We start from the raw sequence: 70,212 nt of genomic DNA, 5'->3' as shown, positions 1-70,212 counted from the left end.
CATACCCTCTAGTAATTTTAAGAGGCCTTGGCAGAGATATCAGTGGAAAGTTCTGCCACAAGAAATGAAAAATTCTCCGACCTTGTGCCAAAAATTTGTAGATAAGGCAATTGTAGAAACTAGAACAAAATTTTCAAGTGCTTATATAATTCATTATATGGATGATATTTTGTTGGCTCATTCTAAAAAAGAAATAGTAGAAGAAATTTTTAAACATTTGCTTCAACAATTGACTAAATATGGCCTACAGATAGCACCTGATAAAGTACAACAAGATAGGCCTATAAATTACTTAGGAAAAGTAATATATGATGAAAATATAATGTCTCAAAAAATGCATATCAGATTGGATAAAATATAAACCTTAAATTATTTGCAGAAATTGTTAGGGAATATAAATTGGGTTAGACCTTACTTGAAAATTACCACAGGTAGTTTGCATGTTTTATATGAAGCTCTTAATGGAGACCCAAATCCTAAATCAAAAAGGAAATTAACTCCAGAAATGTTGCAGGCATTGGCCTTGGTAGAAGAGAGGTTGCAGGAAGCCAAGGTCAAGCAAATAAATTATGAGAAGCAATGGGATTTTTTGATACTCCCTACCACTTATACTCCTACGGGGTGTTTGTGGCAGGAAGGTGTGCTAGAATGGATACATTTACCCCATACACAAGTAAGGATGGTGGCTTCTTATGTTTTGTTGTGTAGTCAATTAATTATTAAGGCCAGAAATAGATCAAGAGAAATATTTGGAAGAGAAATGCACAATATCATAATTCCATATACTAAACAACAGTTTGAAACATTACTGCAGAATGATGACGATTGGGGTATTGCTTTATTAAATTATATTGGAGAAGTAAAATTCCATTTACCAAAGCATCCTTTAATAAAATTTGCCAGAGAAGTACAATTAATTTTTCCACAAACTGTGTCTGTAGAACCTTTAAGTGAGGCTGTTACTGTATTTACTGATGGGTCTTCTAATGGAAGGTCTGTGGTCTATACACCAGACCACCCACCCATAATTCATCAGTTCAGAGTTTTCTGCTCAGCAAGCAGAAATCTATGCTGTAATATTAGCTTTAACCCATTGGGAGCAAAAGATTAATTTATATACAGATTCAAAGTATGTGGTTTCAATATTTCCTGCTATACAAACAGCCCTATTGTCTGGACATTCAAAAATTATTACATTATTGGAACAATTACAAAAATCATTCAAGGGCAAAAGAATAAATTTTTATATTACATATTGCTGGACATTCTAATTTACCTGGGCCATTAGCACATGGAAACACTATGGCTGATTTGTTTACAAGAGAAATTTCAATAGTTATAGAGCAGGCACAAAGAAGCCATGCATTGCATCATCAAAATGCTTTAGCTCTAAAAAGAATGTTTCGTATTACTAGAAAACAGGCTAGACAAATTGTTAAAGACTGTGAACAATGTCCACTCACTCACAAGATACAGAAGATGGGAGTCAACCCAAGGGGTTTAAAGCCTCGAATGGTTTGGCAGATGGATGTAACTCATGTACCCGATTTTGGAAAATTGGCATATGTACATGTAACTGTGGACACTTATTCTCATGCTCTCTATGCCACAGCTAGGAATGGAGAAGCTGTTAAAGATGTCATACAGCATTTAATCACCCGCTTCTCCTATTTGGGAACTCCTAAGAAAATTAAAACTGATAATGCTCCAGCATATACATCAACTGCTTTCAGAAAATTTTGTGAGAATTGGGAAATAGAGCATGAGACAGGAATACCTTATAATCCTTGAGGGCAAGCAATTATAGAAAGAACTCATCAAACATTAAAAAAATCAATTGTTAAGGCAAAAGAAAAATCATTATTTTTCACCTCATCAAGTTTTACATGATGCTTTATTTGTATTAAATCATTTAAATACCAATGATCAAAATCTCACTCCCATGCAGAGACATTGGGAAGAAATGCCTTTGGCTAAACAGCCACAAGTACTTTGGAAGGACCTTCTTAGTGGGGTCTGGAGGGGGCCTGATGTCTTGATAACCTCGAGAAGAGGGTATGCATGTGTATTCCCACAGGATGCCCCATCACCTATCTGGATCCCAGATCGGCTCATTAAGCCCTTCCAGGCAAGAGAGACAGAAAAGGAGGAGAGATCAAAGGAGGATGAAGAAAATGATGCTGGCGTTTAAGCTGTTAAAACCTTCCCCAAAAGCCCTTTTAGCCTAAGAGAAAACAGTAGAAGAAACGCCAATAGATATAGTTCTTAAGAGAATTATCTCAGTCTCCCTAAGTACTGTTACTCTTCCTGTTGGCTTAATTCCAGGGTAACTGTTAGAGGGGGGTCGGCTGGAGTTAGGTGGAAGACAGATGCCTTGGACTGCCTCATAACCTTGAATTCCTTGAACCTCCAGAATTCCTCTCCTTGATGGCTCAGGACATAGACTAGGGCCATTCCATTTGATAACATAAGCTTTTCCAATACTTGAAGAACTAATTCTCTGTGAACTATGTCTTTTTCCTTGCTATTAATTAGGCCTCTTTCTGCCTAAACCTTTGCAAAAGTGTATACCACCCTATATACATTGGAGTCTGTAGAGATTGTTTCCTCCTGTTCCTTTATCAGTTTTAAGGCTGGGTTTGAAGGAAACCATTTATAATTATTTTTTTTGCAGGTCAGGGGATGGAACCCAGAGGCATTTGACCTCCAAGCTATACCCCCTGCCCTATTCTTTATTCTTTATTTTAAAACAGGGTCTAACTAAGTTTCAGAGGGCCTCACTAAGTAGCTGAGGGGGTCTGCAAACTCCAATCCTGGGTCTCAGCCTCCCTAATGCTGAGACTACAAGTGTGCGCCACCATACCTGGCTGGGAACATTTTATAATTCTGGGCAGACCGATTATTCGGCAATCTCCCTGTCCATTAAGCCATGAGAAGCAGGAACTGCAGATCAGAACTCCACACCCATTTCCTGTCATCATGGAGGGGGAGCATCCTTAAGGTAAAAAGTGAGAACAGAAAGGGGGGCTCTTATGCCGGGCGTGGTGGCGCACGCTTGTAATCCCCGCGCTTGAGAGACAGGAGGATCTCGCAGGTTCGAAGCCAGCCTCACTGGCTTAAGAGACCCTGTTTCCAAATAAAAATATAAAATAGGTCTGGGAGTGTAGCCCAGAGGTAGAAGGCTTTCCAGGAACCCCACAAAAAAAGAAAGAAAGGGGGCTCTTGCACTAACAGTTCCAGACAGTAATGCTCACCCAGGTTGCCAGAAGGAAGGTGGGGTTTCCACTGGTGCAGCTTAGGAATTGGCAGGTTCATATGATGGGGACTGAGCTTGTATTGATTGCTAATAAGGGTAGTATTCGTTGCTAATAAGAATAAGCTATATTTAAGCAAAATAAAATCCTTTTCTCTGTCTCTAGGCTGTTACTCCAAGAGCTCCAGCTAAGGCTGACATTATTCAGCTAAAAATTAGCTATTAGCCCAGGGCAGAAAGATAAGGTGCGGAACAGAACACTGAATGCTGAATGTATAGACACCTGCACTTAGGAGGAAATAATCATGCAGACTCTCACAAAAGTTTAGACCAAGTTAAAAGATGAAAAAGCAAGCTGCATTGGCCCAATATTAGTTACTAATAACACAAAAGAGTTAAAACCCTAAGACCTCTATACTTTAAAAAGCTGTTAAGTTTTTCTTTCCATTATCAGAAAGCAAGCATTCAACATAATGACTAACTTCTACAAGATAATCAGGCTTTAAACTTTAAGAGTAAAAATGAATGAAGAATAATGAGGAAGCCGGGCGTGGTGGCGCACGCTTGTAATCCCAGCATTCGGGAGGCTGAGACCTGGAGGATCGCGGTTTGCGGACAGCCTCAGCTACTTAGTGAGGCCCTCTGCAACTCAGTGAGACCCGGTTTCAAAATAAAGAATAAAAAATATGGCAGGGGGTGTAGCTCAGAGGTAGAATGCCCCTGGGTTCCATCCCCAGACCCACAAAAAAAAAAAAAAAAGAATAATGAGGGCTTCTACCATGCAGCCCCCTGAATCTGCTAACTAACCAATACATTTTGGTCAGTGATTCTGACCTGTCTGTCCTTGGCCGGCCAGGATCTGGTTTTGATGGGTATTAGCTAGCAGGATAGGAGGGACAAGATAAAAAATTCAATAAAGAGACCGCATTCTCTAGGACATCAGAGTCTCACCTTCGATCCATCCATCGCGTCTCTTTCTGACGTGGGATTTCATTGCTCTGACCCCCTATAATGATAAAACTGTGCTTAAATTTGCATCAGTGTTTTTCTCTAAACAAGCAACAAGAACCTACAACAACATCATCCCAACTCTAACAGATATAGGACCTCAACCAGGTGCCCTGCACTCATGCACGCCATAGGGGACCGACATGAACCCGTACAACATTAACCAGGGTAGAGGTGCAGGAAAGGAAAAAGTGGAAGAAAGAAAGGGTGTTCTCTCCTCATGTTACACACACACACACACACACACACACACACACACACACACACACCTTCCCAGATGTCCTGACCACCAAGGAGACACCTTGCCGCTGCCACCACCATGGTGTTTCTTACCTTGGTTCTGGTCACCAGGCCCTTGCTCGTGTTGCCAAGAGACTGTCCCCACCAGGTCTCCACCAGTGAAGGACCTGGACCTGCCAGGAAGCTCCCAGCATCCAGAGGTCACCGCAACAAGGCAGTAGGTCTCCCAGGCCCTGGCACTCGCCCAAATGGTGAGTATTCTGGACACATCTCAAACTTGTTAGAAAATAAAAAATCATAACATCAAAGTACCTTAGCAAGGCAATTTACTTCCACACACTGAGCAGGCCGGCTTCCTGGCTTTTATAAGGCTCCTGCCCCTCTTCCTGGTTTGGGGAGGGCTTGGTGCTTGGCTATTCCTTAGTACAGACAGGAACATAGTTTCAACTAAGAAACAACGTCTTAAGGTACACTTTGCACTGATTGGGTCACAGCTGGAACAAACAAAATTTAGAAGTACAGTTTAGGGTGTACTCTGCACTGACAGGCTTACTGCAAAATTTTAAGTTACACTCTAGGGACAAACTGTTACCTAAGTATATAACAGGCACACAGTAGTCCCGGGCTAGTTACAGATGGATGCTTAATGCTAAAATCATATGGAAGAAATAAATGTCTATGTAATTTACCACTTTGACAGAAAAGATGGTTTTTATTTCTTATACATCCCATCGCTACTCACTGAGGAAATGCAACTTAAAACCTAAGAAACCATCGGGCCTGATAACGCACTCTTATAATTCCAGCATTTGGGAGGCTGAGACCGGAGGATCATGGTTCACGGGCAGCCTCAGCTACTTAGTGAGGCCCTTTGCAACTCAGTGAGACCCTGTTTCAAAAATAAAAAGGACTAAAAAAAAAGAAAGGGCTGGGGATCTAGCTATGAGGTAGAATGCCCCTGGGCCCTGGGTTTCATCCCCAGCGCCAAAAAAAAAAAAAAACTAAAAAAAACTAAGTGCTCACTAATGTGGTTAAAATTAAGTTGACCGACAGTAGCATGTGTTGCCAAGGGTGTGTGAAACTTCTGGTCCACTGGTGACAGGAGTGTAAGTTACTGTTTGCAAGATCTACTAAAGCTAAAGACATACCTTCTCAATGACCTAGAAATTCCATTCCTAGGTTTATAGCCAAGAGAAATGAATGTACACACCCACAATAGACTTACACATGAACAGTCCCAGAGCTTTATTCATAATAGCAAAACCTGGAAGCTGGGCACGGTGGTACACGCCCATCATTCCAGTGCTTGGGAGGCTGAGACAGGAGGATCACAGGTTCACAGCCAGCCTCAGCAACTTTGTGAGGTGCTCCACAACTTAGTGAGATCCTGTTTCAAAACAAAAAAAATAAAATAAAATAGGGCTGGAGATGTAGTTTTGAGGTAGAATTCCCCAGAGTTCAATCCCCAGTACCACACACAAAAAAAATCTCAGAAAGAATTCAAATGTCCATAAACAGAATAATGTAATTTCTTAATTGTGGTATATTCCAACAATGGAATATTTTACAGCAATAAGTAGGAATACGGTACTGATGACGTAGCACAAATCTCACCAATTATTTAGGTTAAAAAAATAAGATGCAAAGGCAAAGAGTTCTGTTTCCATGAACAGGAAAAACTAGTCTCAGGTGATACAGGTTAGAATGGTAGAGACAGCTGGGAATGGGGCTCACCGATGGGGGCAAAGCCCAGTGGAAATTTCTGAGTTGATCAAATATTTTCTATTTTGAGGGGGCTAATGGTAGATATAGAGACACGATAAAACTCATCAAGTGTGCATTATGATCTATGAACTTCTCTGTAAGTCAGGACTCATTAAGAGAACTATAGCTGGGCGTGGTGACGCACGCTTGTAATCCCCGCTTGGGAGGTGGAGACAGGAGGATCGCGCAGGTTCCAAGCCAGCCTCGCTGGCTTAAGAGACCCTGTTTCCAAATAAAAGATATAAAATATGTCTGGGAGTGTAGCCCGGAGGCAGAAGGGCTTCCAGGAACCCCAGTACCACGAGAGAGAGGGGGGGGGAGAGCTATAAAACACAAAAGTCACAAAAGTACTCCGTGAAAGCAGGTGCAGGTGGCCACCCGAGCCAGCGCCATGGTTGCTGGAGAGCAGCCCCACAGGGTGGGAAGGCGCTCACACACACGGAGGGCGGCCAGCCTCTGCGGACTGCCGTGGTTTGGGGGTTTGGGTTTTTGTTTTGTTTTGTTTTGCGGGTCTGGGGATGGAACCCGGGGGCAGTCGACCTCCGAGCTACACCTCCTGCCCTATTTTTTATTCTCTTTAATTTGAAACAGGGTCTCACTGGGTTGCACAGGGCCTCACTAAGTTGCGGAGGACCTCACTAAGTAACTGAGGCTGTCCGTGAACCGCGATCCTCCAGTCTCAGCCCCCTGAATGCTGGGATTACAAGCGTGGCTGGGGTTTTGTTTTTTGTTTGGGTTTTTTTATTGTTGTGTTTTTGTTTTTGTTTTGGGGGTACTGGGGATGAAACCCAGGGACATTCTACCCCTGAGCTACACCCCCAGCCCCATTTTTTATTCTTTATTTTGAAACAAGGTCTCACTAAGTTGCAGGAGGCTTCACTAAGTAGCTGAGGCTGTCATCAAACTGTGATCCTCCTGTCTCAGCCTCCCAAATGCTGGGATTACAAGGGTGGGCCACCACGCCTGGCTGTTTATTTGTTTTTTGTATTAGGGATTGAACCCAGAGACATTTTATCTCCAAGCTACACCTTCAGCCCTTTTTTATTTTGAAACAGGGTCTCACTAAGTTGCTGAAGCTGGCCTCTAGCCTCAATCCTCCTGAGCCTCAGCCTCCCAAATACTAGGAGTGCAGGCCCTTACCACCACATCCAACAGCCGCGTTCTTTTGGAGCAAGAAGGATGTCTGTCTTACCTGGGGATGGTGGCTGAGCAACCTGGGAGCCCTGGCCTCTTCCTCAAGGCCAGCTTTGTGGAGCCAGGCAGGGTCCTTACTGTGCAGAGGCTGGGGAGAAGGGAGGAGGCATGGGGGTCAGTGCCGGCCAAGGGAGCACGCTCGCAGGCCCCAGGGCTGCCACCCTGACTGTGAGTGAGCCTTGTTCACACACACACACACACACACACACACACACACACACACACACACTTCAATTCTACCTTCTATACAAAACTCCAATATTCCAAAATTTCTGATTTCACAATCATCATGTCTTTTTTTTTTTTTTTTTTTTTTTTTTTGCAGGTCTGGGGATGGAACCCAGAGGCATTCGACCTCCAAGCTACACCCCCTGCCCTATTTTTTATTCTTTATTTTGAAACAGGGTCTCACTGAGTCGCAAAGGGCCTCACTAAGTAGCTGAGGCTGTCTGGCAACCTCGATCCTCCAGTCTCAGACTCCCGAATGCTGGGATTGCAATCGTGCACCACCATGTCCCTTCTACCATCGCGCAAGTCCTGAATTTACTGGAGCTCCTAGATTGGCTCTGCATTTGTTTTTTCCATCCCAAACTCCATGCTCAACCCAGGCCCAGTGTTTAATCATATCACTCCCCTCCTCTAAGCTCAGATTCAGTGGCTTTCCAATGGCTTTTAACATGGCACAAAATTTACCATGACGTTAGGGGCCCGCCCACCTCGACAATGAAACCTCCACAGTAACAAACGCTGTATTATTTCAGCCAGTCTATTTCCACCTGTGGAGGACTCAGTTCATTTAGGGCAACCTGATGAAAACGTGTCCCAAAAAACAACACATCTCGAGAATGATTCAGTACAGCAAGTCAAAGAAGGCCTATGCCTGTGTGTGTGAGCGCACACGCGCCAAGCAACAACACGACACTGCAGAAACCAAATGTAAGAATAATTTAAGATGCCTGTTCATCTCACAGAGCCCAACACTAGGTTGCAGGTGTCTTTAAGGAACAATGCTGCCAGGCGTGGTGGCGCGCGCTTGTAATCCCAGCATTCGGGAGGCTGAGACTGGAGGATCGCGGTTCGCGGACAGCCTCAGCTACTTAGTGAGGTCCTCCGCAACTCAGTGAGACCCGGTTTCAAAATAAAGAATACAAAATAGGGCAGGGGCTGTAGCTCAGAGGTCAAATGCCCCTGGGTTCCATCCCCAGACCCGCAAAAAAAAAAAAAAAAAAAAAAAAATGCTAATTCATTCTAGAAAGGCAAGGCAGAGCATGTATTCCTTTTGGAAACAAGCACCTCATTCACAAGACTGAATCCTGATCCTTTGAGTGTTCCTGTAAAGTTAATTTTTCCTCATTTCTTAATAAAGTGAGCTTTGATTCCATTAATTAAAAAGGCAGCCCATTTATGACCACTCAGTTTCAATTTCTCATGCTAACAAAACTTATCTCAACTTTTTCTGGAGTCCATATGTTCTTTTTCTTTTTTCTTTCTTTTATTTTTTCAAGTCTGGGATGGAACCCAGGGGCATTCTACCTCTGAGCTACACCCCCCGCCCTATTTTTTATTCTTTATTTTGAAACAGGGTCTCACTGAGTTGCAGAGGGCCTCACTAAGAAGCTGTGTCTGTCCATGAACCGCGATCCTCCTGTCTCAGCCTCCTGAATGCTGGGATTACACGCGTGCACCACCACGCCCAGCTCTGGAGTCCATGTGTTCTGAAGATTTGATTCACAAGTTTGGGATAATAACAGAAGCTGAATTGGGTGTGGCAATGCACGTTAATTCCAGTACTTAGAAGGCTGAGACAGGAGGATCATAGTGAGTTCAAAGCCAGCCTCAGTAACTTAGGGAGACATAAAATAAAAGGGGGGGAGTGAGTGTAACTCAGAAGAAGAATGCTCCTGGGTTTAATCCCCAATACCAAAAGAAAAAAAAAAATACTGGAACAAGTCACAAATCAATGCTGCCAAGGCTGAATTTAATTCTGCAATCTCGCCCCCTTCTCATCCTCTCAAGCACTGGTATCCCAGACATGTGCCACCACTCAATTTTTAAGTAAATTTAAAAAGTTACTCAAACCAATTTGACCCAAAGTGTCATATGCAGGTACAGTGAGAAAAAAGGCCTTGAGAGTCCAAGGGTATGTGACCATACAGCTTTCATTAGCTGGCCGACGGCAGCACCCTCAGTCCAGAAGTCTGACCATGGGTAGGGGTCTCACATGGGTAGAGAAAACCCACAAACAGGTGGCTCTGTTATGCCAAAGCCAGCAACAATATTACAGAAGCAAGAGCTTGGGTTAGCCTAATGTTTCAGACTAGTTACAAGACTGTGGGAGGAAGAGTACAACATGGCTGTCTAGTTACAGAGTAGGTTACTTTTGTTATTACAAGAGAATGGGTACGAACAATATGGCGGTCTAGTAACAGAAAGAGTAACTTATTACAAAACCTAACTTCCCAGCTGCAAAGATGGACAATATTAAATATTCTGTTAAATAAAAGGTAAATTGTTAATACACAGCCTGCATAAAAGACGGTGTGGGGGGGGGGGCGCCAAGGTCTTTTTTTCTGTACTAGGGATTTAACCCAGAAGCATTCTATCTCCACACTGAGCCCCGTTTTATTTTATTTTTTGAAGTAGGGTCTAAGTTACTGGCCTTGAACCTTGAATCCTCCTGTCTCACCCAAGCACAGGGGTAACAGGCGAGTGCCACTGCGCGGGTCGGCAGGGCCTCTGAGCGCACCTGTCCTACACATCGGGAATAGCTGGCTGGGGGCTGGTGTCCCCACATTCCTGAGCGCCGGGACCGCACTGTGCCTCGGGATTATTTGTTTATTTGTAGTACTGGGCATGGAACCCAGGGGCATTCTACCTCTGAGCAACACCCCCCGACCTATTTTTTATTCTTTGAGACAGGGTCTCACTGAGTTGCAAGGGGCTGAGGCTGAGGCTGTCTGGGAACCGCGATCCTCCTGTCTCAGCCTCCCGGCCTGGAGGGTCCTGGTCCTGGTCGCCATCCGCCCTCACCCCCACCCCGTCCTGGGCCAGACTCACCTGCTTGCGGAGAAGCCCCGCCCACTACCGCGAAGCCCCGCCTGCGCTTCCGCTTCCGGTCACGAGGCCACCGGGGGCGGAAGTGCCCGCGACTCTGACAACTTGGGACTCAGGCTCTTAAGACAGCCACGCAAAGACTGACCCCTTCTTCCCTCAGCCCTGAAGGACAAATGCTAATTTCCTGACCCCAAGGGGTAAAGTTAGATGCTAGCCTGGGGTCCCACACGGGCAGGGGGTCGTCCGAGGCGGGGCGATGGCCGCCATCTGGGCGTCGGGGGCGGGGCCGGGGCGGGGCTTTGCGGATGGGGGTCGCTGGCAAATTAGGAAGGCCCAATATTTAACTTTCCCTCTGGTCTCTCCCTTCCCACTCCCCCTTAGACTTTGCTCGAGACCCTTTATCCTGTGCCCTCCAAAAACATAACTATAACTAAATTTTTATTTTTAGCCTAATTTATATTAAAAGTAAGACTTGTTTCATTTCGTCTACAGTTTGTTTTTCCTCTCCTAAAAAGGATGTGCAACCTGGTGTGCTGGCGCACACCTAAGTTAATCCCAGTACTTGGGAGGCAGAGACAGGAGGATCCCAGTTTCGAGACCAGTGTCAACAATTTAGCAAGGCCCTCAGCAACTGAGTGAGACGTTGGGGTTTTTTGTTTTGTTTTGTTTTGTTTGCGGGTTTGGAGTGAAACCCAGAGGCATTCAACCCCCTGCCCTATATTTTATTCTTTATTTTGAAACGGTCTCACTAAGTTGCAGAGGACCTTACTAAGTAGCTGAGGACCTTACCAAGTAGCTGAGGCTGGCCGGGAACCGCGAGAACCGCGATCCTGCGTGGGCCACCACGCCCAGCTGAGACCTTGTTTCAAAATAAAAAGAGCTCGGGGTGTAGCTCAGAGGTAGAATGCTCCAAAGTTCAATCCCCATACCAAATTAAAAAAAAAAAAATTAAGAGGAAGTAACATTCATAATCTGTTGCGACAATGGAGCCTAGCCCAAAGAAAGGTTTGTGAAATATAGCGGACACTCCTGGTGCTCTGTGCAGATGCCTGACAGGGCTGAGGGTATGCACTGCACCCCTCCCTTCCAGATGTTGCCCCCTTTAGGATTCGGCAGAGGCTGGGCTCCCATTGAGACTGCCTCCCTGTTCAACTCTTCCTGTCCCCCTGTCCCGCTTCCTTAGTGCACTTCCTCTGAGAGCGTCCCCAGTGGTGGTGTGCATCGTGTCACTGCCCCCTGAAAACTGATATGCATCCCAACCCTCACATCTGCAAAAACCGCGCATTCCAACCACTAGCCCCCAAACCCCGTGCATCCCAACCCCTACCGCCCAAGAATTCATGTGATCTCAACTTCAACCCCCGAAAAATCATGTGACCCAACCTGACCCTCCATAAGCATAAGTCCCAACTCTCACCCCTTCAACGAGATATGTGCAGCCCAGTCCCTGTCACCACAAAATTTATGTACAATCCCAACTCCCATCCTCCCAGTAAATCATATCCCTCTGAACCTTCCATCTCCAAAAACCATGTGCATCTCAGCCCTCCCCCTTCCACAACAAATCACGTACAAATCCCAGGACTGGGGAGGCTGAGCCAAGAGGATCGCAGGTTCAAGGTCAACCTCAGCAACTTAGCAAGACTCTCAACAACCTAGCAAGACCCTGTTTAAGAAAACAAAAATAAGCCGGGCGTGGTGGCGCACGCTTGTAATCCCCGCGCTTGGGAGGCAGAGACAGGAGGATCGTGGTCCTCGGACAGCCTCAACTACTTAGTGAGACCCTTGACAACTCAGTGAAACCTGGTTTCAAGATAAAGAATTAAAAAATAGGGCTGGGCTGGGGGTGCAGCTCGGAGGTAGAATTCCCTGGGTTTCATCCCCAGCACCACAAAAAAAAAAAAAAAAAAAAAAAAATAGGACCGGATGTAGCTCAAGGTAGAATGCCCTCGAGTTTAATTACCAGTAACACACACACACACACACACACACACACACACACACACACAATGTGCATTCCACCTCTTTATCAGTCCAAAAAACCATGTGCCTCTCAGCCTCCATCCTTCCCACAATAAATCAAGCGTGCTCCAACTCCTGTCCATCCCCAGCAGTGCGTGGCATCCTAATCCTCTTCCTCTAATAGACTGTGTCCATCCCGCTCGCATGTCCGCTTGCAGACAACCTGAGCTCCGACAGCCCCATCATGAAGGACTCTCGTGTGTGCAGGCTGCCCTTTGGGGCATGAAGGCTGCCTGGGAGGAAGTACCTCTCCAGGGTCCTGAGGAAGGAGGTGGTGGCCCAGAGTTAGAGAGGGGGGATGCCAGGAAGGGAACAGTGTGCGCGAGAAGAGATGCTGGGAGAACAAGGATTTGGGGTTGGGCGTTGCTGGGAATGGAACCCGGAGGCATTCCACCTCCGACCTATACCCAGCCCTTCTTATTTTTTTTATTTTGTAATGGGGTCTCACTGTTGCTTGTGCTTCAGAGGCTGAGAGGAAGATCACAGGTGTGAGGCCAGCCCCAGCAGCTTACTGAGACCCTATTTCAAAATTTAAAAGAAAAAATTTTTAGCCGGGCGTGGTGGCGCACGCTTGTAATCCCAGCATTTGGGAGGCTGAGATCGGAGGATTGTGGTTCGCGGGCAGCCTCAGCTACTTAGTGAGGCCTCCGCAACTTAGTGAGACCCTGTTTCAAATAAAGAATAAAAATAGGGCAGGGGGTGTAGCTCAGAGGTCGAATGCCTCTGGGTTCCATCCCCAGACCCCGGAAAAAAAAAATTGGTAGCAGCAGGCATGGTGGGAGGATTGCAGGTTCTCAGCCAGCTTCTGCAACTTAGGCCCTCTGCAACTTAGTGAGACCGTTTCAAAGATAAAAAAGAAGCCGGGCGTGGTGGCACACGCTTGTAATCCCAGCATTCGGGAGGCTGACACAGGAGGATCGAGGTCCGCGGACGCCTCAACTACTTAGTGAGGCCCTTTACAACTCAGTGAGACCCTGTTTCAAAATAAAGAATAAAAAATAGGGCTGGAGATGTAGTTCAGAGGTAGAATGCCCCTGGATTTCATCTCTAGTACTGCAAAAAAAAAAAAAAAAGAAAGGAAGAAAGAAAAAGAAAAAAAGAAGAAACTAGGGCTGGAGGTGTAGCTTGGAGGTAGAATCCCCCTGGGTTCCATCCCTGGTACCATAAAAAGAAAAGAAAAGAAACAAACAAAAAACAGAACCTTGAATCCGATGGTGAAACAGGGGCAGAAGTTCACTTTTCCAGCAGCCGTCTCCGCTGTCACTTGACCTGAGACGCAGACATCAGTTCTCATGCGAGTTCCTGAGCTAGGGAAGGTGTTTGGCTTGACACAGGAAGGGGCGCCACGGCGGCTGTTGTCACCTGCAGCCAGGATGCGAGGGCGGATACTTCTTCCAGGTACATGGCCGTGTCAGTGGCTACTTTCGTTGCGGTGGTTTGGTTTTGTCATTGCTGCTGTTGTTGCTGTGGCACTGCGGGTTAAATCCGGGCGCATTCTAACTCTGAGCTAGACCCCAGCCCTTTTTTATTTTTATTTTGAAACAGGGTCTCACTGAGTTTCTGAGGCTCTTGCTAGGTTGCTGAGGCTGTCCTTGAGACTGCGATCCTCCTATGTCAGCCTCCCAAGTACCAGATTAGAGGCGCACGAAGTGAAGGTTCTCTAACCTATCCCCGTCGGGGCTTCTCGGTTCACCAGTTCCCTGGCTTCTCCTCCTCTTTCCTCTCTGCTCTGAATACTCTCTCCTTTTCTCCTTTGCTTGGTTTCCTTCCCCTCCACATATTCCAACCACACTGTCAACTCTCTGTAACAGTCTCCCTCCAGCCCTAGCCAACGGGGATTGTCATCTTCCTCTTCACCCAGTTTGGTTTTTAGCTGATGTCCTCCCCACCTTGAAAACCACCTGTGAGCTAGCATGCCCTGAATCTTTTCCTGTCCTATCTTCTTCTTCTTTTCTCCTCCTCCTCCTTTTTTTTCCTGTGCCAAAATAGGAACACTAATAGTGACCAGTTTTTTCCTATTAGACGTGCTAGAGCCCCTTGGGCCTGTGTGAGACTCTGTTTTGTACACTCATGTTGCTGCGTTGTATTGCACACCACAGTGAGGTTCGAAGTGTGATGACCATGCAGGCGCACGGCACCTGGCGCGCCTCCCTCCACACGCACCGCGCTCCCCCACCTCCCTGCGTGTTGGTGAGACAGTAGTGATGTCTTCAGTGCACTTGGCAGTGTCTGCCCGGAGCCCTTCCTCAAGCCTCTTTTTATCCTTTCCCCTCCTCTCCCACAATCCCCTTCCACTATTCTACAGATCTTTTCTCTTCTCGTTTACCTGCCTTCAATAACCAGGACCACAAAAAAATGTGTTTTCAACCTGTGATGGGTTTATCAAGATGTAACCCCATTCTAAACTGAAGAGCATTCTTTTGTGTGTGTGTGTGAGTGTGTAGGTTTGGGGATGGAACCCCAGAGGCATTTGGCCTCCGAGCTACACCTCCTGCCCTATATTTTATTCTTTATTTTGAAATTGGGTCTCACTGAGTTGCAGAGGGCCTCACTAAGTAGCTGAGGCTGTCCGCGAACCGCGATCCTCTGGTCTCAGCCTCCCAAATGCAGAGATTACAAGTGTGTGCTACCACGCCTGCCCGCCTAAGAGCATTCATATTAACTCATTCAATCCTCACGATAACACCCATGAGGTAGGGACTATTGTCCCCACCATACATAGGCGAAAACTGGGACACCAAGAAATTGTGTTATTTATCCAATTTCCTGCAGCAGGTAAATGGCAGAGACAGGATTCAAATCCGGGCCACTTGGGCCCAGAGCTTTGTCAGGATGGTTCTCCCACAGTATTCTGCCTCAGTCCTCCGTTTCTCTGCTTTCCCTCCCTGTAGGAAACTTGTGATCCCACGTCAAATCTTACCATCCAGCCAGCTCTGGAGCAAATAACAATACTGACAGCCACAATGTCAGTCAAAGCCTGCTCTTACTAAGCACCGACTATAGCAGACAGCAGACTGAAACGGCTTTCCATTCGTTTTTACAGAGTATCTCACATTACAGATGGGAAGCGACGTCACCAAGAGGTTGTGTGAACTGCCCGAAGTGCCACAGCACTGGACAGGACAGTCGTGTGTGCATGAGTGAGCATCAAGAATTAAAATAGATGCCGGGCGTGGTGGCGCACACTTGTAATCCCAGCATTCCGGAAGCTGAGACAGGAGGATCATGGTTTGCAGACAGCAGGAGGATCATGGTTTGCAGACAGCCTCAGCTACTTAGTGAGGCCCTTTGCAACTCAGTGAGACCCTGTTTCAAAATAAAGAATAAAAAATTAGGGCTGGGGGTGTAGCTAGGAGGTAAAATGCCCCTGGGTTTCATTCCCAGTACTGAAAAAAAAAAGAATTAAAATAGAATTCCAGCTGGGCATGGTGGTACACACCTGTAATTCCAGTACTTTGGAGGCTAAAACAGGAAGATCCCACGTTAGGGACCAGAACTGAGAGGTTCTCAGCAACTTCAAGAAACTATCTCTTAAAATAAAAAGTAAAAACGGAGGGGGGGTGCAGTGCAGAGGTAGAATGCCCCTGTGTTCGATCCCTTCACTACAAAAAATAAAATGAAATCGAATTCTGGTCCAAACCGCAGTGGGGGCAGCCGGCATGGGTGTTTTGCTTTCTGCTGGACATAGCATTTCACAGTTAAGGCATCAGCACAACCAGGCACAGCAGGCAATACTGTGACCGTGCATCCTATGAGGAAACAGACAAGTTAATCAACCAGATCAGGTTTGCTCAACGAGAGCCCTGGCTGCTCAACCCCTGCTGACGTGCTTCCTCTTTTACAAGATGAATTAGCAACTGACTTCTGGTTGCTTAGGATTCTGGAGTTCTGCTCTGCTAATGACTCTTTAGAAATTCACCTTGAAGACACAGCTGGAACACGGTGGTGCATGCCTATAATCATAGCACTTGTGAGGCTAAGACAGAGTGATCACAGGTTTGAGGCCAGCCTCAGCAACTTAGCAAGACCCAATTTCAAAACAAAAAAATGAGAAGTCAGACGTGGTGGTACATGCTTGCAATCCCAGTACTTGGGAGGCTGAGATAGGAGGATTGCAGGTTCATGGTCAGTCTCAGCTACTTAGTGAGGTCCTCTGCAACTTAGTAGGGCCTGTCTCAAAATAAAGAATAAAAAATAGGGCTGGGGATATAGTTGGCGGTAGAATGCCCCTGGGTTCAATCTCCAATATGGAAAAAAAAAGAAAAAATTAAAAGGCCTGGGGTGTAGATGGGAAGAGGAGGTGGAGGTGGAGGCGGAGGCGGAAGAGGAGGAGGAGGACGAGGAGGATGAGGAGGAGGACGAGGAGGAGGACGAGGAGGAGGAGGAGGAGGAGGAACATCCGCTCGAGCTGGAACCAGAGCTGGGTATGATGGTGCATGCCTGTAATCCCAGTACTTGGGAGGCTGAGACCAGATTTTCGAGGCCAGCCTCAACAACTTAGTGAGACCCTTAGCAATTTAGCAAGGCCCTGTCTCAAAATAAAATATTAAATAGGACTGAGGATATAGCTCAAAGGTAGAATGATCCTGGGTTCATTTCCCAACAACAAGGATGAGGAGAAGGAGGAGCAGGAGAAAGAGGAGGAAGAAGGAGAAGAGGGGAGGAGGGAGGAAGAGGAGAAAGGAGAGAAGGAGGAGGAAGAGGAGGAGGAGGAGGAAGAGGAGAAGGAGGAGAATTAGACTATATTCCACTTGAATCTGGGCAGCCTCGTAACTTGCTTATACCAAGAGATCATGGTAGGAGCAGAGCTTTGTGCCTTCCAAGGCTGAGTGTTAAAAGGAAACTCAGCCTGGTTGGCTGTAGCACTCGTGTGTAGAGGTGCCCTGGAAGGAAACCGCCTGAGCTCACCACGTTGCAAGGAGGCCCAAACTACCCCAGGCTCTGAGACTCCAGCCTGACCACTGCCTGACTACAGCCATCCAAGGGACCCAAGTCCGAGTCACCCAGCTGAGTCCTACCCACAGAAACCATGAGACAAAACAAAAGGGACATGCTGTTTTCAGCCAACATCCATTCGGGATGCTCCTTACACAGCAATAGGTAACTGATACATAGCACTTGAGGGATTTGCTGGAGTCCTTCCTCAGGTTTGTTTTTTTGTTTTGTTTTGTTTTGTTTGTTTGTTTGTTTTTGCAGTACTAGGGATGGAACCCAGGGGCATTCTACCTCTGAGCTACTCCCCCAGTCCTATTTTTTATTCTTTATTTTTGAAACAGGGTCTCACTAAGTTGCAGAGGGCCTCACTGAGTAGCTGAGGCTGGCCGTGCACCTGCAATCTTCCTGTCTCAGCCTCCGGAATGCTGGGATGACAAGTGTGCACCACCACGCCTGGCCTTCCTCAATTATTTTCTTATCTCTTGCTTCTACTTTCCTGTTCCAGGATTCGGCTTTCTTCTGAGTTTGTCTGGAGTGGTGACTCAGACTGCCAAAGGTGAGTACTCAGGGCGGCTGTGGACCAAGGCTGGGCCTAGGGCCACCCGCGTCCTAAGGCAGAGCAAAGCACTGCTCGGGAGCAGTAGCTGGGAGGCCTCGCTGCTGCCTCGTTGGTTTGTCCTGCCACAGACCTGAGTGGTAGAACACTCGCGCTTAGAACTTAAAGGCCCGGCAAGAAACCCGCCTGATGGGACCTGGAGCTGATGGAGCCCAAGGTTTTAAGCTCCTTACTCTCCTTCTGTTAATCATACAATGAGCTGGGCATGGTGGCACACACCTGGCAATCCCAGTTCTTTGGAGGCTGAGACAGGAGAATCACAGGTTTGAAGCCAGCTTCAGCTATTTAGGCCCTCTGCAACTTAGTGAGACCCTGTTTCAAAATAAGGAAAAAAATATAGGGTTGGAGGTGTAGATCAAAGGTAGAATGCTCCTGGGTTCCATCCCAGATCCCGCACCAAAAAAATATATATATACATATACATACATACATATATACGTATATACATATATACACACATATATATTTGCAATGACCTTGATAGAAGAACAGAGTTCTGTAGCGGGCATGGTAGCTCACCCATAATCTCAGTACTTGGGAGGCTGAGACAGGAGGATCACAGGTTCAAGGCCAGCCTCAGCAACTTAGCAAGGCTTTCAGCAACCTTGTGAGACCCTGTTTCCAAATGAGAAATAAAATCGGGCTCAGGGTGTGGCTTGGAGGTAGAATGCCTTTGGGTTCAAGAGGTAGAATGACTTTGGATTCGATCCCCAATTAAAAAAAAAAGAAAAGAAAAGAACAGTTCTGTTGTGCGCACACACACACGTGTGTGCGTGTCTGTGTGTGTGTGTCTGTCTGTGTGTGTCTGTGTCTGTGTAGTACTGGGGATTGAGCCCAGGGATATTCTACTGCCCAGCTGCACCCTAGTCCTGTTTAATTTTTTATTTTGAAACAGGGTTTCACTAGTTTTCTGAGAGGTTTGCTAAGTTACTATGGCTGGCCTCAAACCTGTGATCCTCCTCTCTCAGCCTCCTAACACTAGGTTAACAGGTCAGCACCACCGTGTCCGACTTACTGCCCTTAAGTTATTGTGTTAAAGTTAATTCGGTGAATGACCAACCCAGCCCTTCCTCACGCACAGGAACCGCGTTGAGTACAACGCCATTGTGTGTGCCGGGCGTCCTGTGCCATCCCTCTGTTGTCCACCATTGTGTGTGCCGGGCGTCCTGTGCCATCCCTCTGTTGTCCACCATTGTGTGTGCCGGGCGTCCTGTGCCATCCCTCTGTTGTCCACCATTGTGTGTGCCGGGCGTCCTGTGCCATCCCTCTGTTGTCCACCATTGTGTGTGCTGGGCGTCCCGTGCCATCCCTCTGCTGTCCGCCGTTGTGCTGAAGTCAGATACCACAGCGATGCGCACAAGCCCATGTTTATAGCAGACAATTCACAGTGGTCACGTTATGGAACCAACCCAGGCGTCCACAACAGATGAATGGGCAGAGCAAATATCTTCTTTGTATTCGTGGGGATCACCTGGAATGAGGTGAAATCTCGGGTGACACCAGGGGCGTTCTGCTTCTGAGTTACAACCCCAGCCCTATGTTGTTTTTGGTTTTTGTTCATTTAATTTCTAAGCAGGGTCCTGCTGAGTTGCTGAGGGTCTCACTAAGGTGCTGAGGCTGGCCTTGAACCTTTGATCCTCCTGTCTCAGCCTCCCAATTACTGTGATTACAGGTAGGCGCCACCACACCCGGCAACATGGAGATTCTTGACCTGTCTCTCTCTTTCCCGCAGACACCTGTTCCAACTGTCCCCAGTATGCTTTCTGCATCAACAGCACTCACTGTACCTGCAGCCCCGGCTTTGTGCCTAAATCTAAGCGCAAGTTCTTCACATTCCCCCTGGAGATATGTCAAGGTGAGGGGTAACTCACATAGGTAAATGGGCACCACGGGGCCAGGGAGGAGAGGAATCCCAGGAGGACGCAAGGCTGGTCACTAACAGCTCAGCCCGCCAACAAGAAAAACCTTCCAGAAGTCAGAAATAGCGAGCTCTCCTGGTACCCGGGCTCCGTTTCCTCCCGTGGGATGTCAGGGTGGTAATGTTGACTTTGTGGGGTTGGTAGGAGATTGAATTTTATCATGCATGTGCCGCCGCTTCATAAACTGTAAAGCATTATACAAGTGTGTGTGTGTGTGTGTGTGTGTGTGTGTGTGTGTGTGTGTGTGTGTTTACTGGGGACTAAACCTGGAGAATCCTGCCTCTGAGGTACACCCCAGCCCTATTTCATTTTTTTATTTTGAAACAGGGTCTCACTGAGTTGCTGAGGGCCTCGCTAACTTGCTGCGGCTGGCTGTGGACCTGCGATCCTCCTGTCTCAGCCTCTAAAGTACTGAGATTACAAGCGTGTGCCGCCACGCCCAGCTCATTGTACAGCGTTTTTAAGTAAAGGGAGAGAGTGTGCCCCAGAATCATGGCTAGGAGAAAATGAAAGCTTGAGTGGAGACTTTAAAAGAAAGTTCTCTGGTCACTAAATATGCAAAGCATAGTCTCCATCCAGTGATGGAAATGTGCGATCTCACGGGATAACGGGATAACGAGCACGCCAGGCCTGAGTGGAGCCCTCCCTCATTCCAGGCCCTCGTGGTGGGAAGGGGCAGTCAGGGCTGGAGCCATCTCTGGCGTTTCCCCTTTCTCTGCTTAGCATGTCTAGTCTTCCTCCCAGACCACCAATAGGCTTGGAACCCAGGAGGGGGAGAAAGTCTTCACTTGCTGGGCATGGTGGCGCTTGCCTGTGATCCCAGCCCTTGGAGGGTCATAGGTTCAAGGCCAGCCTCAGCAATTTAGTGAGACTCTCGGCAATTTAGTGACTTTTTATTCAAAGTAAATAAAAAGGGCTGGAGATGTAGCTTGGAGGTAAATACTTCTGGGTTAGGAAAGAAGGAAGAAATGGACGAAGGAAGGAAAAAAAGAAGGGCTTCACTCAAATCCTGCCTTCATGTTGATTTAGAAAAGCCAACCCAAGGCCGGGCGTGGTGGCGCGCGCTTGTCATCCCCGCGCTTGGGAGGCGGAGACAGGAGGATCGCGCTGGTTCGGAGCCAGCCTCGCTGGCGTAAGAGACCCTGTTTCCACACACAAAAAAATATAAAATAGGTGTGGGAGTGTAGCCCGGAGGTAGAAGGGCTTCCAGGAACCCCAGTACCACCAAAAAAAAAAAAAAGCCAACCCAACCAAAATCGATGGAGAACGGGAAGAGCAAAAGCCAGCACCAAAGCTGGCTTCTCTTGGGAGGCAGGACGGAGCCGGGGACAGAGCGTGACCCTGGCACGGAGTAGGCGCTGGGTGAATGACCAGACCCTCCTCTGTGTTCCAGATGTGGATGAGTGTGGACCACCCATCGGTGTAGACTGCGGCTTGCACGCCGAGTGTCACAATGTCCCAGGGAGCTTCATCTGTCGCTGTGTGCCTGGACACGCACTCCTTTCCGGAGGCGCCCAATTCAACAATTCCAGTGAGAACACTTGTCAGAGTAAGAAAACGCTTGTCCTCCTGCCTCCCATCCTCATAAGGTGTGTGTGTGTGTGTGTGTGTGTGTGTGTGTGTGTGTGTGTGTGTGTGTTACTAGGTACTAAAGATGATTAAGCCCAAGGGCATTCTACCTTTGAGCTACACCCCCCGTCCTATTTTATTTTTTACTTGGACGCAGGTTTCACTAAGGTGCTGAGGTCCTTGCTACCTTGCGGAGGCTGGCCTTGACCCTGTGGTACTCCTGTCTCAGCCTCCCGAGTACAAGGATGACAGGCGGGCCTCCCTTGCTCATTTTTCACTGAGCTTAACACCAGGAAAAAAAAAAAAAAGTGTTCTTGCAGCTGGACCAGAATACGTTTGTATTTTCTTGAGAGGAATAGAAGAAAATGAAGAAGTTGAAATTCTGAGAAATACTGGAGGGAGAAGAACTGTCCTCTGGAGACGGGGGAGTGGGGAGGTGGCAGTCAAGCCAGGATTCCTTGGATTGCAAGGAAGGCAGCTCGCTCAGCTCGCTGATGCAAAAGAGACGGGTGGCGTGGTCTGCGTGCGATGGCCTAAGTGTTTCACGTACATGATTTCATTTGTATTAATCCTGTGATATAAGCACTCTTTTTTGTACTGTGAATTGAACCCAGGAGTGTTCTATCTCCAGCTACACCCCCAGCCATTTTTGTTTCACCATACTGAGGATTGAACCCAGGTGCAAGCCGGGCATGGTAGCGCACGCTTGTAATCCCAGCATTCGGGAAGTGGAGACTGGAAGATCACAGTTAGCGGCCAGCCTCAGCTACTTAGCAAGGCCCTTTGCAACTCAGTGAGACCCAGTTTCAAAATAAAGAATAAAAAATAGGGTTGAGGGTGTAGCTCGGAGGGAGAATGCCCCTGGGTTCCATCCCCAGTACCACAAAAAAAAAAATATTAATAAACCCAGATGCAGTCTATCTCCCAGCTATATCCCAGCCCTATTTTTTATTCTTTATTTTGAAACAGGGTCTAAGTTGCAGAGGACCTCACTAAGTAGCTGAGGCTGGCCATGAATCTGCAATCCTCCTGTCTCAGCCTCCAAGTACAGGGATTACAAGTGTGCACCACCATGCCAGGTTTATTTTTTATTTTGAAACAGGGTCGTGCTAGGTTACTGAGAGTCTCACTAAGTTGCTGAGGCTGGCCTTGAACCTCTGTCTTAGCCTCCCAAGTAGTGGGATTACAGGCATGCATTATCATGCCCAGCTCCAATGCATTTTAATTGTAAGGTTCAAAGTGATAAAAAAAAAAAAAGCCAGGTATGGTGGTGCACACATGTAATCACAGTACTTGGGAGGCTGAGATAGGAATACTGAGGTTCAGTCAGCCTCAGAAACTCAGCAAGGACCTCTGCAACTTTGTGAGACTCTGTTTCAAAAAATAAAAATAAAATAGGGCCGGGCGTGGTGGCGCACGCTTGTAATCCTCGCACTTGGGAGGCGGAGACAGGAGGATTACGCAGGTTCAAAGCCAGCCTCGCTGGCTTAAGAGACCCTGTTTCCAAAGAATAAAATAGGTATGGGAGTGTAGACCAGAGGAAGAAGGGCTTCCAGGAACCCCAGTACCACCAAAATAATAATAATAATAATAATAATAATAATAATAATAATAATAAATAAAATAAAATAAAATGAAATAGGGCTGGGGATGTAGCTCGGAAGAAGGATGCCCCTGGATTCAATCCACAATACCAAAAAAGAAGGAGAAGAAGAAGAGAAAAAAGAGGAAGAGGAGAAGGGAGAAAAAAGATGAGCATCAAAAATGGATGCTTTAGTGGGACATGCTGGCGCATGCTTGGAATCCCAGCATTCGGGAGGCTGAGACAGGAGGATCGCAGGCTCGCAGCTAGCCTCAGCTACTTACTGAGGCCCTCTGCAACTTAGTGAGAACTTACTTCAAAATAAAGTATAAAAATAGGGCTGGGGGTGTAGCTCGGAGGTAGAATGCCCCTGGGTTTCATCCCCGGTAAGGAAGGAAGGAAGGAAGGAAGGATAAAATAGGGCTGGCCTGTAGCTTGGAGGTAGAATGCCCCTGGGTTCCATCCCCAACACACACACACACACACACACACACACACACACACACACACACACACCCAAAAGAAAAAAAAAAAGAAGACTCTGAGTTCAGACCCTCTAGGGGCAGAGTAGCCCAGCTCTCTGCCTGTTCTCATGGCCCAGCAGTAACCCCACTCATGTCCCTTACAGAGGCCAGCTCCTCCGAGACAACGCAGGGCAGGACGGAGGTGAGTGCAGCCCTGCTGGAGCCAGGGACAAACCCAGGGGACCAATGGAGCAAGTGGAGGGACCAGGGCGGGGTCTATATTGTATACCGTATGTAATGTGTGTTATATGCTATATGCTACGTGCAATATTATATGTTATACAAGATGTTATTTATGGTGTGTTATATAATATATAATGTGTTATGTGTTGTGTGTTACATGACATAATGTATATGGTAAGTATTAATATCATATGTAATATATCAATAATATTATTTAAATTGTTAGCTGGGTGTGGTGGCACACACCTGTAATCCCAGTACCTGAAAGACTAAGACAGAAGGATCGCAGGATTGAAGAAAACCTCAGCAACATAGTGAGATTCTCAGCAACCAAGAGAGACCCTGTTTCAAAACAAAAAATAAGCCGGGCGTGGTGGCGCACGCTTGTAATCCCCACGCTTGGGAAGCTGAGACAGGAGGATCGCGCAGGTTCGAAGCCAGCTGCTGGCTTAAGGGACCCTGTTTCCAAATAAAAAATACAAAAAAATAGGTCTGGGAGTGTAGCCCAGAGGTAGAAGTTCCCTGGGTTCCATCCCCAGTACCACCAAGTAAATAAATAAATAAATAAATAAATAAATGGGCTAAGGGTGTAGCTCAGAGGTAGAATGCTCATAAATTCAATTCCCAGTACCACAAAAAAGTAAATAAAATAAAAATAATTCTTAATAATGTTTTATTAAATATTAATATAATTATATTGATATTGATATTATTTATATACTATGATATATAATATAGTAAATATAATCCTATATTGATATTTGATTAACATTAAATTTTAATATAATCATATCAGTATCATCAATGTTTTATGTTATACATAATATGTACATTTTATTAAATGTCATATAACATAATATTTCATATAGTATTTAATATATTATACAGTATGTATATATTACATACTATACATGTTCTATAACATACTCTAGTATATATTTTACACTACATAATATAATATATGATATATATTATCTAGTATTATTATATTATTACATGGCTGTATTATAGTATATGATATATTATTAATCATTTATTATTTAATTTAAAAGTATATTATGATTTATGTTATTAATCATACAGTACTATATTATTATATATTAATATTGTTACTAAGGTACTATATTATATTACATAGTACTATTCCTTTTTATGTGGACATAGTGCTATTCTATATCATTAATTATACAGTATTATATTATCATATTAGATATATAAAGAAAATAGGTGGTATAATGGACTGTTAATAAAGTCATGTCATATACAACTGTGGTGTCTACCTGTCCATGATACCACTGGGTACATCACTGTAGTGCATCACTGTAGTGCATCACTGTAAGCGTCACTGTAGTGCATCACTGTAGTGCATCACTGTAGTGCATCACTGGAAGCGTCACTGGAAGCGTCACTGTAGATATCACTAGGTACATCTACATCTATATACCCACAGAGCTACAGAGTGTACGTGCATAGGTGTGGCGTGTGTGTGTACCTCCCTCTAAAGACAGGGACCAATCCCAGAGCAAGACAGACTGAAAGAAATTGTATCAGTACATGCTGAGCTGCTGCAATGAAGAGACCCAAATAGTCAAAGCCAAAAAGACAGACTTAAAATATGGATGCTTTTGTGAGGCGCGTTTCCTTGGAGATGCACCCTGTGAGGACAAGGCAGAAGCTGCAGGTACCGCGGCTACAAAGAGAAAGAGCAGTGAACAGAGTCCCTGTTCCAGAGGCCTCTGTCTAGGCCTCTGACGGGCCCATGAGTCCTCGAGCGTCTGCTGAAGGCAGAGGCGCAGTTAGCACACCAAGTAGGGGCTCGAGCTGCTGCCGGCCCGTCAGGTTCCCGGATGCTGCTGCTGGTCCCTGGACCACGTTGTGAGGACAGAGATGGAGCCGGAGTCGGCGTCTATTTGTCCTTTAAATCCCCTCTATTGCAAATTTTATTCTTTAACAATTTGGGGGGTGCTGGGGATGGAACCCAGGGTGTTCTGCCTCCAAGCTACACTCCCAGCCGTATTTTTTTTTTTGAAACAGGGTCTCATGAAGTTGCTGAGGGTCTAGGTTGGGGAGGCTGGCCTCCAACCTAGGTCCTCTGGTCCCAAAGCCCGCTTCTTCCTCTCCTTCTGGATCTGAGATCTACCCGATTTGATTTTTTAAATCTTTCTGTCTCCAAAGCTGCAGCAGGTTGTCGACAGTTTCGACTCATTTCTCACCAGTAAGGATCCGTGGGCAACAGGAGACAGACAAAATGTCTCATTTGCCGCCACAAATTTCCTCCAGAGTGTGGAGTCAACAGTTCTGAAAACTGCCTTGAGCGCCCCAGGGCAAGAAATCCAGAAGGTCCAAAACAGCACCGTGGGTAAGGCACAGGCACGGGGTGGCTCACGGCTGGGGTCAGAGCCTCGCAGTTAGAAGGCATGGCTGCCCTGACTGGGTCCCACTCTCCAAAGGGCTAGAACATACAATGTCCCGTCCCTAAGGCTCCGGCCTGCAGAGCCCTGGGAAAGAAGACACAAACGCCAAGTCTGTTGATGATGCTTCCTCTTTAATGCTTCCCCTTCAATGCGCACAGCAGGCAAATATATATCAGTCTCCTAACCCCTTCCTCATCACTCCACCAACCCCAAGCTTCCCACAGCTAGGGCATGCGCATTTCTAACCCTCTCATAGGCAGGCTGGTGGTAGCACGAGGCGCTGCATCACTGATCATCCGTAGGGTGCCTGATAGGGCACACTGCGCAGGCTCAGGGCACCGCCAGCCTCGTGAGCCTCGTGACTTGGCTGCAAGCCTAGACGCCATCTTGAGCCACCGCCCCATCCCGGTCTAGCTGAGTGGGCCCCGACAATACAAACTTAGCTTTACTGAGAGGAGGAGTGAGCCCGGCTGGCAAAAGGTGTGAGAAAAGCAGGGGAGACTCCCGGCTGATGGAAGCTTGCGCTCTGCCACGACCGTGTTGCAGTATCCCAGGTGTAAAAACCAACGTGTAAACCAGGCGTTGATGGCGCATGCTTGTAATCCCCGCGCTTGGGAGGCGGAGACAGGAGGATCACACCGGTTCAAAGCCAACCTTGCTGGCTTAAGAGACCCTGTTTTCTTTTTTCTTTTTTTTTTTTTTGGGTGGTACTGGGGTTCCTGGAAGCCCTTCTATCTCCGGGCTCTACTCCCAGACCTATTTTAACATGTTTATTTGGAAACAGGGTCTCCTAAGCCAGCGCGCGCGGCTGGCTTCGAACCTGCGCGATCCTCCTGTCTCTGCCTCCCAAGCGCGGGGATTACAAGCGTGCGCCACCACGCCCGGCTAAGAGACCCTGTTTTCAAATAAAAAATACAAAACTAGGTATGGGAGTGTAGCCCAGAGGTAGAAGGGTTTCCAGGAACCCCGGTACCAAAAAACAAACAAACAAACAAAAACAACAACAACAACATGTAATGTGCACTGAGATGCCATCTTTCCTGGATGCCACTGACACCCCAGTGAAGCTGGGTGTTGTCTTTTCTTTCCTTGTGTGTGTGTGTGTGTGTGTGTGTGTGTGTGTGTGTGTGTGTCACTGGGGACTGAGCCCAGGGACATTCTACCTCTGAGCTATACCCCAGCTCTTTTTTATTCTGTGTGTGTGTGTGTGTGTGTGTGTGTGTGTGTGTGTGTGTGTGTGTGTGCCAGGAATTGAACCCGGGGGCATTCTACCTCTGAGCTATATCCCCAGCCCTATTTTTTATTCTTTATTTTGAAACAGGGTCTCACTAAGTTGCGGAGGGCCTCACTAAGTAGCTGAGGCTGGCTGCGAACCTGGATCCTCCTGTCTCAGCCTCCCAAGTAGAGAGCTTATAGGTGTGCACCACCCTGCCCGGCTGCCAGGCATGCTTTTAAAGCTTCCTCTAGGCTGGGCGTGGAGGTGCATGCTTGTAATCCCCACGCTTGGGAGTCGGAGACAGGAGGATCGCGCAGGTTTGAAGCCAGCCTTGCTGGCTTAGGAGACACTGTTTCCAAATAAAAATATAAACTAGGTCTGGGAGTGTAGCCCAGAGGTAGAAGGGTTCCATCCCAGTATCACAAAAAAAAAAGCTTCCTCTAACACCAAGAAACTTTGACTATTGATTTCTTTACCAGCTGTTGAAACCCAAGTGGTTACAGACAATTGCTCTGAGGAAAGAATGATACTCCACCTGAACACCCGAGGGAACTCAGTGGACATCCACTGCAAAGATGTCGTGCAGGAGGAGGCACAGGGTAGGTGCTGATTCCTGTTCCTTCACACAAGTCTAGAGCAGCAGCACACACCTGTCATCCCAGGACATGAGAGACTGAGACAGGAGGATCGCAGGTTCAAGGCCAGCCTCCACAACTTAGCAAGAAGCTGAACAACTTAGCAAGACCCTGTTTCAAAACATAAATAAATAAATAAATAAATAAATAAATAATAAGGCTGAGTGTGTAGCTCAGTGGTAAAAAGCCCCTGGGTTCAATCTCCAGTAACAATAACAAAACAAACAAAAAAAATGACTCCTTCGCAGAAAGCCATATCATTGGGTGAGTCACGGGAAACGTGCTCCATGGGCTTCTCCCAATGGGCTTTTCACCCTCTATCTTGTGATTCAAGTTTTTCCTTAAAAATATAAAAATAAAAACATAGCCAGGTCTGGTGCAGCCCACCGATCGTCCCAGCACTTGGGAGGCTGAGCTGAGACAGGAGGATCACAGGTCTGGGCTCGGCCCCAACAATTTAGCAAGAATCTCTCAGCAACCTAGCAAGACCCTATTTCAAAACAAGAAATCAAATAAATACTTTCTGTTTCCCCAGGTCCCAGCGCTGTTGCCTTTATCTCCTATTCCTCTCTTGGAAAAGTCCTAGATGCAACTTTTTTTGAAGAGGCGGACGACAAGAACCCGCTGGCCCTGAACTCACACGTAGTGAGCGCCGCTGTTGGGCCCAAGAGGAGCTCGTGGCTCTCACAGCCCGTGACACTGGCCTTCCGGCACCTGACGGTATGGGCACGCGGCCACTGGACCCGTGGGCTCCTGGCAGAGCAGACCCGTCTCCACGGGGTCCTAGCGGTGGTTCCAGCTGCCATTTGCCCTGGGCGGCACAGTGCCCAGAGCACGGCAGATGTGAGCTGAGATTTCACAGGACGAGGACACGGCTCCCGGAGCTGGGTCAGGACCCGGTGGGCGCCATCATCTAGGGATGCCCAAGCCGTGCCTCCAAGATGGCCGCGCATGCGCATAGAACCCACCGCGGTCTATCCTGCTGTAGACTGGGGCAAGGGGGCTTATTGAGAGTGAAGCCAAGGGCACTCTGCCTCCCAGCTACACTCCAAGCCGAAAAATTCATTTCTCATTTTGAAACAGAGCCTCACTAAGTTGTTGAGACTGTCCTGGAATGACCCGCATGTCTCAGCCGTCCAAGTACCTCCTCATTTATTTAAAAAAAAGGGATGGAGCCGGGCATGGTGGCGCACGCTTGTAATTCCCGCGCTTGGAAGACTGAGACAGGAGGATCGCACAGGTTCGAAGCCAGCCTCAGCTACTTAGTGAGGCTCTCGGCAACTTAGTGAGACCCTGTTTCCAAATAAAATATAAAATAGGTCTGGGAGAATAGCCCGGAAATAGAAAGCCTCTGGGTTCCACCCCCAGTACTACCAAAAAAATAAATAAATAAAATAAAATACAAGGGATGGAACCAGAGAATATTATGCTGAGATCAGGCAGTCTCAGAAAGTAAAGGGCTGTATGTTTCTCTCATGTGTAGAAGGTAGAGAAAATAAGAGGGAAGGGACTTCAGATAACGAGGAGACAGCGCAGTAGAAGGAGACTTGGGGAGAGGGAGGGAGAAAGGATTGAAGAAGGGGAGAGTTGAAAACATGCCATGTCCATACATGACGCTATCCACAGCAGTCTCAATAACACGTGTGGGCAGGAAGAGGGAGGGTGGGGGTGCTCAGCTGCGTGGGCATCCATGTCCCCATCACACCGAGCCTCGTATGATGTGCAAACACAACACACCAGTAAAACTTTTAGGTTTTGTTTGTTTTTGCAGTACTGGGGATTGAACCCCGGCGCATTTTACCTCTGAGCTACACCCCTAACCCTTATTTTGTTCTTTTATTTTTTTATTTATTTATTTTTAATATATTTTATTTTTTTATTTTATTTTTTAAATTGGTGCATTGTAGTCATATATCAATCACATTGGAGTACAAGACTTGAGAGGATATACAAGCACACATCATCCAATTAGCCCTCATCCAGTCCCCATCCCATTCCCTCCCCCTCCCTTGCTTGTTTGGTGATTAACTTTGATACATTTGTTTATGTACCTCCTGCGTTTTAAAGAGGCTCCGTCCTCCACTATTCCATACCCTCTGATTGGTCACCTTAATTGCTTCACTATAGGGCCCTTTCTATAGCTCAACCTCTTCCTGTTGCCCCTTTCCTCCTAGTTACTGCTGATTAGGGGAAGCATCTGGTTTATATTTTCTGCGATATTTCTCTGCTGGGGCCTCCGAGGCCGGGATCAGAATCCTGCCGAGGGGTTAGGCTGGTGCCGGGGCCAATGGCCGGCATCAGAGCCTGCCGTGAGGCAAGGCCACTACTGCGGCCTCCGAGGCCGGGATCGAAGCCAGCTGAGGGGTTAGGCCAGTGTGGGGGCCAGTGAGACCAGAACCGGGGCCTCCCATAAGGCAAGGCCGCTGCTTGAGCCAGCGAGGTCTGGATCAGTCCACTGAGTAGCCAGGCCACTACTGGAGCCGTCAAGAGTGGTATCAGTACTTGCAACGCAGCATGCACAGAGAAATATTGCAGAAAATATATTCTTTTATTTTTGAAACCATCTCACTAAGTTGTGGAGGGCCTCGCTAAGTAGCTGAGACTGGTTGCAAGCCCGCGATCCTCCTGTCTCAGCCTCTCAAGTACTGGGATTATAAGGGTCTGTCACCACACCTAGCAAAAGCATTTTGTGTGTGTGTGGTACTGGGGATGGAACCCATGGGCCTTCTACCTCTGGGTTACACTCTCAGACCTATTTTATATTTTATTTGGAAACAGGGTCTCTTAAGCCAGCTGAGGATGGCTTTGAACCTGCACGATCCTCCTGGCTCACCCTCCCAAGCGCAGGGATTACAAGAGTGCACCACCACGCCCGGCCCAAAAGCATATATATATATTTTTTATTGGTGCACTGTATTCATACATCATAATGGGATAAAGATAATACTTTTGTAGACATACATGCACACATCGCCCAGTTAGCCCCTACCCAATCCCCACTCCGTTCCCTTCCCAACCCTCCTTCCCATGCTTGGCTTAGTGGTTGACATCTAGTATTTATAGCAATTTATCCAATATTAACGATGATAATCTCACATAACAGTTTCATTTGTCTGATACCAAGCTTTTGATGACTTAAAGATAACATTTCAATATTTCTTTTTGCTTTCTTTCTTACCAGAGAATATTTTTTTCTTTTTTTTTTTTTAGGTGAAACTATCATACATTTATTTATTTATTTTTCAGAAAAAAAGTCTATCCTGATATGGAATACGGACTCTAGATACCCAAAACAATCTCAAAGAACAAAGCTAGAAGATGTATATTTTCTGATTTCAAACCATATAAAGCTACAATAATTGAAACAGTATATTACTGTTATAAAGGCAGATATATAAACCATTGGAGTTAAGCAAAAGCCTAGAGATAAATTCTTCCATATATTGTCAAGTTATTTTTGACAAGGTTTCCACAAACAGTTGGTGGAAGAAATAATAATCTTTTAACTAAATATTGTTGAAAAATAACAATTACATGAAAAAGCATAAAATTTGACCCTTACCTAACACCATATAAAAATACTAACTCAAAATAGATAAAAGACCTAAATATAAATCTTAAGACTATAAAATTTTAGAAGAAAATGTGGGTCATAAAACCTCACAACATTGAAATTGGCAGTGATTTCTTGGATATGATTTCAATGGCACAGGCAACAAAAGGGTAAACAAACTCCCTAAAAAAAAAAAAAATATTGTATATCCAAAGACAATGTAAACAGAGTTAAAAGTTACTGATAGAATGGGATAAAATATTTCCAAATGCTATATCTGAAGGTATATTAATATTCCAACTAGAAATCCTAAAAATTAGCAACAATAAAAGCAAACAATAATAGCCGGGTGTGGTGGCACACGCTTGTAATCCCCACGCTTGGGAGCCAGAGACAGGAGGATCACGCAGGTTCAAAGCCAGCCGCACACACTGGCTTAGGAGACCCTGTTTCCAAATAAAAAAATGTAAAAATAGGTCTGGGAGTGTAGCCCGGAGGTAGAAGGGCTTCCAGGAACCCCAGTACCACCAAAAAAAAAAAAAAAACAATACAATTTAGAGATAGGTAAAAGACTAACATAAATAATGAATCTCCACAGATAACCAATCTTAGTTGTCTGTTGGATGGAAAATCTTGTTTCTCTGGTTCTGGTGTGTGTTACCTATTTCTTCTTTATAGTTGATCTCTTTGAGTATTTTCTCTAGCGCTGACTTTGAAGACACAAATTCCTTCAGTTTCTGTTTGTCATAGAAGCTTCTTATTTCTCCATCTAATTTGATAGAAAGTTTTGCTGGGTAGGAAATTTTTGGCTGGAAGTTGTTTTCTTTCAGAGTTTGGAATGTTACTCCAAGCCCTTCTGGCTCTCATGACTTGGTTTGGGAAATCTGGAGTGATTCTAATTGGTTTGCCTCTGAATGTCACTTGGCCCTTTGTTTTTGTTGTCTTTAAGATTCTCTGCTTGGCTTCCACATTGGTCATTTTGACAATTATGTGGCGTGGGGATCCTCTTCTCCGATCCTGTCTAAAAGGAGTTCTATAAGTTTCCTGGACCTGTGTATCGACCTCTTGCTCTATGTTTGGAAAATTTTCTGCTATTACTCCCTTAAAGAGATTGCTGATCCCTTTGGTTTCACCTTCTTTTCCCTCTTCTATTCCAATTATTCTTAGGTTAGCTCTCTTAAAATGGGCCCATATTTCTTCAATGTCAGATTCCTGCTGTCGGATTTTTTTTTCTAAATTAGAAACTATGCATTCCTTTTTTGAATGATCATCTTCTAAGAGCGAGATTCTATTCTCCATGTGGTCTAATTGGTTGTTTGTACTTTGAATTGAGGCCTTTACTTCATTAATTGCATCCTTTATCTCTTTTTGGCTCTCTCTGAATTCTTTCGAAACACCTCTATTATTTCTACAGTTATTTTCCTGATTTGATCTTCTAGAAATCTCTGGATTTCTGTTTTATCGGGTTCTGATGTTGTGGGGTTGTGAGCATTCATTGCTCCATTGTTATTCCTCTTTCCCGTGATTTTGGAAGTTTGTGCCTTCTCTGGGTTCTTCCCTTGGGTCACTATGACTTCACTTAAGGTGTTCTGGGTCTCGAGTCAGTAGTATCTCAGACTCCACTACTCCTTTACTGGGTTGTATGGCAGAGTCTCAGACCTAGGGAGTCAATCAAGGCTGCTTTAGACCATGGGGGGTGCCAGGTTGGGCGTTCTCCTATGGTGTGATATCTCTGCCACCGCCACTCCCCCACTGGGTCAAGTCCCTTGGAGTACAGTACTGGGATTTCTCCTCTAGGGGCCACAATTTGACTCACTGTTGTTGAGTGCACAGATGGAGCTGTAGTGGACTCGGTGAATTCGCTGCAGCTGCCACCGGTGGCATATGGCGCTGCTGCCACGCACTCAGCCGTGAGGCTGGCGTATTTCTTCTCTGTTTTTGAGCTCCACTCTGAGTCCCTGCAGGGTGTGATGAGCCCAGCCTCTGGGAGCTTTAGATGCTCCCTGCACTGAGAAATCTGCCGAATTCCTCCCGGCTGCTCCGCAGCGGCTCACCTCGGCTCGCTGTCCACTGCTCCTCTCTGGAGCCTGGTGGGTTGTTGAATGCATTGGTCTTGTGCCGTCTGGTGAGCTCGCCACTGCCGCTGGCAGTAAGGTGCTGCTGCTGCATCCTTGGCCTTGAGGCTGGTGTATCTCCTCTCTGGCTCTGAGCTCCGTTCTGAGTCCCCCTCCTCTCTGGGGCCTGGTGCTGCAAGGGAAAATGGTGCCCGCCGCTCCACGCAGTGGCTCCGGCTGCAGCACTGCGGTCTGGTTTCTTTCTGGTGTCTCGTTTTTCCAGCCCTCTTTTTCTCTGTCCCTTGTTATTACATTTTTTGTTTCTCTGCTGATGGTGTTTTCTGGCTATGAAAGGCACTGATTTTGTGGTAATAGAGATTGGTTGTTAGCGGGGCTTGTAAGCCCCGCTTTTCTCCGTCGCCATCTTCCCAGAAGTCCGCCCCAAAAGCATATTTTAAAAAGGGAAATTGAAACCAAAGCATGGTGGTGCACTCTTGTAATCCCCACACTTGGGAGGCTGAGATAGGAGAATTGCAGGTTTGCAGCCAGCCTCAGCAACTTGTGAGGCTTTCAGAAACTTAGTGAGACCCTGTTTCAAAATAAAGAATAAAAAGAGGGCTTGGGTATAGCTTGAAGGTGAAAAATAAAGTAAATTGAGAGCAAAATAGTAGCTATTAGAAACTGGGTAGGGAGGGGAAGAAGAGATGGAAAGGTTGATTGATGGCTGCAAACTTCCAGTACATAAAAGGAATAATTCTGGTGTTCTGTTACAAAATATGGCAACATATTCTATATTAACAATAATACATTCTATATTTCAAGAAAACTAGAGGAGATGGTGTTGATGTTCTCACCATAAACAATGACACATATTCAGGTAATGGGTCTACTAACTGCTCTAATCTCATCATTACCTGATGTGTTACAGAAGCACCGTGTGCTGTGCACAGTGGTACATGCCCATCTTCCCAGCTACTCAGGAGGCGAGGGCAGGAGGATCACAAGTTCGAGGCCAGCCTCAGCAACTTAGTGAGACCCTGTTTTCAAATAACAAATTTAAAAGGCCACCAGAGTAGCTCAGTGGACTAGTGCCCTGAGTTCAGTCTCTGGTTCCACAAACAAGCACAGTGTACTCCATAAACAGGGACAACTATTAGGTATCCATTTTAAATTACTTTTGAACTAGAACTCACCTGAGTGGCTTGGCACCCACATGCCTTTGTCCCTCCTGAGGAGGAAGACAGCGAGCTCCTTCTGCTTCCAGATGCGTCCCAGCCACACAGGGGTCTTCTGTGTCTACTGGAGGGTCACAGAGAAAGGAGGCCACTGGTCCAGGGACGGCTGTTTCCTGATAGGCGTTAACCAGAGTCACACCGTGTGCCGCTCCGCCCACCTGTCCAGCTTTGCGGTCCTTGTGGCCTTCACCGCGCAGGTACGAGGCGCCATTCCATCCCTCCCCTGTGCCACGGTCCCTCAGGACCCCTCAGGTGCCAAGAGCCGGGGATGCTCGAGCCCCTTAATCAGTGGCAGAGTATGCCCTAATTTTTATTATTTATTTTGAAACAGGGTCTTACTAAGTTGTGGAGGGCCTAAGTAGCCGAGTCTGTTCGCAAACCGTGACCCCCTCCGGTCTCAGCCTCCCAAATGCGAGGATTACAAGCGTGCACCACCACGCCAGGCTCTTATATATTATTTTTATTGCTGAGGATTGAAGCCAAGGGCATTCTATCTCCAAGATACACCTCCATCCTACTTTTTTCCTTTCTTTTTTTTTTTAGGTCTGGGAGTATAGCCTGGAGGTGGAAGAGCCCCTGGGTTCTACTCCCAGTACCACCAATAAATAAATAAATAAATAAATAAATAAATAAATAAATAAATAAATAAATGAAAGGTGAGGTGTGTGGCGGTGCACACCTATCAGCCCAGTACTCCGGAGGCTGAGACAGGAGGATCACAGGTTCAAGGACAGCCTCAGCAACAAAGAAAGGCTTTCAGCAACCTATTGAGGCCCTGTTTCAAAACAAAAAATAAAAAGAGCCGGGGTGTAGCTCCAAGGTGGGATATTCTTGGGTTCGATCCCCAGTACCACACACAAAATCTCTACATCAACTATGTGCCATTTCGTATATTAAATATACATCAGTAAAAATGAAAAGAGATGTCTGGGACACACCCGCCCTCTGTCCCTGGATTTCCTGCCTGCATCTGAGGGAGACCAGAACCCCAGCGCAGGGAGCATGACCGTGACTCCCTGGGCGCAGGAGCGGGACCCCGCGCTGCACGTCATCACCTGCGTGGGGCTGGGCCTCTCTCTGCTGTGCCTCGCCCTGGCGGCCGCCACCTTCCTCCTCTGCAGAACCATCCAGAACACCAGCACCTCACTGCACCTGCAGCTCGCGCTCTGCCTCTTCCTGGCCCACCTCCTCTTCCTCACGGCCATCGACCGCACACAACCCCAGGTACTGATGGTGTCTCAAAGAAGCCCTGTATGCCCCAAGAGATGCGAGGCTCATGGAGCCGGGCTGGTCAGATTCCTTAATAAGATGGCCGTGGGTCTGAGGGGAGAGAAACACAGTTGTCCCTCACTCTTCTGAGATTTTAGCCGGGACTCCAGTCACAAAGGACAGAGCAACAGGAGAAGGACGGGGTTATTAACATGTGTGTATGTGGGCGACACCAGGGAAGGAATAATTCTCAAAGAAGAGCCCCTGGTTTCCACTCCCAGTACCACCAAAAACTAAATTAAAAAATGAAATGAAAAGGTAATGTTGTGGTGGCGCATGCCCGTCATCCCAAAAGGGGAGGCCAAGACAGAAGGATCGCAGCCTCAACGACTCTGCCTGACCTTGTTTCAAAATTAAAAATAAGAAAAAGAATAAAAAGGGCTGAGGTGTAGCTTAAAAGTAGAATAACCCTGGGTTCAATCCCTAGTATGAAAAAATAAAGAGAAGAAAAGCAAGATTGTTAACTGCTGTTGTTAAATTGCCTTCTTCAAAGGATATAAACTTTCATTAAGACAGGAAGAGTGGGCGTGGAGGCGCACGCTTGTAACCCCAGCATTCGGGAGGCTGAGACAGGAGGATCGCGGTTCGCGGACAGCCTCAGCTACTTAGTGAGGCTCTTTGCGACTCAGTGTGACCCTGTTTCAAAATAAAGAATAAAAAATAGGGCTAGGGGTGTAGCTTGAAGGTAGAATGCTCCTGGGTTCCATCCCCAATACTGCAAAAAACAAAAAACAAAAAAAAAAAAAAAAAAAAAACAAGAAGGGGTAAGTTCAAGAGATCCATGGTACAGCATGGTTACTGAGCTAAGAACAATGTATGTTATGCTGTGTGTGTGTGTGTGTGTGCGCGCGCACGCGTGGGGAATTGAACCTAGGGGCATTCTACCACCGAGCTATACCCCCAGCCCGATCTATCTTTCTTTCTTTCTTTCTTTCTTTCTTTCTTTCTTTCTTTCTTTCCTTCTTATTTATGTTTATTTATTTATTTATTTATTTATTTATTTATCTGCAGTACTGGGGATGGAACCCAGGGATATTATACCACAGAGCTATACCCCCAGCCCTATTTTTTAGCCTTTTTTAGTTTTTTGTTTCTTTTTGCGGTACTGGGGATGGAATCCAGGGTCATTCCTCCGAGCTACACTCCTAGCCATATTTTTTATTATTTTGAAACATGGTCTCACTGAGTTGCAAAGGGCCTCACTAAGTAGCTGAGGCTGTCCACAAACCGCGAGCCTCCTGTCTCAGCCTCCCGAATGCTGGGATTACAAGAATGAACCACCACACCCAGCCTTTATTCTTTATTTTTGAAACAGGGTCTAAGTTGCAGAGGGCCTAAGTAGCTGAGGCTGTCCCTGAATTGGGATCCTCTGGTCTCAGCCTCCCAAGTACTGGGATTACAAGCGTGCACCACCACGCCTGGCTTCTTTCTTTCTTTCTTTCTTTCTTTCTTTCTTTCTTCCTTTCTTTCTTTCTTCATTCATTCACTCATTCATTCATTCATTTACTTTTGTGGTACCGGGGATGGAACCCAGGGACATTCTACCTCCTGTCTCAGCCTCCCAAATACTGGGATTACAAGCATGTGCCTCATGCCCAGTTTACAATGTACTGTATTCTTAAAAGTTGCGAAAGTATATTTAGAGTGCCCTTAAGAAGTGTGTAAATTCTATCAACAAAAATAGAGAGAACAGTGGTTAGCAGAAGCACTGGGCCACCGGCCCACAGTCTGGGTTGGAGTGAGTCCTGCGGACTTCTTGCAAAGTCTCTCATTTTGGAGACATAGTCGGCCGCCTTCGGGTCCTAAGGCGGGTGACAGAGTTGTTACCAAGGTTGCCTGCACTGGCCTAATATTTGTTTTATTTTGTTTTTGTTTTTGTTATTTTGGTATTGGGCAGTGAGCTCAGGTGTTCTGCCTCAGTTCTTTTTTTTTTTTTTTTTTTTTTTTTTGTGGTACTGGGGTTCCTGGAAGCCCTTCTACCTCCGGGATACACTCCCACGGGCTACACTCCCAGACCTATTTTATATTTTTTTATTTGGAAACAGGGTCTCTTAAACCAGCACAGCTGGCTTCAAACCTGCCCGATCCTCCTGTCTCCGCCTCCCAAGCGCGGGGATGACAAGCGTGCGCCACCACGCCCGGCTTACTTTTTATTTTGCAACAGGGTCAGCCGAGCATGATGGCGGAGGCTTGTAATCCCCACGCTTGAAAGGACAAGAAGATCGCTCAGGTCAAAGCCAGCCTCAGCTACCTTGTGAGGCTCTCAGCATCTTAGTGAGACCCTGTTTCCAAATAAACTATAGAGGTAGAAAGCCTCTGGGTTCCACCTCCAGTACCACCAAAAAAAAAAAAAAAAAAAACCCAAAAAAACAAAACAAAACAAAAAAAAAAACAGGTCTTGCTAGGTTGCAGGGGGTCTCACTAAATTGCTGAAGCTGACCTTGAGCCTGCGGTCCTCCTGGTTCATGGCCGGGGAGGATCGCAGCTCTCAGCCTCCCGGGTCCTGGGATGGCAGGTGTGGGCCGCGGCGCCTGGCTCTGCCCGGTACCTTCAGTGCCCTGGGGCTGGCTCTGGTGCTCTGGATGCAGGGGAGCCGTCTCCACAGGTGCTGTGCGCGGTGACCGCGGGCGCGCTGCACTACCTCTACCTGGCCGCCTTCTGCTGGATGCTGCTGGAGGGGCTACACCTCTTCCTCACCGCGCGGAACCTCGAGGTGCTCAGCTACTCCCGCAGGGGCTGGTTCACCTGGAAGCTCCTGTTCCCGCTGGGCTACGGGGCCCCGGCCGTCATCGTGGCTGTCTCTGCCGCCTGCAGGCCTCACCTTTATGGAAGTCCGGCCCGGTGAGCTCCTCTCACGTCCGGACAGCAGCAGCCTCCAGAGGAAGCTCTTTAGAAGTTTTGTGTGTGTGTGTGTGTGTGTGTGTGTGTGTGTGTGTGTGTGTGTGTTTGCGCATGTGTGTATGTGTGCATGTGTGTGGTGCTAGAGGCTGGACTCAGGGGTGCTCTACCTCCCAGTTACACCCTCAGCCCTTTTTACTTTTTATTTTGAAACAGGGTCTAAGTTGCTGAGAACCTCACTAAGACAACAGAGGTTCTAGAAGGAGAGAGCTTTGCGACTAACCCCCAACTTTATCTCATAATCGGGGGGCCTCTGTGAAAGGAGGATTACATTCATTCCCATTGCCCCCACCTTGCGATCCTGTGAAAACTCAACAGGGCCTGCTCATAAAACGCTTACCGCAGCCAGGTGCGGTGGTGTACACGTCATACCAGTGCATTGGAGGCTGAGACTGGAGGATGGCAGGTTCAAGGCCAGCCTCGGCAATTTAGCGAGGCCCTCTGCAATTTAGCAGGACACTGGTTCAAAAAAAAAGAATAAAATAGGAATGGGGTAGAGCTCAGAGGTAGAACGCCCTGTGGATTCCATTCCTGCACCACACCAAGAATAAAAAGGGCTGGCAGTGTCGCTCGGAGGTTCAAAGCCCCCAGTTCAATACCCAAGACTGCAAACAAAGCAATAATACCATGCTGAAGGCAACTCTGGTCCCCGGCAGTGAGTGCTGGGCTTTCTTGGGGGTGAGGGGAGGACGCGCTCTGGTAAGAAAGACCTCACTTCCTGCCCAGGCCTCGCGCGTCCTCTCACCTCCGTCTGTCTGTCTGTCCGTCTGCCTGTCTGTCTCTTTTCCCCATTCTCAGCTGCTGGCTCCAGCTGGACCAGGGATTCATCTGGGGCTTCCTGGGCCCCGTGTGCACCATCGTCACTGTGAGTATGGAGTGTGGGCCTCCGGCGTTCCTGACCCGACAGGGGCCACCGGAGGTGCTGTGTCCAGCCAGGCGTGATGGCGCCGGCCTGTCATCCCAGGCCGATCACGGGTTCAAGGCCAGCCTCCGCAAGTTAGCAAGACCTCGTTTCAAAATGAAAAATAAAAAGGGCTGGAGGTGTAACCGGGAGGTAGAAAATCCCTTGGGTTGAACCCTAGTACCACGAGAAGAAGAGGAAGAAGGGGGCCCAGCCGATTCGAGGGTTTGCATCTCCCCCGTCTGTGGCTGGACGTTCCACCTGCCCTCATTCCCATCTGTGTGCGGGCGGGTAAGACTTGCATACAAGGCGCAGTGGGCGCCACGCATGATTGTGTGTGTGGCGCTGGGGATCGAGCCCAGGCCCTCACGCATGCTCAGCAAGGGCGCTGCACTGAGCTACATCCCAGCCTTTATGCTTTCTTTCTTATTTTTCTGTCCTTTTTTTTTTCTTTTTTCTTTTCTTTTCCTTTTTCTTTTTTTGGTGGCGGAGAATGAGCTACACCCCCATCCTTCTTCATTTTTTATTTTGAAATGGAGTCTCACTAGGTTCCTTGGGTCCTCACTAAGCTGCTGGGCTGGCCGTGACCCCGCGATCCTCCTGTCGCAGCCTCAGCCGTGAGCCGTCACGCCCGGCTCTTACGAGTTCTGTTAACGTGCGCCACGTACTGGTCTTTGGGTTCCTGCAGGTGAATTTGGTGTTTCTTCTCTTGGTCCTTTGGATTTTGAAAAGGAAACTTGCTTCCCTCAACAGTGAGGTGTCCACCATCCGGAACACGAGGTAAGGTGGGACAGGCAGAAACTTGCCCGAGGTCACGCAGAGAAGATCACACAGGGTGGGTGCCAGCCCTCAGCGTAACGGCTGCGCTCCAGGGGCAGCGCCCTCATCAGCCCCCTGCCCTGGCCATCTCCGCCCCCCAGGATGCTGACCCTCAAGGCGGCGGCCCAGCTCTTCGTCCTGGGCTGCACCTGGGGCCTGGGTCTCCTCCAGGTGGGCGCGGCCCGGCAGGCGGTGGCTTACCTCTTCACCATCGTCAACAGCCTTCAGGGTGTCTTCCTCTTCCTGGTCCACTGTCTCCTCAGCGAGCAGGTAAACATCAACCCCCTTTCTTCCTCCCTCCCTTCCTTCCTTCCTTTCTTTTTTCTAAGGATTGAACATTCTTCCTCTGAACTCTATCCTCAACCCATTTTATTTTTTATTTTGAAACAGGCCTCGCTAAGTTGCTGGAGTTGGCCTCAGACCTGAAATCTTCCTGTCTCGGCCTCCCAAATACCGAGATCACAGGCTTGTGCCACCAGGTCCGATGAGGACACCTTGTTGTTGTTGTTGTTGTTGTTGTTGTTGTTGTTTTCAGCTTAAGAAAAATGCGGGGGCACAGAGTTTAATAGGAATTGAAGTCTGTGTCTCCAGATTTTCATATGAGTTTGTAATCAGTGTGTGAACACACCTTATATTTTCTCTACCTTAAAAATACTATAGGCCGGGCGTGGTGGCGCACGCCTGCAATCCCCGCGCTTGGGAGGCTGAGACAGGAGGATCGCGGTTCGCATGCATGAACCCCGACCGTGAGTGAACAGTGGCGATCAGTACCACAAGCCACCACCGCTCCACGTGAACTCGTCAACCAGCGTAACCAGCACATCGATTTTCCACTTTGATAATTTCTTTTTTTTTTTTTTTTTTTTTTTGGTGGTACTGGGGAGGGAACCCTTCTACCTCCGGGCTACACTCCCAGACCTATTTTATATTTTTATTTGGAAACAGGGTCTCTTAAACCAGTGCGGCTGGCTTCGAACCCGCGCGATCCTCCTGTCTCCGCCTCCCAAGCGCGGGGATGACAAGCGTACGCCACCACGCCCGGCCCCACTTTAATAATTTCTAAGTGTGCATTTCCGGGTCATTATATTCAAAATATTATGCAGCCATTGGCATCTATCTTCAGAACTCTGTCATATGAAACTGAAACTCTGTAACTATTAAACAACTTCCAGTCCCACCTGCCAAGCCCTGGTGGCCACCATTCTCCTTCCTTCCTTCCTTCCTCCCTTCCTTTCTTTCTTTTTTGTGGGACTAGGGATGGAATCCAGGGCATTCAACCTCCGAGCTACACCCTCGGCCCTATTTTTTAGTCTTTATTTTTGAAACAGGGTCTCAGTTGCAGAGGGCCTCACTAAGTAGCTGAGGCTGTCCGCGAACGGTGATCCTCCTGTCTCGGCCTCCCAAATGCTGGGATGACAAGCGTGCGCCACCACGCCCAGCTTTCCATTCTCCTTTCTGTCATAAAATATTTGTCCTTTCATGTCTGGCTTAATTTCTCTTGGCATAATGTGTTCAAGGTTTTCACGTGGTAGCATGTGGCAGAATTCCCTTTCTTTTAAAGGCTATGTAGTATTCCACTGTATGGATATGCCACATTTTGTAAAATAAATTTCTTTTCTCATGTCGGGCGTGGTGGCGCACGCTTGTAATCCCCGCGCTTGGGAGGCTGAGACAGGAGGATCGCACGGGTTCGAAGCCAGCCTCAGCTACTTAGTGAGGCTCTCAGCAACTTAGTGAGACCCTGTTTCCAAATAAAATATTAAAAAAAAAAGGTCTGGGAGTATAGCCCAGAGGTAGAAAGCCTCCACCCCCAGTACCACCAAAAATAAAAATTCTTTTCTCTTCCTGACTCATTAATTTTTAATCCACTTTACCAGTGTGAGCAAGACCCACTGTGGTATTCCCTTTGATGTCGCAGGTCCGAAAACAGTACCAGAAGTGGTTTAGGGACATCGCAAAAATAAAATCTGAGACTGAGATGCATACCCTTTCCAGCAAGACTGGCTCTGACTCAAAACCCAGTGAGGTGAGAAAACTGTGTTTATTCTAATGTCTCACCACCACCCCATCGACATCCCAAACTTCCCCTCACCGTCTTCGCAGCCTCCTTTGCTGGAGAGGATGAGGAAGAGAACTGGGTCAGCTTTCCGTGGCTGTGACAAAATGCCTGAGACAAGCAACTTATAAGGAGGAAAAGGTTTACTCACTCGGCCCTGTCACTTTGGGTCTGTGTTGAGTCTCACATCCTGGCAGAGGGCACTGGTGGAGCAACGTTGCTTTCATTGTAGCAGCGGGGGAAGCACAGAAAGAGAGGAAGGGTTGGGGTCCCACAATCCCCTGCTAGGACACGCCCCGTGACCTCACTTCCTCCCACGAGGCCCCGCCTCCTAAAGGTCTCACCACCTCCCCAAAATACATGAGACGTTTTTTCTTTTTCTTCCTCCGCCGCCTTCTTCTTTTCCTCCTCTTTCTTTTTCTTCGTCTTCTCCTTCTTTTGAGTTGTTTTGGTGCTAGGGATTAAACCCAGGGGCGTTTTACCTCTGAGTTACACCCTCAGCCTCTTTTATTTTGTGAAACACAGTCTCACTAAGTTGCTGCAGGCCTCACTAAATTGCTGAAGCTGGCCTCAAAACTGTAATCCTCTTTTCTCAGCCTCTCAAGTGCTAGGATTACAAGAGTGTGGCACTGTGCCTGGCTTGGGAAGCATTTAAGATTCAAACTGTGACCGGCATTTACAGGAGACTTCTCTCCATAGCTGCCCCTTATTTGCCTTTTTGAAGAAAGGATAGAAGACACTTCTCAGAGGCCGGGTCTCTGGACGAGTGCAATGGGCTCCCACTCTATATCATGCTGCTCTCCTGTCTGACCTCACACTGTCCTGTGCGCACCCAACATCCGCGCCAAAATGCCTCTGAATGTGTTGTTTTTGCCTGGCGTGATGGCGTACACTTGCCATCCCAGTAGCCAGGAGGCTGAGACAAGAGCACTGCAGGTTCAAAGCCAGCCTCAGCAATTCAGTGAGACCTCTGGCAACTTAGCAAGACCCTGCTTCAAAATAAAACATAAAAAGGAGCTGGGAGTGTAGCTTAAAGGTAGACACCTGTGAGTCTAATCCCCGGTATGGAAGGGAGGGAAGGGAAAAGGAAAGGAAAAGGGGGCCAGCCGCACACACGTGTACTCCCAGTACCTGGGAGGCCGAGACAGGAGGATCGCAGGCTCATGGCTCCTGTCCCAGCCTCCCAAGTACCGGGCACCGCGCCCGGCTCACACACACTGATTTTGACTGTTCTATCCTCTATCCACTATTAATCTGAAAATATTTTGGGTGGTGTTTTTCAGAACAAGTGAAGATATTAAGAAGGCACATCGGCCTCCGCGTGGGACTCAGCCCTGGGTCCTGCCGGCGTCATGCAGAGGAGGCCGAAATCGCCCCGCCTGTCAGCTTCCGAGAGGAAGTACTGACTTCCTGAGGTTCCTGTGTTAAGCAGTGATCCGCTTACAATAAATGTGTGTTGCGTTGGGCTTTTCTTTGTCAGGACAGGTTCAGCCAGCCAGACACAATGGTACACACCTGTCATCCCAGTACTTGGGAGGCTGAGACAGGAGGATCGCAGGTTCAAGGCCAGCCTCTGTAACTAATTTCAAAAATTAAAAAATTTTGTGTATAGGGTATAGCTCAGAGGTAGAACTTCCCTGGAATCAATCCCCAGCACCAAAAACAAACACAAGATGGCTTCAGCCGGTGCTCGTCCCCAGATGCCCCAGTCTTTATTTTCACAAATACTTATTTGACCTTTTTGCAAATCCTAGGGGAAAAAATTGTTTACACTCCTCTGGCTCCGCTTCCTCCCCCACTTCATGTTCAACCCACTGCGGTCTAACTTCTGACCCCAACACAGTAATAATGACAACTAGCCCAGGCCTGGTGGCGCAGACCTAGAATCCCAGTGCTTGGGAGGCTGAGACAGGAGGATGTCAGGTTTGAGGCCAGCCTCAGCAACTTAGCAAGACCCTTAGCAACCTAGTGAGACTCTGTTTCAAAATACAAAATAAAAGCCTAAAAGCGGGCGACCTCTCCATCGTCAATTAGACGCAGGAGGGAGAGCGGTTATGGCCAGATCCATCCCGGGTCCCTGGCCTGACAGAGATGTGACCACAGCCACCTGCTCCTTTATTTCTGTACACAGACATGGGAGGAAACCCAAGTTTCCTCTCCTGAGCATGGGAACTTCCCCAGCCCCAGATAAACAACCTCTTGGACCCACAGCCCCCAGGGGAAAGGGCTCAGACCGCGACACCCACCCTCTGCAGGCGGGGGACCGCACGGAGCGGTTCCCGTAAGTGATGACCTGGGGGGCAAGCCTAGAGGGAAGAGGAAGTCCAGGTGCCCGGCCCCAACCGCCCCTCTCCCCAGAGCTTCCTCTTCCTCTTCCTCACCATAGTTATCTGCAAACTCGAAGGATTCAGCCAGCTGTGGTACATGCCTGTCATCCCAGTACTTGGGAGACTGAGGCAGGAGGGTTACAGGTTCAAGGCCAGCCTCAACAACTTAGTGAGACTTGGCTTCAAGAAGGGGGGGGGGGAGCCGGGCGTGGTGGCGCACGCTTGTAATCCCAGTACTTGGAAGGCTGAGACAGGAGGATTGCAGGTTCAAAGACAGCCTCAGTTACCTAGTGAGGCCTTCTGCAATTCAGTAAGACCCTGTTTCAAAAATAGAGAATAAAAAATAGGGCTGGGGGGTGTAGCTCAGAGGTAGAATGCTCCTGGGTTCCATCCCCAGTACCACAAAAGAAAAAAAGCAAAAACTGAAATAGAGCTGGGAGTGTAGCTTGGAAAACGCTCTAGGTACAAAAAGAAAAGAAAAGAAAAGAAGCCCAAGAAATCGAGGCACAGTGCCACGCGCCTGTAATCCGAGTACTTACTTGGGAGGCTGAGAGGAGGATCTCAGGCTCGAGGATAGCCTAGGCAACTTAGTGAAACCCTTTTTCAAAATAAAAAGGGCTGGGAGGTATAGAACATCCCTGGGCTCAATCCTCAGTGATATAAAATTAAATTAATTTTAATTTAAAATTAATTTAAATTTCAAAGTGAGTTAATGTCCCAAGAAAGCGCACACAGACACGAAATGAATTATTCCATCACCAAAGGTCTTTACTGCAACACTGAGAAAGTGTGAGGTCTAGACTCTGGGCCTCAGCCGCTTCCCAGAGCCTGTCCCCAGGAGGCAGGAGGAGGAGGCCGGCCCCACTCAGGGCCAGAGGAGGGAGAGCGGTTATGGCCAGATCCACCCCGGGTCCCTGGCCTGACTCAGAGATGTGACCACAGCCACCTGCTCCTTTATTTCTGAACACAGACATGGGAGAAAACCCAAGTTTCCTCTCCTGAGCATGGGAACTTCCCCAGCCCCAGATAAACAACCTCTTGGACCCACAGCCCCCAGGGGAAAGGGCTTAGACCGCGACACCCACCCTCTGCAGGCGGGGGACCACACGGGAAGGGGCTCCCACCCCAGGGAGAGTCACCCAGAGCCCCAGGACCCAGCCCCAGGCAGCGCGGCCCAAGGTCTGCCTGAAATCCCAGTACTTGGGAGGCTGAGACAGGAGGATCGCAGGCTCCAGGCCAGCCTCAGCAACTTAGGCGTTTCCACATAAAAATGCAATAGAGCTGGGGGTATAACTCAGAGGTGGAACGCCCCTGGGCTTAATCCCCAGGACCCAAAATGAAAAGCCGCAAAAGAGACCATGAGTGGGAATGTGGTGAACGTCCCCTGCACCCCAGAAACGGCAGCGTGCTGGGCCTCCGCAGCACAGCCCGACCTGCGCCCCGGGACGCGCTCGGCTCGCGGAGGGAGCTGCGCGGCTCAACACGAGCATCGCCGCTCACAAATCCAGTACGTGGTTTTGGCACAAGAGAGGTCGTTCCAGGTGCCACCCTGGTTCATACTGGCACAGTCCTCTTCGTAGGCGTTGTTGGGTTCCTGGGGGGCCCAGAAGCTGGTGGAGGGAGCAGCAGAGACAGGGGTAAGCAAAGAGAGCGCCCCGACTTTTTTATTTTGGAGGAGGGGTTACTGGGACTGAACCCCAGGGCCGTTCTCCAAACTACACCCCAGCCTTTTTTTTTTTTTTTTTTTTTTTTGTGTGTGTGTGTGTGTGTGTGTGTGTGTGTGTGTGTGTGTGTGTGTTACTAGCAATTGAACCCAGGAGCGTTCTGCCTTCCTGCTACACCCCAGCCCTATTTTTTTCTTTCTTTCTTTCTTTTTTTTTTTTGAAACAGGGTCTCACTGAGTTGCAAAGGACCTCACAAAGTAACTGAGGCTGGCCGAGAACTGCTATCCTCCTGTCTCAGCCTCCCAAATGCTGGGATTACAAGCGTGCACCACCACGCCCGGCTTTCTATTTTATTTTTTATTTATGGTTTGTTTTCTAACTTTTTTATGTGTGTGTGTTTAGCACTGGATTGAGCCCAGGGGCACTCTGCCTCTGAGCTACACCCCCAGCCCTATTTTATTTTTATGTGCAAAACAGGGTCTCACTAAGTTGGCGAAGCTGGCCTGGAACCCGGGATCCTCCTGTCTCAGCCTCCCAAGTTCTAATATTACAGACATATGCCACCACACCAGCAAAAAATATTTTCTACATTTTAAAAATGAATCAGTTCCTACCCCCCCACCCCAATCAAACACCCCATCACCATCTCCTCTCCAATGGCCAGAACCCACAACGAAAACAGCCCAGCAGCCGGGGACACTTGCCTCAGTGTGATGGGGGACCCGTCCAGCCACCTCCAGTCCCCTTCCTGGTCCTTATCATGCAGCCCCAGCCAGTACACCCGTGGAGAGCCGTGAGCCTTGGCCACGAAATTCTGCAAGAACCATGTCCACTCAGCCGTCAGCCCCCCACCCTTCCCCTGCTCCCACAGCCCTCCGAGTCCCCGAGGTACGCAGACCCTCCCACTTTAATGTGTGAAGTAGGAACAATCCTGCAACTTGTCCTTTTTTTATTTATTTATTTTGGTACTGGAGATTGAACCCAGGTACATTCTACTGAGCCACACCCCCAACCCTTTTATTTTTTCTTTTGAAGCAGGGTCTCACTAAATTGCCCAGGCTAGCCTCAAACCTGGGATCCTCCTATCTCAGCCTTCCAAGTACTGGGATTACAGAACGGAAGTTTTCTGGGGTTTTGCTTGGTTTTGTTTTTGTTTTTTGCTTCGTTTTTGTGGTACTTGGGATTGAACTCAGGGGCCTTCTTCCTCCGAGCTATACCCCAGGCCCTTTTATTTTATTACTTGGAAACAGGTCTCACTAAGTTAATGACAGCCTCACTAAGTTGCCGAGGCTAGCCAAGAACCTGCGATCCTCCTGTCTCAGCCTCCCAAGTACTGAGGATACAAGTGTGGGACACCGCGCCCAACCAGAAAGGAAGTTTTGAAAGGAAGGAAGAAGTGTTGAACATGTAGATGGGGTGGGAGCCCTGAGATTCAGCCCCATGAGCCCCAGGAAATGGGGAAGAAAAATACCGATGGACTAAGGCAGGCGTGGTGGCGCACGCCTGTCACCCCAGTAAACCATCCAAGGTCTGAAGCCAGCCTTGGCACTTAGCGAGGCTCTCAGCAACTTGTGAGATCCTGTTTCCAAATAAAAAATAAAACCAGGTTGGAGGGAGAATGCCCTGGGTCCATCCCCAGCGTGACAAAATAAATAAATAAAAATAAAGAATAGAAGACTTCCGGGAAGATGGCGACGGAGCAAAACAGGGCTTACGAGCCCCGCTAACAACCAATCTCTATTACCACAAAATCAGCGCCTTTCATAGCCAGAAAACACCATCAGCAGAGAAACAAAAAATGTAATTTTAAAGGACAGAGAAAAAGAGGGCTGGAAAAACGAGACACCAGAAATCAGACCGCAGTGCTGCAGCCGGAGCCGCGGCGTGAAGCAGCGGGCGCCATTTGGCCTTGCAGCACCAGGCTCCGGAGAGGAAAGGAACTCATAACGGAGTTCAGAAACCAGAGAGGAGATACGCCAGCCTCACACCCGAGAACGCGGCAGCAGCGCCTTACTGCTGGCGGCAGCGGTGAGTTCACCAAACAGCACCAGACCAACACACTCAACAGCCTACCAAGCTCCAGAGAGGAGCGGCAGACAGCGAGCCGAGGTGAGCCGCTGCGGAGCAGCCGGGCGGGATTCGGCAGATTTCTCGGTCCAGGGAGCATCTAAAGCTCCCAGTGGCTGGGCTCAGCACACCCTGCAGGGACTCAGAGCAGAGATCAAAACCAGAGAAGAAATACGCCAGCCTCACAGCCGAGGGCATGGTAGTGGCACCATATTGCCAACAGCGGCAACAGCAGCGAATTCACCAAGTCCACTACAGCTACATCGGCGCACTCATCAACAGTAAGTCAAATTGCGGCCCCTAGAGGAGAAATCCCAGTACTGACTCCCAGGGACTTGACCCAGTGGGGGAGTGGTGGTGGCAGAGATATCACACCATAGGAGAAGGCCCAATCTGGCACCCCCCCATGGTCTAAAGCAGCCTCAATTGACTCCCTGGGTCTGAGTCTCTGTGATACAACCCATAAAGGAGTAGTGGGATCTGAGATACCACAGACTCGAGATCCAGAGCACCTTAAGTGAAGTCATAGTGATCCAAGGGAAGAACCCAGAGAAGGCACAAACTTCCGAAATCCTGGGAAAGAGGAATAACAATGGAGCAATGAATGCCCACAACCCCACAACATCAGAACCCGATAAAACAAAAATTCAGAGATTTCTAGAAGATCAAATCAGGAAAATAACTGTAGGAATAATAGAGGTGTTTCAAAAGAATTCAGAGAGAGCCAAAAAGAGATAAAGGATGCAATTAATGAAGTAAAGGCTTCAATTCAAAGTACAAACAACCGATTAGACCACATGGAGAATAGAATCTCGCTCCTAGAAGATGATCATTCAAAAAATGAACGCATAGTTTCTAATTTAGAAAAAAAAATCCGACAGCAGGAATCTGACATTGAAGAAATATGGGCCCATTTTAAGAGAGCTAACCTAAGAATAATTGGAATAGAGGAGAGAAAAGAAGGTGAAACCAAAGGGATCAACAATCTCTTCAAGGAAATAATAGCAGAAAATTTTCCAAACATAGAGCAAGAGGTTGATACACAGGTCCAGGAAACTTATAGAACTCCCGTTAGAGAGGATCAGAGAAGAGGATCCCCACGCCACATAATTGTCAAAATGACCAATGTGGAAGCCAAGCAGAGAATCTTAAAGGCAACAAAAACAAAGGGCCAAGTGACATTCAGAGGCAAACCAATTAGAATCACTCCAGACTTCCCAAACCAAGTCATGAGAGCCAGAAGGGCTTGGAGTAACATATTCCAAACTCTGAAAGAAAACAACTTCCAGCCAAAAATTTCCTACCCAGAAAAACTTTCTATCAAATTAGATGGGGAAATAAGAAGCTTCCACGACAAACAGAAACTGAAGGAATTTATGTCTTCAAAACCAGCACTAGAGAAAATACTCAAAGAGATTAACTACTAAGAAGAAATAGGTAACACACACCAGAACCAGAGAAACAAGATTTTCCATCCAACAGACAACTAAGATTGGTTATCTGTGGAGATTCATTATTTATGTAAGTCTTTTACCTATCTCTACATTGTATTGTTTGCTTTTATTGTTGCTAATTTTTAGGATTTCTAGTTGGAATACTAATATACCTTCAGATATAGCATTTGGAAATATTTTATCCCAGTCTATCAGTAACTTTTAACTCTGTTTACATTGTCTTTGGATATACAATTTTTTTTTATTTTTTAGGGAGTTTATTGACCCTTTTGTTGCCTGTGCCATTGAAATCATATCCAAGAAATCACTTCCAATTTCAATGTTGTGAGGTTTTATGACCCAGATTTTCTCCTAAAAGTTTATAGTCTTAAGATTTATATTTAGGTCTTTTATCTATTTTGAGTTAATATTTGTATATGGGATTAGGTAAGGGTCCAGTTTTATTCTTTTTCATGTAATTATTATTTTTCAACAATATTTAGTTAAAAGATTATCATTTCCTCCACCAAATGTTTGTGGAAACCTTGTCAAAAATAACTTGACAATATATGGAAGAATTTAACTCTAGGCTTTTATTTAACTCCAATGGTTTATATATCTGCCTCTGGAACAGTACTACACTGTTTCAATTATTGTAGCTTTATATGGTTTGAAATCAGAAAATATATATCTTCTAGCTTTGTTCTTTTTCGATATCGTTTTGGGTATCTAGAGTCCATATTTCATATTAGGATAGATTTTTTTCTGAAAAATAAATAAAAAAACATATGATAGTTTCACCTAGAGAAAAAAAAGAAAAAAATATTCTCTGGTAAGAAAGAAAGCAAAAAGAAATATTGAAATGTTATCTTTAAGTCATCAAAAGCTTGGTATCAGACAAATGAAACTTATGTGAGATTATCATTGTTAATTTTGGATAAATTGCTATAATACTAGATGTCAACGACTAAGCCAAGCATGGGAAGGAGGGATGGGGAGGGAACGGGGTGGGAATTGGGTAGGGGCTAATTGGGTGATGTGTGCATGTATGTCTACAAAAGTTTGTTTTTTTATCCCATTATGATGTATGAATACAGTGCACCAATAAAAAATAAATAAATAAATAAATAAATAAATAAATAAATAAATAAATTTGGTGCCCAAACTTGAAAATAAATAAATAAAATGTCCCGGTTCTCCCAGATGGGCACAGATGAGAGGAGACTGCCTGCTCCCTCTAAGGTGGGCGCATGGACATCACCCAGCTTTGTATGACTGGCCTCATTTACTTTCACTGTTGAAGTACGGGGGCTCTTTGTTACTGCAACATGTCAACCTCTCTTGACTGATACACTAATTTCTCACTTGGGAGGATTACATATGATCATGCACATAAGATGGGAGGTAGAGCCGGGCATGGTGGGCACGCTTGTGATGCCAGCGCTTGGGAGGCTGAGACAGGAGGATTGCTCAGGTTTGAAGCCAGCCTCTCTGGCTTAAGAGACCCTGTTTCCAAATAAAATATAAAGTAGGTCTGGGAGTGTAGTCCGGAGGTAGAAGGGTTCCATCCCCAGTACCACCAAAATAAATAAATAAGATGAAATAAAATGGAAGGTAGAAAATATAGTTTTACTTTACTTAAGCCAGGTGTAACCCCAATATTTGGGAGGCTGAGACAGGAGGATCGCAGGTTCACAGCCAGCCTCAGCTACTTAGTGTGTCCCTCTGCAACTTAGTGAGACCCTGTTTCCAAAATAATAAGAGCCGGGCATGGTGGCGCACACTTGTAATCCCTGCGCTTGGGAGGCTGAGACAGGAGGATCGCATAGGTTCGAAGCCAGCCTCAGCTACTTAGTGAGACTCTTAGCAACTTAGTGAGACCCTGTTTTCAAATAAAATATACAATAGGACTGGGAGTATAGCCCAGAGGTAGAGAAGCCCCTGGGTTCCACCCCTCGTACTACAAAAATAATTAATTAATTAATTAATTTTAAAAATAGGGCTGGAGGTGTAGCTCAGAGGTAGAATTCTCATGGGTTCAGTTCTCAGTACCAAAAGACAAAAGTAAAGCACTTACCTAAGAAATAGTCATTATTGGCCAGTGTGGCAGTGCACACCTGTCATCCTAGCATTTGGGAGGCTAAAACAGGAGAACCACGAGTTCGAAGCCAGCCTCAGCCACTTAGTGAGACTGTTTCCAAATAAAAGGTGAAATAGGGCTTGGAGTGTGGCTCAGAGGTAGAATGCCCCCTGGGTTCCATCCCCAGGGCCAAAATTAAAAATAATCATTATTATGTTTCCACAATGGAGATAAAAGCACAGCTACAAAAATAAACACAATCAAGATTGAAACCTAAACGAAAGCTGTCTTCTTCGCCTCCGCAGGGCGCTGTTGCAGGCAGAGCCTGTCACTCCAGTTTTAGCCCTTCCACTTTTGTCCAGAAGGGAGAGGAGGTGCACCCCGGAGCGGGGCGCGGTCCCCACAGAACTCACATGCTCAGCAGAGCTATCGATGATGACCAGGTGCGAGTAATTCTCCTGGCAGAACCTCCGGGCTTCGTCCCAGGACTTGGTGCTTAGGGAGAAGTAGTAACACTTGCCATCAAAAGGAAGCCAGCCTTCCGGGCAGGTGAGCTTGGGACACTCTGTAGACAAGACAGGAGGCTGTCAGGGGGCTCCGGAGTCAGACACGTGTACGCAGTGTGCACAGCCCGTGTACCACTCGACTCAGAAGGCGCCTCGTAGCAGCGCCACCAGCACTCCCGTCCCCTCACCTACTAAACCCCGAAGTTCCAACAGGGACTGGTTGGTATCAGCTCTCACAAGGTCAATGTCCTTCCTTAGGCCGGCCAGCCCTGCCATGCCAGTCACTGTGAGGAGAGAGGGGCCGTCAGATGCCCGGCCACACCTGTCCACGCAGAGGCCAGCGCGGTGCGCCGCGGCCTCGGTGGAGTGGGTCGTGCCAGTCCAGACCCACGCTTCTCAGTCCCGGGTCCAAGAGAAGGCAGAGGAGAAGTCGCTCTCTGACTTGGGATACGTGGAGATGGTGTAATGGTATTTTGCATGTGTCTCTATAAATCCACAATACAATCATCTCAGTGCAAGAATCAATATTTTAAAATTATGAGCGAGCCGGGCATGGTGGCACACGCTTGTAATCCCTGTGCTTGAGAGGCTAAGACGGGAGGATAACAGGTTTGAGGCCAGCCTCAGCAATTTAGTGAGACCCTGAAAAACTTAACAAGATCCTGTTTATTTTATTTTATTTTTTTTATTTATTCTTTTTTTTTTTTTCAGGTCTGGGGATGGAACCCAGGGGCATTTGACCTCCGAGCTACACCCTCTGCCCTATTTTTTTATTATTTTTATTTGTGAGACCCTGTTACAAAATAAAGAATAAAACATAGGGCTGGGGGTGTAGCTCAGAGGTCAAATGACCCCGGGTTCCATCCCCAGACCTACAAAAAAAAAAAGGCTCTGTGTATAACGCCCTTGGCTTCAATCCCTAGTACAAAAAATAAAAATTATTAGTGAGCTATGTTACATTATTTTCTCTGAACGAGCCTTTGAAATCGCTGTGCATTTTAGAGTTATAGCACAGCCTACTTTGGGCGGCCACATTTTTAGGGGGAATAATACTAGGAATGAACACAGAGACATTCTGACTCTGAGCTATACCCAGCTTTGTTGTTTGTTTGTTTGTTTGTTTGTTTGTTTGTTTGAAACAGTCTCACGAGTTGCTTAGGGCTTCTGTCTCAGCCTCCCAAGGACTTTGGGTGGTCACATTTGGGGGATACTGGGGATTGAACTCAGGGGCATTCTACCACCAAGTTACATCCCAACCCTTTTTTTTTTCCTATTTATTTATTTATTTATTTATTTATTTATTTTGGTGGTACTGGGAGTAGAACCCAGAGGCTTTCTACCTCCGGGCTATACACCCAGACCCATTTTATATTTTATTTGGAAACAGGGTCTCACTAAGTTGCTGAGAGCCTCACTCAGTAGCTGAGGCTGGCTTCGAACCTGCGCGATCCTCCTGTCTCAGGCTCCCAAGGGCTGGGATTACAAGCGTGCGCCACTACGCCCGGCTTTATTCCTTTTTATTTTGAAACAGGGTCTCACTAAGTTGCTGAGACTGGCCATGAACCTTCCATCCTCCGGACTCAGCCTCCCAAGTACAGGGATGATAACCATGAGCCGCCACGCCCGACTGGGTGGCCACGTTTGAGGACCCCACCCACATGACACTCACAGTCCAGGGGCGTGTCACCATCCTCCCCAGGGCGGCCAGCGCCTGGCAGAGGTGTGGCGCGCCAGCCTTGGGCACAGGGGAGGGGACGAAGCGCTCACCGTTGGCCCGCCACGCCGCCTGCTGGGAGGTCAGCACCTGCAGCTCCGCCACCACCTGCCGGTCTGTGAGGAAGAGCCCACTGAGCCGGGCCCCGCCGGCCCCAGCCCGCCGCCCTGCGGCCCCACTCACACTTCACCAGCGTCACGGCGGTGCCCACGCAGCTCAGGAGCAGAGAGGCCGCCGCCAGCAGACACAGGAGCGCCGGGAGCCCCTCCACCTGGTGACACCCAGGACCCCGGGGCTTGGCACTGGGCGGGGGCCCTGGACTGGCTGGGGACAGAGGAGCGACACCCGTGCTTCCAAGGATGAGGAAGGACCCCCACCTTCCTCCAGGGCACAGGGACAGAGGTCTGCGCTCCCAGGAAGCCACAGCACAGGTGTGGAGCATTCGCTGTGTGCTAAGCAACGTGTGTGTCCCCGGTTTTGATTGTTGTTTTGGAGGGTGTTGTTGTTGTTGTTGGGTTTTTTTTTTTTAGAATTGAGGATTTAACCCAGGGGCATTCTACCTCTGAGCTATATCCCAGGTCATTTTTGTTTGTTTGTTTGAAACACAGCACTGCTCCATTGCTGAGGCTGACCTTGAACCTCCTGTTTCAGCCTCCAAAGTACTAGGATTCTAGCCATGTGCCACCACACCCAGATTTCATATTCTTTCTTTCTTTCTTTCTTTCTTCCTTTCTCCCTTCCTTCCTTCCTTTCTTTTTGGTAATGGAGATTGAACCCAGGGACGTTCTACCTCTGAGCTCTGTTCCCAGCCCTTTCTATTACTTTTTGTCTTGAAACAGGGTCTCGCAAGGTCACCAGGGGTCTCACTAAATGGCTAAGGCTGGCCTCAAACCTGCAAGCCTCCCAAGCGCTGGGCTTGCAGGCGTGCACCACCACACCATGCGCCTGAGCACTGCTGCTCAGAGGACCTAGGACCTTTCTCATATCTTATGCAGGTAGGAAAAAAGTCTGTAGCGCTCCCAGGAGACACCCAGGTCCCTGGGGCGCAGCCCACGCTCAGGAAGGAAGAGCTTCTAAAAGGAGAAGTCTCTGGCCCGGGCCTCTCCCCTGGGCTCTTGCTCTGAATCAAACACACTGGTCTGGTCGCAGTGAAAGGGGAAACGCGATAGGGAGGGAGGATGGAGACTTACCAGTCAGGGACGGCTGGGACAGAGGAGGAAGAGCCGCATCTGGGAGAGAGGAGGCGAGAGGTTTGTTCAGAAGTTACTGATGAACATCGCAGGTTGAAGGCCGGCCTCAGCAGCTTAGCAAGATCCTGTTTCAGAAAAAAATTTAAAAGTGCTGTGGGTACATCTTGAAGGTAAAATGCCCCAGGGTTCAATCTCCTGTATCACACACACACAAAAAAAGTTCTGTCGCTGATAGGCTGCCCCTTCCAAGAGCAAGGCCTCCTGGCAGAACGGGGAATTGGAAGGAAACGTGAGATGTTCCTCTCAGGCTCGCTGTTGTTGCTTTTAGTGCTGGGGACTGAGTCCAGCCCTGTTCTACCTCTAAGCTACACCCTCAGCCTTTTAAAAGTGTTTTGCTTTGAAACAGGGTCTTACCAAGGTGCTGAGGCTGGCCTCAAACCTGAGATTCTCCTGTCTCAGCCTCCCAGGCACTGGGTTGTCAGGCGTGCGCCACCAGGCTCGGCTTCAGGCTTCTTCAAGGGTCTCCCCGCGACTCACCCAGTTGACCCGATGTGCAGGTGACAGGGGGGAGGCCCAGAGCTGGGAGGATCAGAAACACACGGTCACTGGGGCAGGATCGGGCAGGTGCGCCGGAAGAGCCCAGCCACGGCCTCACCTGGCATCTTCAGAGGCTCACAAGGAAGCGGAGGGTCCTGTGCTTTCTTTCCTGAAGGAAGAGGAGTGCGTGCTCAGGCCAGGGCAGGGCAAGCCCCGCGCCGGTCTTCCGGAGCCCCAGGCCCGGCTCACCTGCTCTCGGAGGTCTTGGTGGAGCCATCCAACCTGAAGAAGGAAAGCCAGGGGTCAGGGCAGGTATGGGGCGGGCGGGACAGGGTGAAGGTACAGTGACCGGACAGCTTCAATCGCCTGGAACTTCCTCAGTTTTAAAATTGACAGTCCCTGAGCCGGGCGTAGCGGCGCTCGCTTGCAATCCCAGCATTTGGGAGGCTGAGACAGGAGGATCGCGGTGCGCGGACAACCTCAGCGATTACTTAGTGAGGCCCTTTGCAACTCAGTGAGACCCTGTTTCAAAAATAAAGAATAAAAATAATAGGGCTGGTATTGTAGCACGGAGGTAAAATGCCCCTGGGTTTCATCCCCACTGCTGCAAAAAAATAAAAAATAAAAAAAAGAATTAAAAGGGCTGGAGGTATAGCTCAGAGGTAGAATGTCCTTGGGTGCCATCCCCAGCACCAAAACAAAATAAATCGGAAGCCTCGGGCACAAATGCAAGGGCACTGAGAGGCCAGCAAGCTGCTCGGAGTTTCTCAGAGGTGAGCCCTCACACCTTGAGGTCTGGGCTCCCACCCACCCTTCCCTGAGCCCATCCTCCTAAGTCCTGCTCGTCCCAAAAGAACCCCTCCACTGTCCCTCTGTCTGACCTCCCTGCCATCGTAGGTAGAACCCTCCACCCCCTGTGGACTTCTCCAATCCCTCCATCCCTCCTGTCAATCAAGGCTGAGCCCAGATCTCACTCCCCCAAGACAGGTTCATGCCTGCAATCCCAGTACTTGGGAAGCTGAGACGGGAGGATCACAGGTATTAAGGCCAGCCTCAGCAACTTAGCGAGACCCTCTTTCTTTCTTTCTTTCTTCCTTTCTTTCTTTCTTTCTTTCTTTCTTTCTTTCTTTCTTGTTTTGTGGTACTAGAAATTGAATCCAGGGGCATTCTATCTCTGAATCTTTGAACCAGGGCCTCACTAAGCTGTGGAGGGCCTCCCTAAATTGCTAAGGCTTGCTACAAACCTGTGATCCTCCTATCTCAGCCTCCCAAGTACTGAGATTATAGACATAAGCTACCAGGATCAACTAAGACCCTGTAATCCCAGCATTTGGGAGGCTGAGACAGGAGGATCGTAGTTCATGAACAGGCTCAGCTACTTAGTGAGGCTCTTTACAACTCAGTGAAGACCCTGGTTCAAAATAAAGAATAAAAATAGGGCTGGGGTATAGCTCAGAGGTAGAATGGCCCTGGGTTTCATTCCCAGCACCACACACACACACACACACACACACACACACACACCAAAAAAAAATGGCTGGGGATGTAGCTCAGAGATAAAAGGACCCAGATTGAATCCCCAGTATCACCAAATAAAAAAGGAGGAGGAGGAGGAGGAGGAGGAGGACGACGACGACGACGATGACGACGACGACGACAGAAGGAAGAGGGAAAGATCTGCCTCTCTCAGTCAGACTCAGGGACCCTCACGAGCAGGGCACAGACCCCAGCGTTCCCTCGCGGGCTCACCCGGCTTGGGAGGAAGATCCTTGTAGGGCGGCGTAGAGTTCTCATAATCTTCATCCTCAGCCTCCTCCTCCATAAAACCTTCCAGAGAAAAGGAAAGTCAGGGCCGGGCACATTCTGTTCTCCAGCCCGCCAGCCCTGACCTCTGGCCCAGCGGCCCCCGGGGACAGTGTGTAGCCCCAGCCCGCCCTTGGGGCTGCACCTGGCGGGCAGGGGTGCGCCATGTTGGTATACAAGCTGTGCATGGCGCAGCTCAAGCACTTCTTCTTTGTACTCAGGTGTCTGGGGCTCTCTTGGTTCCCTTTTTCTTAAAAAGTCACATGCATGCAAATCCGTTGGTGAGAAGCCCCCCGAACCCCCCGCCCATATCTGGCTTTCTCTGAACTCCTTTTTTTTCTTTCTTTCTTTTCTTTTCTTTTTTTTTTTTTTTTTTTTTTTTTTGTGGGTCTGGGGATGGAGCCCAGGGGCATTCGACCTCCGAGCTATACCCCCAGCCCTATTTTTTATTCTTTATTTTGAAACAGTCTCAATGAGTTGCAAAGGTGACACACGCTCATAATCCCAGCATTTGGGAAGCTGAGACCGGAGGATCGAGGGTTCGTGGACAACCTCAGCTACTTAGGCCCTTTGCAACTCAGTGAGACCTGTTTTAAAAATAAAAAATAAAATAAATAGGGCTGGGGTGTAGCTTGCCTGTTGGACCAGGCATGGTGGCGCACACCTTTAATCCCAGTACTTGAGAAGCCAAAACAGGAGGATCGCAGGTTCAAGGGCAGTCTCAGCAACTTAGCAAGACCCTATTTCAAAATAAAAAGGGACAGGGGGTGTATCTCCGAGGTAGAATGCCCCGGGTTCAATCCCCAATACCAAAAAAAAAAAAAAGCAAAAGCTTAAGAAAATATAATTTTCAATCTAAGAGTCTTTTTATGGTACTGGGGGTGGGGCTTTCTGGACTATCCCCCCAGACCTATTTTATACTTTGTTTGGAAACAGGGTCTCACTAAGTTGCTGAGAACCTCCCTACGTAGCCGAGGCTGGCTTCGTACCCGTGCGATCCTCCTGTCTCAGCCTCCCAAGCGCGGGGATTACAAGCGTGCGCCACTGTGCCCGGCACCCTAGGAGTCTTGATGCCCACCATCCGCGCTGCTCACGTTGGAAGCTCCGCCCAGCACGTGCGAGCAGCGCAGAAGGCGCCCACTCTCTTTCCATCCACAGCTCGCCTGGCGGCGGGGTTCCCGCGGTGTGTAATGACACCACCTGCCCCGCCTGTGGGCAGATGTGATGACGGCCATTCCACAGCTGGGAAGACCCCGCACCGCCAGGGCGAGGCTCCCGGTGGCCCCGGGAGGCCAATGGCTTCTCCTGCCGGGACGCTCTTGGAGGCGGGTGGGCTCACGTGAGGACACGCGCCCGCCATCCCTCAGGACTGTGGTAGGCACTCGGGCGCACAAGGTGTGGGGAGCCCTGGCTGACCCCAGCCCTGCCCCACTCACCCCGTGCGCCTCAAACAGAACATCTCTAAGTGTTGGTCTCCTAAGTTGGCAAATGAGGACGCATTTGTTCCCTCGTTCTTTCAACAGCTAGGCCTTGGCCACCACCTATGGCTTAGGCTCCATCCTAGGCCCTAGGGATTTCCCAGAAAAAAGTCCCTATCCTTGGAGTAGTAACTGGTGTGGTGGCCATGCCCATAACCCCAGGACCTTGAAGACCAGCCTCAGCAACTTGTGAGGCCCTCTGCAACTTAGTGTGACCCTGTTTCCAAAGAAAAAAGAAAAAGAAAAAGGACTGGGAGTGTAGCTCAGAGGAAAAATGCTCCCTGCATTCAATCCCCAGACTAAAAATAACAGTAATAATATTAATAATAATAACAATAACATAACACCAGACAGGCAGCCCTGATCCCACAGTGACAGCGGCAATCCCCAGCATCCTTGTTCACCCCCAGGGGCTTGCCAAGAGCTCAGTTACCCGGGGCATCAGTCCCCCACCCAGCAAGTCACGCAGACACCACCCCAATTTCCACTGCCACCCCGACTCCCCGCTCTTCTTCCACAAAATGCAAATGTAGCCCTGCCTGGTGGGGAAGAAGGCACCTGGGGCAGCAGTCACCGCAAGGTCTCCCAGTAGAGGGAAAATAGCAAAGGGGTAGACCAGCAGCCCCTCCACATAGAGCCCAGTCACCTCGCTGGAGGTCTGCCCTTCTGCCTTCAGCCCGGGGCAAGAACAAGTAGGGCTGAAACTTTGGAGTTTGGGACTGTGTGTGTGTGTGTGTGTGTGTGTGTTAATGGAAATGGAAGCAGGGGCGTTCTACCTTCAAGCTACACACCCCTGACCTATTTTTCATTCTTTATTTTGAAACAGGGTCTCACTAAGTTGCAAAGGGCCTCATCACTAAGTGGCTGAGGCTATCCGCGAACCGCTATCCTCCGGTCTTAGCCTCCCAAATGCTGGGATTACAAGCATGCGCCACCACGCCCGGCTTAAGGTTTCACTTCTTAAACTTCTTAAACCACTTACATATGGCCTGGGGAATTGAGTTTCTGACACATCAAGTTTGGGGCACAGAAAATGAGGCACACCTCTGGTGTCAGCTCTATGTCAGGTGCAGAAACAGGTCAGCAGACAAAACAGACAAAAGCCAGGCTCCTCAGAGATAGTGTCTGGGCAGAGACCAGAGCCAGGTGTGGTGGCGCATACCTGTCATCTCAACACTTGGAAGGCTGAAACAGGAGGGTCACAGGTTCGAGGCCAGCCTCAGCAATTAGCGAAGCCCTCATCAACAAGTGAATGGAACCCTGTTTTATATTGTTTTATTTTATTTTATTTTATTTTTGGTGGTGGAACCCAGAGGCTTTCTATCTCTGGGCTAAGCTTCCAGACCTTTTTTATATTTTATTTGGAAACAGGGTCTCACTAAGTTGCTGAAAGCCTCACTAAGTAGCTGAGGCTGGCTTTGAACCTGTGCGATCCTCCTGTCTCAGCCTCCCAAGCGCGGGGATTACAAGGTGCGCCGCCACGCCCGGCTTGGAACCCTGTTTTAAAATTTAAAAACAAAAAGAGCTAGGGGTGTAGCTCAGAAGTAAAATGTCGCTGGCTTCAATCCTGTATCCTCCTCCCCCAAAAGCGGGAGACAGAGACAGAGACAGAGACAGAGACAGAGAGAGAGAGAGAGAGAGAGAGAGAGAGAGAGAGAGACAGACAAGAGCCCTGAGTGGAGTGGGTTCTAGCTCAGATGCTGTGACTGACTGCGAGGAAGAAAACCGTGAACGGGACAGGGACAGGGTGCGCTGTGTGGGAACACTGCAAGGCGGGTATTACTGATTTCATTTTACAGATGAAGGAGCCGAGACGCAGAGAGGGGAAGTCCCTCACTTCTGCAGGTGGCAGAGGAAGTGTGACCTGCACCCTAACTTGCCGCGGTGCCCTCCCCGACCCGGCTTCTGGGTGGCCAGCCGCGGCTCAGAGGCTCAGCAGGGCCAGGCTGGGCGCGCAGTCCCCAGCCCCAGGAGCGCCGCCGGGCGAGGGCCACCTCGGGGGCTCACGCTGTGCATGCGGCCTCCGGCCAGTGGGCAAGTCCACAGAGGTCTGGTTTTCACTTACGACCTCATGGTGACCTCCTCAGCTCAGTGCGTCCCCCACCGCGGTCCCCAGAGGATCTGCTAGAACCAAGACGGTGCCCACCCCGACCTCCTCGCATGTCCTCAAGCTGGGTCCAGATTGCTTGCTTGTTTGTTTGGCGTGTGTGTGTGTGTGTGTGTGTGTGTGTGTGTGTGTGTGTGTGTGTGTGTGTGTGTGTGTGTGTTACTAGGGATTGAACCCAGGGGCATTCTACTTCTGAGCTATACCCCCAGGTCTTTTACTTTTATTTATTTATTTTTATTTATTTTTTGTGGTACTGGGAGTGGAATCCAGGGGCATTCTACCTCTAGGCTATACACCCAGACCTATTTTATATTTTATTTGGAAACAGGGTCTCACTAAGTTGCTGAGGCTGGCTTCGAACCTGCGCAATCCTCCTGTCTCAGCCTCCCAAGCGCGGGGATTACAAGCGTGCGCCACCACGCCCGGCTACAATAAAAAATATTTTTAAAATATTTTTAAAAGAATGAAAAATAGGGCTGGGGTGTAGCTCGGAGGTAGAATGCCTCTGGGTTCAATTCCCAGTACCGGAAAAAAAAAAAATTGACCTGAACTATTCTATCTATTCGTGCTCTGGTCTCCTCCGATCTGGTCCAGCACCTGTCCTGCCTCTTTGGACTGCCAGGTGGCGCTCGCGGACAGAAAGGCCCCAGTCGCTCCTCTCTATGATCCCCGCGGCGGCCTGTGCGACCCGGAAGCTATGGCTGGGGAGGGGTACTGCTTCCGGGTAGGAGCGAGGTGACCCCGGCCGCCGCAGCAACCGCAGTCCGCGGCGGAGGAGCCGCCATGGGGGCGCACCTGGTGCGGCGCTACCTGGGCGATGCCTCGGTGGAGCCCGACCCGCTGCGGATGCCCACCTTCCCGCCGGAGTACGGCTTCCCGGAGCGCAAGGAGCGCGGTAAGCCAGTGCGCAGGCGCGAGGCCGGGCCGGAGCCGGGCGCGCGGGGCTCCGCCGGGACCCGGACGCGCGAGCCCGGTCTGTGCGCGGCGCTCCAGGCGAGGCTCGAACTCACGCCCCGGGCCAGAAGAGCGAGGCGACCCGAGGGGCGACGGGGGGGAACGAGCTGTCAGAGCCGGGCTTCGTCCCGGGGCACTGGGGAGCCATGCGAGGGCGTATAGGGACAGCACACGTTCACTGCAGCCCTGTCGGGATGCCACTGCCAGGTTTGGATGCGCGCACACAGCTTGCGGGCAAGGCCTCGGGCCACGCATACGCTACTTGGTTTGGGTTTGGGTTTTTGAGTAGTGGGGCTTGAGCCCAGGGTGCTCCGCCACTGAGCTACACCCCCAGCCTTTTCTATTTATTTTATTTACAGCCTCTCACTAAGTTGGCCAGGCTGGCCCCCTTAGGATTCTCCTGCCTCCGCCTCCCGCGTCGCTGGAATGACAGGCGCGCGCCACCACCTTGGTGGCGACTCTTGTAATCCCAGAACTGGGAGGCGGAAACAGGAGAATTGCACGTTCAAGGACAGCCTCAGCAAGTATTAACCTAGAGAGGCCCTATTTCAAAATAAGAATAAAATAGGGCAGTGGGGTGTACTTTGGGGGTAGAATGCCCCTCGGTTCAATCCCCAGTACCACAAAAGAAAAAACAGTTAGTTAAAGCTCTACATCGCACCCGTTACTCCAGGTGATCTGCCCTGTTCTGGCTAAGCCTCTACGTGGCTGAACCCCCTTGCACGCTCCTGCCCATCCTCTCAGACCCAAGGGCCAAGCATTTGTGTGTGTGTACCTGGGATGGAACCCAGGGGCCATTCTATCCTCGAGTTACACCCCCAGCCCTATTTATTTTTTTGCCAGTACTAGGGATGGAACCCAGGGGCATTGTACCTCTGAGCTGCACCCCCAGTCCTATTTTTTAGTTCTTTTGATTTTGAAACAGGGTCTCACTGAGTTGCGAAGGACCTCTCTAAGTAGCTGAGGCTATCCTCTGATCTCAGCTTCCTGAGTACTGGAAATTCAAGCTTGCACCAGCAAGCCTGGCTTTTTTTTTTTTTTTTTTTTTTTAACAGGGCCTCACTAAGTTGTGGCGGGAGAGCCTCCACACTAAATACCTGAGGCTGGCTGCAACCCTGCAATCCTCCTGTTCCTGCCTCCCAACTCCCAAGTACTGAGATTACAAGCATATGCCAAGATGCTCAGTTAGCATTGATTTTTCCCATCGTTCTGAAATCCTATCACATCTCTAGTTCCAGTACTTGGGAGGCTGAGACTGGAGGATCCCAGGTTCAAGGTCAGCCACCCCAAGTTAGTGAGACCCTCAGAAATGTAGTAAGGCCCTGTTTCAAATAATAAAAAGGGCTGGGGTGTAGCTTGAAAATAGAATGCCCCAGGGTTCAGTCCCCAGAACCACAGTAAGTAAGTAAAATCCTCTCCTGGCCCTGCCTCTAGCTCTGGCATCTACTTCACTGAAAGGACCAAAGAACTTTTGTCAACACTAGTGGCCACTGTCGCCAAGCCATGTAATCAATCCTTAGTTTTTGTTTTGTTTTGTGATTGAACCCAGGGGTATTCTACCTCTAGCCCTTTCCTTATGTTTTGTTTTGAAGCAAGGTCTTGCTAGGTTGCTGAGGTTGTCCTCAAGCCTTCAAGCCTCCTGTCTCAGCCTCCCAAGTACTGAGATGACAGGCACGCACCACCGCTGCCCATCCTTAGTTCCTCCTGCCTGGCCCTGGACTGTGCCCCACTGGGCCCACCACGGATCCTTCCCCGCCTTCCCTTGCATGCCCAGAGCTCCAGGCCTTCTCTGTTCCATCCCCCATTCCGTGGGGAGGGCAAGGGTCTCTGCCAGGCTCCTGGCTTCAAGTGCCCTCTGAGTGCCATGCTGGAGCTCCTAGTTTTTATCTGGGGAGGGGGGATCAGCCCTAAACTTCAGACTCAGATTTCACTGCTGTTGGTTTGTGGGCATAGAAAACCCAGCCTAAGATGGGGGGGGGGGGGCACGCTTGTAATCCCAGTACTTGGGAGGCTGAGACAGGAGGATCACATGTTTATGGCCAGCCTCAGCTATTCCTCTGCAACTCAATGAGGCCTTGTTTCAAAATAAAGAATACAAAATAGGGCTGGGGTGCAGCTCCGAGGTAGAATGCCCCTGGGTTCTCACTCCAATACTGAGAAAAAGAAAAAGGAAGAAAACCCAGCCCAAACAGAGCTCCTGACCTCCCCTGAGCCCCTTCCTCCACCGGCCTCCCTGCCCCCCCATAGCTGGCAGCTCCATCCTTCCTGTGCTCAGCCCCAGGCCCGCCCTCACCTGGAGGCCTGTGCATCTGTTGTTCTGAGCACCTGCCCGCACCTCCCAAAACTCCCTCTCCCTTTGTTCTCCCCTTATTCTACACCGTGGCCAGATGTTCCCCAGCTGTTTTGTTTCGGGTCTCCCTCCAAGGTCAGGGACACTTGTCTGTCCTGGTCTTGGGTGTATCCCCACCACCTGGCACCAGGCAGATCCCCTGAAGCCATGCTACTGCCTGGCTCTAAGTTCCAGGGGAGGCGGAGGAGCCTGGGGCTCATGCAGGGAGGGGCCAGGAGCGCAGGGGCCAGTGTTTGGGTTGGGGGCAGCCTGGAGGTGGGAGGACACCTGGGAGGCTGGGGTGCAGGGAGCGCAGGGGCCAGTGTTTGGGTTGGGGGCAGCCTGGAGGTGGGAGGACACCTGGGAGGCTGGGGTGCAGGGAAGAGGTGGATGGTGAGGGAGAAGGGAGGGAGGCACGCCCTGCCCGGCTGGTGGTGCCAAACCCCGAGGCAGCGAAGGGCTGCCCAAGGGCTAGCGGTGCACGGTGCCGGGGAACCACACGTTGGTCTGCGGCAGACCGTGCGTGATGGCGGCCTCGTGAAGTTACATCACCTGGTGAGGTCACAGCCGCGATGGCAGGGACAGTCACCTAGCAGAGCATTTCTAAGAACTGGCTGCCATTAACCCATTAAGTCCCAAGCTTTCACTCTGGTGAATGTTCTAATGGAGTTGACACAGGTCAGAGTAGGCCGGAAATGATCGTCTGGAGCTGGTAAACTCCTAAGCAAGTTGCCGGGGTTGGCCTCCAGCCTGCCGCCCTCCTGCTTCGGCCCCGTTGGGATTACTGGGCGCTGGCGACAGCTCTGATGCGGCTGCTGTTTTCTTGGCTCAGCCGCCTTCCGAGCTGGGGACCGGGAGGGCGCACAGCCTGCACCAGGGGTGGGGATCCTGGCCCTGCCCCACTTGGAAAGGGCCGGGGAGGTGGGCTGGGGAGGCCAGCTCTGCCAAGGGTCCTCAGGGTGGGAGAGGTCGTCCTGCCTTGTATGGGCCTCAGTGTCCAGGTCGCCTTTGTGCAAACTAGAAAAGGGAGCCCCTTCGAGGCGCCCACCTGCCCAGTCTTCATGGGGGGGGGCTGCCCCGGCACTGAGCCCCGCGTCCCCGCAGCCATGGTGGCCACGCCGCAGGAGATGAACGACGCGCAGCTGCCGCTCCGGCAGCGGGACTACTGCGCGCACTACCTCATCCGGCTGCTCAAGTGCCGGCGGGACAGCTTCCCCAACTTCCTGGCCTGCAAGCAGGAGCGCCACGACTGGGACTACTGCGAGCACCTGGAGTGAGCGCGGGCGGGCGGGCGGGTGGGCTCCTTTCCCGGGGCTGGGGCGGTGGGAGGCGGCCAGGCGGCCTGAGACCCTTCTGCTCTGCCCCCAGCTACGTGATGCGCATGAAAGAGTTCGAGCGCGAGCGGCGGCTGCTCCAGCGCAAGAAGCGGCGGGAGGAGAGAGCCGCGCGGGCCGCCAGAGGCCAGGGCCCGGGGGAGGTGGCTCCCGAGGTGGCCCTGTGAGGCCGCCCCCCACCCTTGGACCAGACAAAGAAATAAATGCCTCCGGGCCTCCACCAGAGCTCGCTGTTGTTGCACTACCCGGCCCGGCCCCGGAGGTGGCGCCAGTGCTCCCGCGCCCAGACAGAAAGAAAGAGCCCCAATCCAGCTGGGACAGGCAGGTTTTATTCCAGGTGCTGGAGCGCTGGGACCACAGCTGGAGACCCGGGCTGGGGGGGCGGGGGCGGGGCCCGGCCGGCTGGCCGAGGGGCGGGGGCTCAGAGCAGGAAGGGGATGATGGGCATGCGCAGCGGCGGGTAGTCCCGGAACTCCTTCAGGTAGCTGCGGTGCTTGCCCTTGGCCCAGATGGTCATTTGCGTGAAGCCCACCAACGAGAAGAGGGCCACTGCGGGTAGAGCGGGTGTCAGGCCGGCTGTGGGGGCGCGGGGCCGGGGGCGGGGCGGGGCGGGGCGGGGCGGGCTCACCTGGGAGGCACTGTGTCATGATGGCGAAGCCGATCCAGGACCCCACCTGTGGGCAGAGAGGGCGCAGGATGGGGCCCCAGCCCTGGCAGCCAGCAGCCCCCACCTCAGAGTAGGGACGACAAGAACCAGGCGCGTGTAGAGGAGCCGAAGGGCGAGAGGACCCTCACCTCGTAGGTGTAGTTGGGGCAGGACACCAGCAGGAAAAGCCAAGTGAAGGGGTTCTTGGTGGGGTACGGGATCTTCCTGGCCTTGGACCCTGGCGGGCAGGACAGGGCAAGTCAGACCCCCGCCAGGCCAGGCGCCCAGCCCCCCGCGGGCCACTCACCGGCGGGCCGCAGGTCCCGCAGCGCCATGTGGATGGAGAAGTTGCCGATCTGGCAGATCTGCGATGGAGAAGCAGTCAGCCGAGCCCTGCCCTGCCCGCCCCGCCCACCAGGGCCGGCCGCCTCCTTACCACAAAGATGGCCAGCGCGAGCTTCACCTGCTGCGCTCCATAGGCTGGGAGGAAACAGGAGGCTGTGAGCGAGCGCGCGGGCCGGGGGCTCTTAGGGGCGCCCGCGGTGAGGCCACTTACTGGGGGGCGTGTAGAGAGGGTGGTTGATGTAGTAGGCCATCCACGCAGCGAAGCCCCAGTAGTAGGTGCAGTTCTGAAAGGGGGGGCACGGTGGGTGGGTGGGCTGGCGGGGGGGGGGGGGGGCCTCGGGGCAGGGGAGGGGGCTGGCAGGGCTCTCACCTTGAAGATGTTGCGGAGGGGCATGGTGCCGTGCGAGAAGCGGTGCACGAAGAGCGTCTCCAGCAGGCGCTTGACGTAGTGGAAGGAGTGGCAGGCGCAGGCGAGGCTGTGGGGGAGCCGCGGGCTCAGCAGCTGGGCCGGGCTGGGCCCGCTCCGCCGCCCCCCAGGCCCCACTCACTGCACCACGGTGTGCCGGCTGGACGTGAAGTCGTATTTGTGGCCGTAGATGAAAGGCACCCGGAAGTAGAAGAGCAGGTAGATGAAAAGGGGCCCGGCATACTCAGTCAGGAACACCTGGGGGCACAGGGCAGGTGAGCAGCGGGCGCGGCGAGGGGGGGCCCCGCGGGGCCGCCGGACTCACCGTCACCCAGCTGATCTGCGCCCCCAGGTCCCGGAAGTAGAGCGTGGCCGTGGTGCCCACGGGCAGCTTCTGCAGAACATCCTCCTCCTTCAGGGACTTGCCCTCTGCGGAGAGGCCAGGGCTGAGGGGCTGCCGGCCTCTCCACCCCCACCCCGGCACCCCGAGCCCGGGGCAGCCCAGCAGCGCCAACACTCACTGGGGTCCAGGCGCAGGGACTGGCGGGCGGGATACCACTGGGGGTCTGCGGGCAGAAAAGAGCGTCACGGCAGGGCGGGGGCAACCTGCCGCCGCCTGGCCCTGGTGCCCGCCTCTCAGGGACCCCACGGCTCCCTCCACCCCGGCCAGGCCATCGGGGCACCCAGGAAGAGCGCAGAGCGGAAGCGGGATTTTGTTCTTCCGAAAGCCCAGCAAGGGCGTTCTCGCAGCTGGCCACGCGGGGGCGCTCGTGAAGCCAGGCCCGAATCCTGGGCCACCCGGCGCATCTAACTAACTCCACAGGCCTTGGGGAGAAGGCGGACAGGGTCCCCAGAGGGGTCGCTGGGAGCAGCGCCCGGCGCCTTGGACTCACGAGTCTTGGTGAAGAGGCTCTTGATCTCTGCAATGGTGGCCTGGGGCTCCACCTGGGGGGAATCCGGCATAAGGATATCAACCTGGGCAGCCCAGGCCCAGAATGGGGGTGGGGCGGGGCCAAGGCCACAGCTGTGGGAAGGGAGCAGCGCTGGGGTCCAGGCCCCGACCTGCATGGTCAGGGGTCTACAGTGTGGCCAGGATGGCCCCAGCCCAGCCAGGTGACCAGCAGAGCCAGCAAGCTGGGCCTGTTCTCAGCCAGCCCCATCCGGCCACCCGAGTGCAGGCTGGGTGCCGGGTACAACCCCTCCTGGGGCTGGTGGCAACAGGGCAGAACTGAGTCCACCTCCTCCCAGAGCAGGGCCTACTGAAGTTGCTTTACCTCCCCCAGGCCAGGCCACAGCTGCCCCTCTGCCCTGTGGGGACAGTACTGGAGTGCCCGCTGAAGGGCGGGCAGGGGGCACAGGGCCGGCCAGTTCCTGGGCTGGAAGGAGCAGGGTCCTGGGCCCAGTGCCGGCCACCTACCTTGTCCAGAAAGCACAGCTTCTCCCTTGTCTTTGCATCCAGAATCTCCACCTCGAAAAAGAGAACAGCCTTTTTAGGTTTCTTGGCTGGCTTGGGGGGCGCAGGCCGGGGCAAGCCATTGAGGCCTGGGCTAAGGCTCTGGCTGGCCTCCCGGGCCACCAAGCTCAAGCTGATGTCCATGCCACCACCCGCACTGGCCCTGGACTCTGCTCTGCCCACCCAGGCTGCCACCCAGCTGCCTGCCACCGGCCCCCACCACCAACCTCCCACGAGGGCAGTTCTGGGCCGGGCAAGCACGATCAAATTCTGCAGCGGTACTGGAAGGGAGCCTGCCTGCCCTGGCACTGCTGGCTTCTGTGCCAGATGTAACCCGAGTGCCCCGGGGCCACAGCCCAGCTAAATATAAAACTCCCAGACCAAGTCCCCCCATGGGGAGGGCCTGAGGACAGCCCCTGGACAGCCAGGCTGCCCTGAAAGCGACTTTGGAGTGGACAGACCCCCAGCGGCAACAGGGCAGTTCAGGCTGCATCTCCCAGCCCCCTCCCCTGCCAGAGAAGGGCAAGGGCTTCAGGCCAGAGGACGGAGAGGCCCCACCCAGCCCAGGGCTCAGCCGTTCACCCAGCTTGGAGAAACCCCAGCGATTCTGAGAATCCGCGAAACATATCATCCATTTCCCCTTCTGAGCTGTAAAAGACACTCGGGATTATTTTCCATGTGCGTCTGTGTTCCCGGGGAGGCGACAGATTCCACAGTTATTGGTGCAGAGAGCCTCTAAGTGGAGAAGATCCGAGTGGGACATTTCGGGCACATGCCCCTCCTGGCCTGATGAGGCCCAGGCCACCCTCTACCCGTTCCTCACCAGGCCACCAGCAGGGCAGTCTGCCCACCATGCCAACCCAGGATCACAGCCCGGAGCATGTGGCTGACCTGCCTGTACCGCCTGGCCCTGGGCTGCAGTGTCC

The 70,212-nt window shown here is 49.7% G+C and overlaps 4 protein-coding genes across 4 annotated transcripts; 2 read left to right on the top strand and 2 right to left on the bottom strand.

The window, feature by feature from the left end:
* Positions 1 to 11,496: 11,496 nt before the first annotated feature.
* Positions 11,497 to 44,293, top strand: ADGRE3 (adhesion G protein-coupled receptor E3; the record flags this gene model as incomplete). Its single annotated transcript, XM_080715396.1, has 17 exons — positions 11,497 to 11,518; positions 12,694 to 12,734; positions 13,816 to 13,933; positions 19,819 to 19,941; positions 21,399 to 21,554; positions 23,785 to 23,822; positions 26,144 to 26,222; positions 27,973 to 28,092; positions 28,664 to 28,848; positions 35,000 to 35,167; positions 35,997 to 36,194; positions 38,845 to 39,080; positions 39,936 to 40,002; positions 40,727 to 40,818; positions 40,959 to 41,127; positions 42,776 to 42,883; positions 44,197 to 44,293. 17 exons carry the CDS (start codon positions 11,497 to 11,499, stop codon positions 44,203 to 44,205), a joined length of 1,929 nt encoding a protein of 642 aa, XP_080571522.1. The 3' UTR covers positions 44,206 to 44,293.
* A 2,424-nt stretch (positions 44,294 to 46,717) lies between these two features.
* Positions 46,718 to 58,253, bottom strand: CLEC17A (C-type lectin domain containing 17A; the record flags this gene model as incomplete). Its single annotated transcript, XM_080715395.1, has 10 exons — positions 46,718 to 46,850; positions 47,609 to 47,718; positions 52,898 to 53,049; positions 53,179 to 53,274; positions 54,758 to 54,820; positions 54,888 to 55,028; positions 55,895 to 55,933; positions 56,550 to 56,600; positions 56,681 to 56,713; positions 58,181 to 58,253. The coding sequence occupies 10 exons, from the start codon at positions 58,251 to 58,253 to the stop codon at positions 46,718 to 46,720; spliced, it is 891 nt and encodes a 296-aa protein (XP_080571521.1).
* Positions 58,254 to 62,551: 4,298 nt separating this feature from the next.
* On the top strand, positions 62,552 to 66,603 carry NDUFB7 (NADH:ubiquinone oxidoreductase subunit B7; the record flags this gene model as incomplete). Its single annotated transcript, XM_080714945.1, has 3 exons — positions 62,552 to 62,714; positions 66,207 to 66,375; positions 66,471 to 66,603. Exons 1-3 carry the CDS (start codon positions 62,603 to 62,605, stop codon positions 66,601 to 66,603), a joined length of 414 nt encoding a protein of 137 aa, XP_080571071.1. The 5' UTR covers positions 62,552 to 62,602.
* A 254-nt stretch (positions 66,604 to 66,857) lies between these two features.
* Positions 66,858 to 69,430, bottom strand: TECR (trans-2,3-enoyl-CoA reductase; the record flags this gene model as incomplete). The annotated part of the gene is made up of 12 exons (XM_080714944.1): positions 66,858 to 66,985; positions 67,065 to 67,110; positions 67,232 to 67,320; positions 67,390 to 67,447; positions 67,519 to 67,562; positions 67,639 to 67,711; positions 67,798 to 67,903; positions 67,976 to 68,091; positions 68,159 to 68,262; positions 68,355 to 68,399; positions 68,727 to 68,778; positions 69,251 to 69,430. 12 exons carry the CDS (start codon positions 69,428 to 69,430, stop codon positions 66,858 to 66,860), a joined length of 1,041 nt encoding a protein of 346 aa, XP_080571070.1.
* Positions 69,431 to 70,212: the final 782 nt, after the last annotated feature.

The sequence above is a fragment of the Muscardinus avellanarius genome, assembly GCF_963383645.1.
Source record: "Muscardinus avellanarius genome assembly, chromosome: 18".
Taxonomy (NCBI): Eukaryota; Metazoa; Chordata; class Mammalia; order Rodentia; family Gliridae; genus Muscardinus; species Muscardinus avellanarius.
This window is presented reverse-complemented; position numbering and strand designations above follow the sequence as displayed.